Consider the following 64288-nt stretch of genomic DNA (forward strand, 5'->3'; position numbering starts at 1 on the left):
CCTTGGCCCCCCAACGGGCCCAACCAAGCTTTCTCATAATTATTCTCAAAAAAAAAAAAAAAACAAAATAAGTGCATGTAAGTGTTTTTCTTTATCTCTATACTACTAGTTGCTTGGTTTTGTTGAATATAGTGTATGTGGTGGAATTCTATAGTACTATAAATATGGTACATAGCTAAGTTTAGCATTACCTTGTAACTTGCATGATGTATAAGTGCAATTTTTTTTTTTCAACTAATCTTAAAATATAATATAAAATAGATATAATAAAATAGATAACTGAAAAGTAATTATTATAAAATAATAAAATTATGATCCAACTTGTGTATAAATAAGAAATAAAAAAAGTAATACATAGAAAAGATATTTAAATGCAATATAGTAGGATTATTAGTAATTGTATTTTCATGTTAAAATATAATATGATCACAAAATATAATAAAAATTAATAAAATATTAGTGTAATATAATAAATCGTGCAGGATATGAACAAGATACAATACTAATAAAAAAATATCTTTCACTAATACCAGCATATATTAACTAAATATAATTATTACTAATATAATTAAATTCTATATTAATTTAGTGAAGCTAATAAAATATTTTTTATTTAATATGATTTAATAAGTTAATAAATTTCTTAGTAATATATCAACAAGCTTCTTACTTAATACAATATTAAATAAGAGCTTTATTAATAATATTATTAATATGGATACCACATGATACATGAAGAGCTTTAGCATCTGTATAGGTCGCAAGCAAAAAGCTGTGTTGAAGCAAAACCTCCATTTTAGTATGTATGTGTGTGTATATGTATGTATGTATGTATGTGTATATATATATATATATATATATATATATATTATATATGTGTGTGTGTGTATTAGGTGTGTCGTGGACTTGTAAGTGTTGCATGTGATTTGGTGGGTGCACCCGAGGCGACATTTTGTTGTTATTTTCTGTCTAAAGTCTTGACAGCAAACACTTAATTTAGTAGTTAGACACTTCAGTCGTAATGACATGCATGGAAATATCATGTACTAGCTATTTGACTATGCATTGTGTTTGTTTTTTCATACCATCAATAACATAAATAAAGGCATCTAAGTAGAGAGTGGAACGGTGTGGAGTAGTGTATATATGCTTAGCTGCAGGCTGGAACTCTGTCTTTATTAGGTGTTTAAAATATATTGGTTTTGATTTCTTCTTCCACTCTTTAATTTATGAACGTATTTATCTACAAAAGTTGTTTTATTTTGTTGTTTATATTTAGTTATTTATGTTCAGTAGCTCCGTTAGCGTGCATGTGGAGGGTCCAGATCCTTTGCCATCCATACATACGAGCCTCGCTTTCCGGTGGAAAAGAATTCAACATCCTGGAAACGTCAAAAACAAAGGGTAATCCATGGAACCGTGCATTGAAAACCACATAATCCTGACTACAAATATATATAACATATGTACCAAATATTTTTCGCTGCATCTAGCAAGCTTAACCTGCCCATCATAACTAAATCATGAGGCAAGCATGAACAAAACTACATCCTCAGATTGTCAGCTAAATTGTCAGCAGTATCATGATTTCAGTTCCCGCAGCTAGCGCCGATAATTAGACCTAATTTTTGAATGAGTTGCCCGGGCGCCATAGTCCAATTTCTTTGCACATGATTAAACATGTGGTGTTGATCACACTAGCAGTGGCAAGCCCTGCAAACATGTTTCCGATTGAGAATCATCTTAAGAAAATCTAATAAAAATATCCAGACATTGTCATGTATGGTCATCAATTGCAACCTGCAGTGAATCACACTTTGAATATGTGCCACAATAATTGAAGGTTAAAGAGCATGCGGTGGCTGAAAGAAAAGCTAATACATGTAGCCTAGAGTGTGAGGATCTGTGCAGACATGTGTTTAGTCCCACATCGGTTATTCGTTGGATAGATCTTGAGTATTTATACAGAATCAAGAAACCTAAATAATACTTTCTAACTAGCCATTTTGGATAAGATCATAGGTTGTTATATAGATTACATTAAATTTGCGGCCTCATGACCCTTTCATGTTTAGGAACTCTCAGTGTTCTAGGCTGCAGCTTCTCAATGGTGGCCAAACCCGGGACATGCCTATGATTTGGTCCATGCAACAAGAGAGCAATAAGGCACCACCGGGCAATCTAAGTATCAAATGAACACAAAAAAGGCGATAGGAAATGGCTTCAGAGATACCACACTCCGATCAATTTCTCAAGGAGTTTCGAACTCTTGATGCACTTGCATCCCGTACTGATGGACTTCTTTCCAGTTGTCCTAGGCTTTGATTTGGCGGAGTGTGGCCTAGATGCAAGCCGCCCAGTAGCAGCCTTCTATGTCCTCTCCTTTTCTTTTCTTTTTTTCTGGTTTGATGGGCCCACAGCGGACTGAACTGGGAATTAATCATGATGAATTAAGGTTGGCCGAGCAAAGTGCATGTACGAAGGCCTAGTTTTAATATTGCATTGATTCTATGCTAATTGAACAACGCGGTCACCATGCCTGAAAACTATTGGTTTAAGGTGACCAGGGCCAGAAGTCCAATGCGGATATATGGAATGGATAGTATTTATATATCAGTCACTAGTTGGGGAACGATCTTCATACTATGTACAATACTGGGACTCCAAGTTGTGGGTTATTTTGGGAGGGTATTTATAGCATGATCTCACCTTATTAGCTTTGCTTAATACAACGTTAAGCTCCTCTTTCTACCGGAAAAAAAGCGCACAATAATGAAAATTGAAAAATTTTCTCCAGATGCCCATATATGATGATCCTTAGGGAGGGGCGTATTGTAATAAGGAAACCAAATCTAGGCTAGTTAACACTCTAGAGAGCCTCATGATATCCGAGGATGATCAAAAGCATCCGGTAGAAAAAATTTGCTCAACAAGTTCAACTTGAACCTTTCAAAAAAATTTAGAAAAAATAAAAAATTTGGAGAAAGTAAGATCTAAGTTCCATTTTTCTTTATTGATAATTAAAAATTTAGATACATAATCTTTATTTATAATAGTGAGCTTCGCCCTTGTATTGGTTTATCCGTTTCGGAGCCGAAACGATAGAATTTAGATTTGATTGGTTGGTACATCACATTCTTTATTCAAGGAGTGGTGCCACATCATATAGCTCGATTTTGTTTTTTTATTAAAAAACAAATCACCTCTATCGACTATCATACGATCAAATTATGATCTTCAAAAGTCTGGCACATAATTCAGCTTCCTATATATGCAGATCCCAATCCTTGTCCAGCTTTGTCTTTAGTAGCTAAAATACCGCATTGAGTCGATGATTCTCCTGAATCAATCATGCCTTGAAATAAAATTATGTTTTTATAAGGGTAAAAGGTCACATAGGTTACTTCCATCCTCTCCATAGATAAACTCTCATCAAACTCACGTTTGTTACATTGGGCTGATTGGATATAGACCACGAAGTACCACTCTTCCAAATTAAAATGGATAACCATGTAATTTGTGGATCCTGACAATCATTTGTCGTCTCGCCTAACTGTATGGTTTTCAATGGACTTTCTTCCTTTTTTAAATTGATACATGGATTGAACAAATAAATTTAATTAGTCATTACGGATAAATTTAATTGTCTCTAGACACGCAATTTTCAGATGGCAAATCAGAATGAGCCCGGCGGAAGTGGACACGAGCTACTTGCTAGCTGGTTAGGGAGAACGCACGACGCCCACCATGGGATTCCCAACTAGCAATGCATTGAAAGAACAGTTGAATGACTCAATTTCTTTACAGTGGACAAGATGGCATCCTTTGCAGCTCATCATTCTGGAGATTTTATTTGGAATAACCACGTTCCGGTTCCGTCTCCTATGTATTTTTTTCTTTTTTTCTAACTTTATAGGCTACACTCACACCTATTGTGTGTGAGTCCCGGCCTACTTAAAAAAAAAAAGCCGACAATGTGATTCCTTGTAAGGTTTCCTAGCCATCACTACTTGGTTCCCTTGGTCTATTCAATATATAACATATACACTATGAATGCTCGCTGAAGTGGTCGCAAATCTAAACAACACTAGGCCTAGAATCCTCCTTAAATTATGTGATACACTAGTTGATCTACCTACTGCTTGGTCATAATGTAAAGGTTTACTCCCTCTAGTAGACCAACCTTGACTTCTAATTGTGCAAGGAGCCATCTAGTGGCACAATTGGAAATGCTGGAGGTGCCAAAAGTTCACCTGACCTGAAAATCTAATCTTTTTGTCTCAAACTTTAAATGAATTGGATATAGGCCTAGACGTTGATCTTACTCGGATCATGAAGATAAAGTTTTATTTAGATTAATTTAAGCCATCTAGTGGCCCATCCCTTTTTCTTCTTTTTGTTTTTTTGAGTGAAATGGAGACTAATAAGCAAAATATATACAATATTTACAGAGGGTACAACCAGTTGGAAGAAAAGATTGAGAATGTACAAAGTGAGCAAAACCAAGTGACCTGCTGCAGAAAAGATGATGGAAGTAAGAACGCCTTTTGGAGAACCACAAAAAATGAGTGGCTGGAGACTCAGGAGTAACCAGTCCCTTTTTTTACATGCAACTAATTGTCTAGCTCACTTCCAAATGGAGGTACCAAGAAGCTTTAGAACTTTGTTACAAGTCAAATTGGATTAGTTGGACTTAGGTCATGTGATGGCAGTAGGTTATAGGTTGCTTGGGTCGGCCAGGTCATGGGGTCTTATAGAAATTTTTCCTTCTCCACCATAAACTGCCCTTCATTGTATCTTTTTTTACATAAAATGGTCATACATTTAGCTTTTTGAATTATTTCAAAAAAAATATTGTGAGTCACTTTTTAGTGTATGAGATTTGCAATGGTTATCTTTTAGAGTTGGAAAATTTCTTATGTGCAGGCTGGTGGCTCATTTAAAATTTTTGTGATAAGATGGGCCCCATACACTAAATTAATTTTTCCTTCTCTAAAAAATTGAAGCTAAAAAAAAAGTGGCGTAAGGTACAGAATATAAAGGGTGACTTTCTACCATAGAGCCACAGGTTGTTAATAAGTTCGAAAGGTTCAAAGCCCCTAAATAATTTTGCTTGAGGATGATCGATGTTGTTCTTCCATCCATGAGCATAGTAGTAGCAAGGAAGCTTGATCATTGCAATCTATCGTGTATCTTTAAGAGATTCTAATCTTTTTCTATATTTTAATACATGTCCGCATATATGCATGTATAATAATAAATATTATAAGCTATGTTTCAATAAATAAGATATGGTGGTTGTTATAAATAAAAAAGAATAAAATAGAATAATTTCATGATAAGTGAAACAACTTTTATAACTCTTTTTATTATCTAATTGTCGAATCAATCTTTTTCTTGAGCAATATTTTTATGGAAAATATTGAAGAGCAGGCACTAGACAAATTTGAGTGTTAAAATAGGTTGAAATAGAAGAAATAAAATTAAAATTTTTTGCATGTAAACCCTCCTAAATATGTAAAATTGCATGAATACTCTCACAAAGTGTTATTTGCATATATATCCTTATAAATATTTCTTTTTGTATATCTATCTATTAAGGGTATTTCAGTTATTTTTAATTTTAAACTACTAATTTCTTGACGGTGTTAGATGGTGTGAGCGCGTATGTAAAAAAAAGAAAAAAAATAAAAGATATACACGCAAAATAAGTATTGTATAAGGGCATGTATGCAAATATTAATTTTGAAAAGATGTAGATGCAAATTTTAATATTTAGGAGTATATGTATGCAAAAAATCATTCAATTAGATACCAATACCTTGCTTATATTGATCACTAGGGCTTACATTAGCCCTTTTTTATGGTTCATTTAGTTAATGGATGCATATTATATTGTCGAGAAATCCTACCGAACATTAGCTAGGGGTCCACCGTTTGATAGTTTGTCGATGTTCTTCCCAAGAAGATAGATTGTCAATGTTTCCACCATCATTTTTTGAAAAATCAGATTTTATTGCTTTCAATTTCTACAACAATTCTACAATATTCGTGTCTCCTGATATGCAGAACACCATGATTTTGTCCAATGTAGATTGTTTTCTTTCCACTATATCTCTTGAGTTCTTAATAAAAATTGCTAATTCCCAGATTTAGGAAATTTCAAACCTTTCTTCGTCTTTGGTGCTTCTCTTAATTAGCTCACCGGCAAAGACTTTTAATAAATGAGAGAGAGAGAGAGAGAGAGTGAGAGAAGACTGACTTAACAATCAACAAAAACAGGTGAACCTCTCGTTAGTCATCAACGATGGTCAATAGCTACAACTTAACTAGGTTTTAAGATTCCATTTAGAAGAGCTTTTGGTAACTTTTAATCATAAGATCTACGTGGTTCCTTCAGAAAAGATCCACTTGTGGGGTTATCTACTCTGCCAACATGTCCCTACTACATGATTCGATGCAGATTTAAAAGCCAAATCTCACATACTGAATGCGTGGGCATCTTGCCGATGTACAAAAAGCGATTGGAGTCTAGATCTTCTTGAATTGATCTTCAAACTGCTTAAACCGACACGTGGAATGGCTCCACTTAACCATATTTCTTTCGGAAGGAATTGCAGCATTGAGCTCAAGCATTAGACTTACATTGACAACCAATGTTGTGCCTGAAAACAATCTCAAGTTTTTTTTTTATGTGCTTAATTACCAATCACTTTCAGGAAAAGATCAAGAATTTATATCTAATGGAATTTAAACACCTTCTTCAAAGCCTTATATGCACGTAGGATCTCCTCCAACAAGAGGAGATGTGCAGCCACTAAACTATTGCATAATTGACAGAAAAAACCTTCAATGTTTCAATTTATGTACCTTTAACACTGCATGCATATCTGAAATGGCAGGGGAATTGCATTTGGCATGCCAAAATATCAAATGATCACTTTGAGCATGAGACACCAGTAGGTGGCCAAAATGTTTTATGTTGTCCCTCCGGATACACCATAGCACAACATGAAGGGAACGAAGTACATGCTGCACTGACCAGCTAATCATCAAAGTTCCTAAAAGAGGTGTACTTGGGGCTTCACAATGCATTCGATCCAACGCACCAACCCGCAGCACGTAGTGCTTCGCGTGCGCTCGCTTCACGCTCGAAATCACCACTTGTTCACGCTCGATGTTGAAATCACCATTTACCCCAAAAGCTTAAGCTGATAGGATAAGGTATATTTATTTATATATTTTATATTTTCTTACACTTCCTCTCACATGTGGGCCGGACTTTTTTTTAATGGGCGAGCCCAACATGTGAATTTTTTAATAATGGGGTTAAAGAGTGTGGAGACAAGGTTCGAACTCAGGACCTCTTCTCTGATACCATGTTGAAATCACCACTAGTCCCAACAGCTTAAGCTGATAGGATGAGGTAGATTTATTTATATATTTTATATTTTCTTACATCGTTCTGAGCTATTCCGGCAATTCATTAGAAAATAATTATTGGAAACAAAGAAAGAAAAAAAAGAAAGAGGGAAACCAATAGAAGGCCATTAGAGGCCGGCGCCGAGGCAGCAAGTGGAGGCCACGATTGTTCTCTTGGAGTTCGGCCGCTAAAAAAAATTAAAATTTTTAAGTAAAGTCGTTTGCCGGTTTCACTTAAAAATTACTTTTTCTTTTTCGGCATCCACCTCTTTCTCTGCCTCTTTTATTTTTTTTTTTCTCTTATTTATTTTTTTAATCTCTTTTACTGTATCAAAATATCGGCTTGTCCTATCGAATAATGGGTGTGGTGCCTAGTTTCGCCAATGTTGCTCCCAACGCTCATGCATCCCACATGCTCCACACCTCTCTTCTAACAAGCCGCGTTGCATCGATCATTGTGCAAGCCCAAACCTTCACTTGATGCAACGCATGATGTCGTGAAGCTCTCACTGCAAAGACCGCGGCTGGCTCGTGCACTCATTGTTCTTAGGAAAAAATAATAAAAAGCTGCATAGATAGAGATGATTCAAGTAGAGAAATCATCATAGTTAAGAATCATCATTGGGGTGATGTGGTCCCTCGGCCCCTTGAAGGGCCACCCACTGGGATCTCTTTTCCTGTCCGTCGCTGGGAAGTATGGTGAGCATGCCTATAGCATGAGATCATAAAACCAAGGATCGAGATCTGGTTCAGGTTGCGTGCATAGGTCGGCTTTTTCAATGTTTGCGCTAGGGTTCCTGATGCATTGGAAGCAAAAAAATTAAGGCTTGCTTGAAAGCCGAACGGATTTTTCATATGGACGCGCACCATTCTCTACCTGGGTCGCTCTATTTACTGCACTCGCTGCTTTCTCAACTAGTTCATGTAAGACAGATGGGCACAGTAGGTCAACTTGGAGGCCGAAACTAGGCTAATATTGGCGAAATGTAGGACCCCAACTTCATGCAACTCTGCATGAACTGGGACATACAGGGGGCCTAACGTTATTTTGTCTTTGAAGCATTCCCTACAGTGGGCTGGCTTAAGGCAAACTCACAATGGGAGCCTTTTTTTTTTTTTTTCTATTTTGTCTTTGAAGCGTTTTCTGCAATGGATCTTCTTTGGGCCGGAGCCTTAGGCGACCGGGTCACCTAAGTCGCCTAAGGATTGGCCCGGCCCTGCATGTAGGTTCTAACCTTAGCACCGGGTCTAGAGTGCTCAAAAATGGCATGAGAACCAGGCCAAATCGCAGCCTGATCTCGGGTCTCTTGCTGGGTTTGGTCTGGATCAGCATTGGCTCGGATATTGAGACAAAGGTAGAGCGTGGGCTCAGCCCGAACTCGGTTTGAAAATGGGGGTATATTTTTATGAAACTTGAGATATTTTCATAAATCCTAAAGAAATATTTTTTATATATTCAAATCTATTTAGATCATGCTGGTATTCAGATACGCTCAACCAGGACCTTGACACATCTGGTTCATGCGCTTTGACATGCATCTAGGTTTCTCATGCGCTTAAATAAAATTAGAATAATTTGGATTGTGCTGGTTTTGGTTCAACTGAAACTAGTTTGGGTCTTTAGATTTCATTTTCGTAATATTCGTATGTTAGCTTATATGTTATATAAGTATTTAATATTACGACAATTAACTTGCAATCTTTTACCAGTGAAAAAGGATGAATAGCTTATATTTCTAACTTTATTAATTGAGTATGTGGCTACTGTGACTATCTGAACTCTATGCCTTTCTTTTCTTTTCTTCTCTCTTGTGTTATTGTTCTATCATTTGTAGACTATTTAGGTGGCCTTCTTGGATTTGTTCTTTCTTCGATACATAATAGACTTCAATGTCGTTGTTGGGGGAAAAACGAATTGCCCTGAAACACGTGAACGCATCATCGGCACGTGATTGAAGGCTTCCGATCCCGAGACACCCGATCTCGACATCCCTAACCTCAAAACGCCAAGCCGACCTCAGGAAGTCGACCTTGCCGTTCACATGCTGCGGCCACACCCTGCGACAACCTCACCGCACCATGCTTCACTCGCCAGCCATGCCGCGACATGTCAACCAGTGACTATGCCCTAAACGACTGTCAGCAATTAATGCGCATGGCCTCTACAGATCTCCGGCTTACTCAACAATTAATGCACGTGGTCTCCATGGATCTCCGGCCTACTCAAAATCTCAGGCTTTCCACGGCAACCAGTTGACTCACTCAACTACACCCAGTCACCCACAACAACTCAATGGCTCCAATCTAGCCCTCCACGGCAGGGCATTAATTTACACGATCATGCTCAATCATGATGATAACTCATTTAATTCGTCCAGTCGAATCACATGTAACCCGGTACCCCTCCTATAAAAGGGGAACCTCCCTTCCGGAAAGGGATCTCTGACTCTAGTTTCTACATACAAAACTCTCTCTTTCTCCACAAAAGCCCCCTCTGACTTAAGCATCGGAGGGCCGGCGCCGGGAACCCCGACCACCGGCTTCTTGTAGGTTTCCCGGAGGACGCAGCCCGCCGACGTACCGCCACCCGCCATCTCCTGCCAGAGCTCCTCCTTCTTAGCCAGTGGTCGCCCTCGGGTCCAATTTCTAGCAACAATCGTAAATATAATAAGCTAGTGAAATGGTATATTTGCCATATTAAAGTGTCTTCTATGGTTGCGCACCTAGGCTGGTTTTAGGTTGAGACCCGAGAGGGTTCGAGTCAGCGTTATGTGCATGAGTAGAGTAGAGTGTGATACTTTAGCGTTATGTTCAAATCAAAGCCCAACCAGGCACACTTATGTGCGTGCATGAGTGTGATACTTTAAGCTTCTCTCTATATGAAGAGGAATTATTTTTGACCATTACAGCAAAAGTTGCTATATTTTTTTTATTACAAAGGGCACTCTTCTTGATGACGTGCATGCCTTGCAGGGCACCGCTTGCTAGATGTTTGATGACATCTTCATTGAGATCAAACAACGGTAGTTATAATCCTCCAAGGCAAGAGTAGAGTGTCAAAGCATATGACTTCATTATTCTAAATATCTGATTATGTTTTTTTGGTGAAGCAAGAAAATTTATAATCGCTAGCATGGTGGTTAATCAGCATCTTAATTATAATATACAATAGTTTAACTTTTACTATATATAAAGCAAATTTTTGATGAAATCTCAATTATATGTAAATTTGAAGATTCACAGCCTCGCATATCGCATGATCTACTCGGAAAGCAAAGTAGATAAGAAAGGGAGAAGTGTATCTAAACTCTTGGTGAAACCTAGAGGTTGGCTTTTTTATTTTTTTAAAATTAAAATTTTAACCAAACATCGAGTAGAATTTGATTGATGTGAGTGAAGAGAATAATTTCTTCAGCATAATGAGAAATTATTTTCTACACTACATGCGTAGTGTAGCCCATCGCGATGCATCAAACTATGTACTTGATGAATGAGATTTGTAAGGATGAGTGGTTGTGATTGGATGTGTGCATGACCTAAAAAACAGTTTTGCGAGAATAATTTTATATATTTTTATAATATATGAATTTTTCTGATAAAAAATAAAAATATGCTCAAATAATTAAATTCATCCGCCTTACCAAAGAAAATGAAACTGAAAAGCGGGGAGAATGTCGGGAACCCTCGAATCGATTCAAAAGGGAAAGGGGGGTATAGACTATAGAAGGAGGAGCCACGAGAAGGTTTCGTCATTTCGCAGTCACCGTGTGTCGAAAACCATACTGGAAGGAAACCGATCAAAAACGATGGACGCCGCGGAGACCGACATGACGAGCGGTAGTGGGGATATGGAGGAGGATACAGGTGGCGGGCCGGCCGCCGCCGCCGGCCGCCGCGTCGACGCCCACGACAGCGCTTGGAGTCTACTCCCCTTGGCCCGCCAGCTCATCGACCAAGGCAAGCCCTCGCTCGCTCTCCAAGCCGTAAGCGCTCTCTCTCTCTCTCTCTTCCCACATACATACATACCCACATACATGTGAAAAATCAATTTTTTTTTCTTTTGAAGAATTCGAAAAGGACGAATTTTAGTTATCTTTTGATCTGTTGGTTTACTTGGTTTGTCATTTTATGGAGTTATAGCTGAAGTTACGAATAAGAAGGGAAGGGTATTGTTTATGTGACATTTTTGTTTATTTTTGAGCCATTTATCCTCTACTCGTAATTTGGTTCCTAATGGCATTGCTCAATCTTGTGACAGGGGTTCAGGGCTATTAAAAATTTATTTGGAATCTTTATGAGACTAGTTCTTTTTTAATTTCTTTTTACAGAGTTTTATTATGGTATTTGATTTGTTTGGCTGGAATAATTTGATGAATTTTTATCTAGTCCAACCAGTTTTGGGTAACAAATTAGAAATTTGAACTATGTACACTTAGGGAAAGAGACGAGTTAATTAAAGTATTTCTTAATGGATACATTTTTGTTCTTGTTATGGAGTGTGTGCCTGGGTTGTGGGCTGGAGGATTAGTAAAAAGAAAGGTAGGAGAAATCTCTGAATGGAAGTATTGCAATGGGATTTTACAATGCATATCGTGATGATGACTAGGGCTTTAAAGTTTATAACGTGAATCAAGTGAAGCTGAATTTATGGATGGTGATCATGGTTGTTAGGTAGAGGTGTCATGCTAGATTCGCTCTTGATTTGGTAAGAAAATATAAACCATTATAATATTATGTTCGGGATCTTGAAATGGAGAATTAAGGGCTGTATAGTTGGGTGGGATCTTAAATGAGCATATGAGCTGAATAAACCAGTTTGTCAGATTTTATGTTGTGGACTATGGGCATGAGGCTTTTCTCCTATTCACAAATAATCTAGTTATTTGATTTTCTTGAAAGTCAGGCATTTAGTGTTCCTGATGTAGAGATCCAACTTGAGTGCTATTTGGATGCCTTGTGCACCTGGAAATATATCAAGGGAGGAATAATGTTAAAGATTGAGTACATGGGAAGAGGTTAAAATATTGAATAAGAGGTTGTACAAAGAAAGAATTTGTTGTACAAAGAAAGCTAGAGTTAGGCCTTATGAAGAAGACTGCTTGATTTTTCATAAGCAAAGGTTTAAATGTAGTAACACTGGAATTCAATACTAAAATGGTTATAAAGCTTCCCATGACAAACAGTCTGATTTCATTATAGGGAAATATGATTGAAATGAGATTGTGCAGCTAGTCTCCTTTAAAGCAAAGGAGCAACATGTTCTTGGACCTAGAATAGGATATTGTAAAGGATTTGTATGCTGTAATGGAGGATTTCATTTATATAAGAACAAGTGGTTGGATTGAGATTTGCAGTTTGTCTTTGGAAAGATACCTGTCCGTTATGCTTTTAGTTATGGGTCCTTTTGTTTTTACTTTACATGTTACTTAATCAAGTTCAACAAAATCAAAAGCTTCCTTTCAAGTGATATTTAAGTAAATAACTGCATCCTAAATTTAGCTAGCAAAATATTCCTCCTACTATTTTTATTTCTAGATGTTTGATCTAACTCCTTGTGGTTCTGTTCTCCTCAAAGATTCATGGAGTGGCTGATGAGGGTGTCAGAGGTGCCAATTGTTTTTCCTGACGAGCAAGCCAAGTTGTCAGGAGATGACGAGTATGAACAAATAAGAGTCTAGAACTTTGACCACAAGCAAGCGCTTGTCTCTCAAGTCTGAAGACAATTTTAAGAAAGATGGGCTTCTCTATAGTACCCTACCAGAGCAACGTCGTTCTCCTTGTCAATGTACATGGACTTGGATACAAGTTTCACGTACTGGTATTTGTTGATTTGTTGGGTCTTTCTATTTTTTAAAATTTTCTGATAATCTGATACCTTAGAGAGAGGCCTCTATCTATTTCTAAGTTTTAGGTGCAGATCCTTTGGGCATAAACCAAAGGATCTGGGTAATGTAAGCTTCTTGTTACTATTATTAATGCAAATTCCGAACTTTGGTTGCTCCCTATCTCCATAAATCATGATCTGACAAGATCTTGCACCAATGATTTGTCTGCTAAGGTCAAAGAGCTTGCTATTTTTGAAATACTAGTACAGTAGTAAAGAAAATAATGTCTAATTCAATTAAATAAAGGGTTCAAATCTTAGATGAAACTAGTTCCAACTAGCCAATCACTGTCATTTCAGCATTTTCAAACCATCTCATTGGCTTGATTTATATGACTCACAGCTGAAAGCTGAGCTCATATCTATCTAACATGTTTGATGGAGAGGTAGATAATTGCGAAAGGATGGGGGTTGCTGGTCTGGAGCAAAAGTGACGAGAAAAGGTGGAGAGAGACAGAGAAAGTTGACCAAATGGTAACACTCAAATACCAAAATCTACTGAAATGGATGTCCCTTCTTTGGTCATTTGAAATTGCAAGGGCTCTATCCCCATCCCTTCTGCTAGCACTTGGAGCAGCCTTGATGCCCTTGTTGCCATGTCTGTGTGGCCTTAAGGGTAATAGGGGCCGTTAGACATTAAATCAGATGTCAAAGGAAGAAAATGTTGGTACACAGATGCGGGAAGGCTATTTTGCTAAAAGTATTGGGGATAAAGGTTGTTTAGTTAAATATTTTAAACAATTGTTACTTTGAAAAAAGAAGCTCAAATTTTTATAATTGAATCCTTGGATTCCTTTTCTCGTGTCTGTGAATTATCATCTCCTGTCCTTGTTTGGTCTAGTTCATTTTATTATTAATGAGTGAGGTGTTTTGTATACACCTTGTAAAACTAAAGAATGGATTTACAATATAATCACACTGTATTATGTTAACCGAGCTCTGGAAATCTATTTTATTAAAGTTTTTCTACAGAAATGGATGTTATGCATGTATTAGGGCTCTCTGAAGGAGTGGCACGTAAATCAAGGATGTTCAATGTTACAAAGGAGTACATTGTGGTGGCCCATTGTATTATGATAAGTTTCTTCTCCTACCTCAGTGGTGGTGCCTATGGTATGCAGGCTATCTGGTACATCAAACAAAACAAATATACTAGAAGATGGTGTAGCAGGGGCATAGTCTTGTCCTCTGGAGGGCCAACATATGAAGCATAAAAACATTCATTGTTGCTTATCTGATAAGAAAAGAATTAACTAACTTTATATTGTGCAACCTAATTGTGTACTTTCCCACATTTCATAGTTTTTCATATTATTGCTTGCTTATTAGATGGTTTAAAGGAATTTTATACAAGTGTCAATACATTAGGAATCACTAAAACCGTCATAATTCCCTCTTTTTTACCTAAAAGCATACTTGACTAGAGATTTAATTTTTTTTTCTAACTATATGACATCATATAATAAATAAACAATAAAAAAATCCAATACATCATGACATCATTCTAAATAAAAGTGAGGGTGAATACAATAGTTCCCTCTAAATCCTTGCAATGTGACAAAAGATTTGAGAACGATGAAAATTTAAAATTCAAATTTGTGCCTTTAGCCATAGTTCTTTTCTAGAGAGCCGGGGGTGGGGGGTTATTGCCTGGAATTATGGGTTATTGCTGCATTTATCTTTTTCCTTTTCATGTATATATTAGAAAGATAATATGATGGCTCTGTAGTAATGCTTTTTATGTGATTTACTTGAAAGAAAGAAGCATTAGATGGATGGTTGCGATCCCATCAATCATCATTGTTTGGAGTAAATTGTGTATTTACTGAAGGAATAGTGTGTGAGAGAAGCTAGATGCCTCTCACATATATTAGAGAGAGAGAGAGAGAGATGTGTGTGAAATGGGGCTTGAAGAGATACTAGGGGGAATGGTAGAAAATTGGGTTGGGCTGAAAGAGAGAAGATTTTTATAACCCAATGAGATTACAATTGCCAAAAGTTCAAGGAATTAAGGGGGTATCCGGCAATATCTTAGAAGACGGGCCAGTTCTTTGGAGAGAACATAGCTGGGATGCCATATGAATGAGTTTAAGGCGGCCATATTTTAACTAAGAAATTTCACCAACCCCCCTCCGCATCTCCCCCCCAACCAACAAAAAACAAAGGGCCAGATTGTTAAAATAGACATCTAAGGAAAGATAACTGAAGTTAGCAGCAGCTGAATTGATCCCTTCAGAAACATGAGCGACCATGTTCATTGGAGGCAAAAAATATTTACATCTTAAAAATTTTATAGGATGATGTATCTTTGGGGGCAGTTTCCTTGTGTTTAATTATGAATACTTTGTATCTCCTAATTTAACTGCCCAATCATAAGGATTCCTGTCAAGTTCTGACCGGAAAATTGGGAAACAGGTAATGGCAGCCATGAGATCTAAAGGTGGAGAACAAGCTGTCTTCCAAACTCTGAACTGTGCCCGTGAGCTCTACAAGAGCAAAATGCAGGCTAATGCTGCTGTGGATGAACTGGCCTCCTTGTTTGCAGAATGTGCTATAGCTGAAGCACAGCCTCTAAGATCTGACCTACCACCACCTTGTGCAGCTGTTCCTTCCATTCTGCTTGATGGCAATGGCCCCTCCATGCTTGCAATGAGTGGGAGGAAGCAGATTATGTTGGATGCCTTTGCAGATGGGAGCAGCTTTATTTGTTTGCAGTGCGGGGGCCTTGTCAGTAATCTACGCAAGAAGGAACATCTGTCATACTGGTGCGGCCAGGTCTGATCTCAGTAACATGACTTTCTAGCATTTCTGCTGTTATCTGTGTGCATGTATCATCATTGTCATCATCAACAGCATGACCATAATCATATAAACAATGATCAGGTGTTATTTGCCCAATTGCCTAGTCCATATTCCAGACTGTATGATGCACATGACTCTATTAGTGGATAGATCATGATTCAAAAGTGCAGTAGACTGTTGGAAACTTGTGTTTTCTGCTGAAAGCTTTCGAGCATGCTTGCACGTGTACACTGTATAAAACAGCAGCAGTTGTATATGGCTGGTTCTCCAGCTAATTAAGTTATAACACTAGAGGAAGATTTCTTGATCCATGGTCTTCTTCAAACTCTTGCATTAAGTGCAACAGAGCCTGGAGGCAGTTTGCTGCCTCACTGAAATAGAATTGCTCATGGCTATCAAGGTGAGTACAGCATTTAAGCAACTTCTCGGTTCAATTCCAAGTTATGAACAAATCATTTATAAGTTTTATCAAAATTGCATTGATTAAAATTTTCCCAATAAACACTTGTTTTAAGGAGCCACCAATCTCAGATAGAAGCTCTTTTTGAGCAGGAAAGTCATTCATGTGCTAGTAAGCAGTTCCATGGCCAAGTGACAGTTCTCCAAGCTTTGATTAGTGTTTGGCTGCAATGCCGAGGTGCTGCTTTTCAGCTTGATCAGCACTACATGGGTTGTTAAAGATCATCCTCTTGACTTCTAAAGCTGGGTTTTTGATTAATCTCTAAGATGAACATGGACCTGTTTCTATTGAACTAAGCCTGCTGGAATTGCCAATGGGAGTAACAAACTCATTCAGTTCTTAAAATGGTTGCTACCTCTGCTGTGCAACTATTTGAAACGATCTCATTAGCTATCCATACTATGTGGAAATTACACCTACAATTTTTAGAGTTTTACTTAATTCTCGAAGGTTCTGAATATATTTGGTTGGCTGCTGCCAAGATTGATATTTATTAGGTTCCTTCAGTCTGTTCAATGAGTTATGTTGCTTTGGCTATTAGAATGGGGTATGTCTTGTTTGTGTCTTCTGGGGTTAACTGTCATTGGCATGGTTAGTTGGACACTGTTAATTGAGCTTGGGTTTACGGCATGTTAATTAAATTTATGTAAGAAATATTAGGTTTGGGTTTAAAGTGTTAACTACGTCTACTGGAAGCATTAACTGGATATGGATTATTGGGTTAATGGAACCCATTTTGGGGTTGGGAATATCTGGAGATAAGGATAAAGGATAATTTCAGTTATGTATCAATGACGTCTTAGATAACAAAGGCTTGTTGGGTTATGGTTGGAATATCAAAATCAATTGTTACCAGCTATCTGCTTATTTGATTCATGTGACAGAGCAAAGAGAAGTTTGATGGATGGCATGGCTATTACTCCACCAGGCTATGATATGTACATGACTGATTCAAGAGATAAAAATTTCATGTTGGCTCAAAAGGAAGGGCTACTGGATACATGGCTGTAATCCTGAATGAGAGCTATACATAGATGAGTAAACAATGGTGTTATTATCTGCAAGAATATAACGGAAGTGGTGTGATCATACAAATTGGCAAAAGACTAATTCTAAATGGCACTGAAGTTCACAAGTGTGAAGCATGTGTTCAAGACCATAACTTCTTGAGAAAGGCCAGGAAAATGTTGCATTCGACCATTGATGAAGCTCTTAATAGAGAAAGGCTTACTTTGTATCAGCAGGCATGGTGTCACTGACAAACAAAGTAACAACAACAGATGATTAAATCGTGTTCATTTTGTTGAGCAAACAAAAATTCAACTTGCCTTAGTCTTTTCTTTTCAAATTTTTATTTTATTCTCGTCTATTGTTCCTCAGAAATTTTGTGGTTATTTCAGAATGCTCTGTTTGATTCTGAAAATTATATTATTTTATTCTTTAAAAAATTATGGTGGGTGGAATGGAGGAAATTGAGGTTTGAGCAAGTGTAGCAGCAGTAATATATAGTTCAAGAAATTATCAAAAGACTTGGTGTTTGGCGTTGGAGGTTCCCCATAATTCCTTGTGGCGATCTTAAATCGGTGTTAAAAGAATAAACATCTTTCAGTCTATAGTGTGGATCCATGATTTTCTGTCAGACAATATTTCCTGCCCAAAGGCTGTGGTGGAGGTTGCTGCCTGAAAGCTGTGTTGTGGGATATTCATAAAATTGTTCATGAAAACTGGTGCATAATCAATTCCCCTTGGTATGCTCAAATTTCTTGAATCCAACTTATGGTCAATGGTGGGACCTAAAACTCCGAACAGTTTTGAGTAATTATATCCCATATATCAAAGAGAAAGGTTATGCTTGGTTGAGTGATTTTATCGAAACATAAAAGTTCCAGAGTACTGGAAAGAGTATCACTACATTTTTTTTGAGTATTACCATATTCTTTCTAGTCTATGACATATTCTTGCTTGTGGTTTTCTGTTATTTTGTTGAATTTCTAGATTTTAAAGAGGGATATGGTGCTTGGTTTTAAATTTGTTGCAGATATCTTTTGTATTTTTGTTTCTGGAGGCTATCTTATTGTACAAACTGGATGTTTGGAAGTTTGTCTAGAAAGCCTATTGTGGAGTTGCAACCAATATTGCATACGTAACAAATTAGAAACAATCTCATGATGATCTAGTGATGATGAAAGTTTTTAGATGTAAAACATTACACCTCCAAAGATTCTAGTACTTGGGTGTTTGCTGTGTATGTTCAGATGGAAATTCTACGCTATTGAACCTGCAATTAGGACTCCTAGATATGCATCGTGCTATATGAAGGCCTGTCAACTGTTATGCCTTGGTGGTAACTCGTCATGAAGTTCTCTATGGAGATGTCAACAGAACAGCAGAAATCTTAGAAGGCTTCAGACTCTGAGTTCTCTTCTTATAAATGAATCGTTTACTTGATGAGCTATCAGAGCGGTGTGCTGCCTTTTTCTTGCTTGAAGTATGTTGTTGCTGATCTGGAAAAGGCTTCTTATTTCTCGACACATACATACATACATAGATGATGAATAACTGGTAAACTTGCTGTATGAAATTTATTGAAATGAATGATTATGAAACAGTGCTTCTTTAGTGTCATTGATGATTACATAAACTGCAAATATATATTTTTAACATCGCTCGTACGCCATTCTGTGCTGGTGATCACAGAGCAGAGAATTAGTCAAACTTGGAAAATATGACCGGGGCAAGGAAACCAGATGACATTAAACTTGTTACTAATAAGTCAAGTCAGAGGACGTGAAATGGTCTCAAATGCTTTACCAACTCCAGTTTTATACTTATATCCTGGTCCTCGTTTTCTTGGCTAGTTTAATTGATACAAAACTAGAGGACAGGTTACTAAATCCCCTATATAATGTGATGAGTTATTATGATGGCGCTTATGCTATGTTAAACAGAAACTTTTTGATCTATAATTAAGGGGGAAGGGGACCGAGCATTTTCTAGTCAGTTGTTTTGATCGCCTGACACCTTACGGTCGTTCAGTTTGTGCAAGTCTTCTAGTTTTCCATGCTGGTCTTATCAGACAAGCATCAATGAGCATTGTGTCCTAAAGCATCAATGAGCTTGGTCCTAAAATGGTTCTACAATGGGGCCATAGCTACGTATTACTTGTGGCCTGTCAACTGCTGTGACATTAAAATGGACCATATCTTAGATTATAATGGACCAATTAAATTTTAAAATTAATAATCTGTAATGTAGCAGCGGATGCTATAAATGAAATAGCTTGCTATGCAACGATTATTGCTGTTATAATTAAATATTAAGAATATTAATAGAAAAAATAGTGATTTTTTCTGATCTTAATTACACTATTTGCAAAGAAAGTATTATCACTTTTTATAATCATCAGGTCATATTTTAAAGAAAAAATGTATCATATTGGTATTAGGTAAACTTTGGAATGGTCAGATAATTACCATTGTCATGGCTGTTATACTTTCATTTTCGTGGCAGTTACAATACGCATATGATGGATTCATGCTATAAAAATATGTAACATTGCACAAGTGCTTTGAAATTATTGGGTGAAAAGGCAGAAATTATTCCAGTGGTTGTTTGAATTTTATAAGTAAAATACTGGGTCAAAATCTCCTATTTTGGGTGTACCAAGGAAAAAAAAATGCAGTTTATGATTTTTTTTTTATTTCTTAGAGATTTATATGATCCCATTGGCTTCTTGTACGTGGTTTTGAAAATAAAAATGTAGGCGAACCCTTAATAATATAAGGGGAGTGTGGAGATGTTTGTCAACACGCGTGCATCAAGGTACAATCTTTCTTCTTGTTTTTTTTTTGGTGGTAACGGGAAGAACATCAACAAAACTAGGAACCCAAATTGGTGCAACCAGAAAGATCCGTAATTAAAGAAAAAAAGACGAATAGAGTTGCAGACTGGGTCGCCTTCTACATGATTCGGCACTTCAGAAAGATTTTTTGAACTAGTGTCACGAAAATTTCTTCTTTCTTATATTATTTTATTGTTTTTGACTTGGCAGGCTGTACTCATACAAGAGCTATTTGAATATCATTCTTACCAAAAAAAAGAAAAAAGAAAAACAGAGGAAGGTAGGCTATGGCAGTCCTGGCAATCTGCATCACCACTATGCTTACCATTTTGGCCAGCCAAATTGGCTGGCTAATTCCTTCTCTGAGATAATGGGAGGGATTGAAGTAGGTGCTAGATGTTCTTTATGTTCCATATATCAATCTGCATTGGATTGGCTTCAGAAATACCATTGTTTCCTTTGATCCACCCAATTACCATGGACTAATCGCCTTCCATCCAAATTCTCCGGCACCTAAAGGATTTCGATGGCTCCTCAGAGACCTTTCGATGGCTGCTCTTTGCTACAACCAGCATAGATCAATTTCACCACACAATTTCTCAAGGCAAAACCTGCTGCTTCTAAGTTTTCAGCAACTGATCCATCGAAATTGGTTTTTATTTTCAGAAGACTCATATGGAGAATAAAATAATATCAGCATGACTCACATTCTCTGCAGTTACATAACTTTCTTTTCATTCTAGATTTGTCTACATATTTTTTGGATACCGCTTGTGGATGCATGCGTAGAAATTCCTACGCAACATCTATGTTTGCCATCATTCTTACTTGATACGAGAAACATACAATTCCAACCATTTAAGGTGTCGGTGTTAGTGTCAATTTGCTCGAAGTAATTCAACTAATGCTCCATATCAGCAGATAAGTTCGCAAGGATGAGACACATGACACCAAACCATGCACATCAGCAAAGAATAGCACCGGCCATATGGCCATCTTTCTCCAAACCTAACCTGGTCCCAATTCTCACGGTAAGATTCCATTAACTATTACCCAATACCAAACCCCAACTAATGTCGCCTTATTAAACTTTGAGCATGTCAATCAATGCCTAAACTCGTTACCTGACTGAAGCTTTTCTGTGATCCCGTCAGTGTCAATCACTAACTGTTGATTTATCTTCTACAGGAAAATCTTACGGGATTCCAAGTCCTACCAACCATTCATCAACTACTAAAGTTCTGTTGATGACAATTTCGTCCTAATTTTCCCAAGGTAAAAGGTCACTTTGCAAGATCCAAAGCTATTTCTGCTCATCTATGGACTTCTGCTAAAGCAAACTAGACTATAGCGAGTGGTCTTGCAACGTTTCGTACGGGAGGAGAACATGGATGGGAATCTGGTGTTTGCTTTCCCAGTACTAAATCCGAATAGTTTATTAGGTAGTGCTCCATTGCCACTCTAATTAAAAATTAAAAAATCATTGCCACTCTAATTAAAAATTAAAAAGCTACCCTTTGATTCATTTTATTCAACTTAAAAAAAAGAGCCAGTTTGGTATTGTTTCTGCTTTTTTCCCCCCCAAAAAAAAACCAGAAAAAATTGAAATAGACTAAAAATCACATATAATAAATATTAATTATTTTATAAAATAAAAATACAAGCATATCCCGGCAAAAGTTCTGTACATATGCTATCTCCAACGTATTTCACTTATTTATAGAGAAATAAAAATACAAAAATAACAGTAATAGCAAACAAGTCCGACAAACCAACAATTCAATACGTTTTAGACGAGATGTATATATCCCAGCTCGAATGAAAATGAGCAGTCTTCACTTCAAAATTTTTGACCTGATGCAAATATGGGATGGATCCAAATGGGTGTATAAAGAACGCATATATGCAATCTTTACCCTTTTAGGAACAGATCATAAGATCTCAGTTGTGCGCCACCCACCCTACGCAGCCTCGATGAGAGGGTGCGTCTTGCGGGGCACGTGCACTCAAAAGCGAGTGCACTAAGTACGGCCAGTTCAACTCTTAGGTGACTGAGGCTGTCGTCTAAGACCCTGGCCCTCAAATGCATTTATTATAGTGAGTTCTAAGATGAGCGTCCAAATGCATTGAAGCCCCAATGCATTTGGAAGCTTCAAATGCTACGTATTTTTATAGCTATAAATGCATTGAAGCCTTCAAATGCATTTATGTTTGAACCGTATCTCTTATCTAAAAATAATTAATTATTTTTTTTCTCATTTATACGCTCAAATGCATTTATGTTGGGCTCTTTTCCAAATATATTGGGCTCCTGGCACTAAGCAATACTCGTGCACTTTTAAACGTGCTTCATGAACAAAATACAGACAATATACACCATGATATAGAGGACATTCCATGTCTTCGCACTCTTCACGGTATTACTGCACTTGATATCATCCGTATCAGTTGTTCTTCTTCCTCCCTATAAAAGCGAAACGGAACACATCGTTCCCATCCTCTCTTCCTCCCTCTATTGACACAGAGATATGAAGAAGAGTACCAGCAACATGAAGCTCTTCTACCTTCAATCCTCACACCACAAGCCGACACCCTCTCTTTCGGGAGCCCGTCACCGCCTCTGCCTCGCGTCCGCTCTTCTTTCTTTCTTCACCTTCGCCTCCCTCCTCTCCCTCTTCTCCTTCTCCTCCACCACCACCACCACCACCTTACCTCCAAAACTCTCCTCCTCCGCCTCCGCCGCCATCTCCCATCACCCTGCCCTCCCGGCCCCCATCTTCGACGCGCTCCTCTTCTACGCCACCTCCTCCTCCGCCCCCGGCCGCATGGCCGACCCCGACCTCCGCGCGGCCGCCGACGTCCTCCGTCGGCGCGCCCCCTGCAACCTCCTCGTCTTCGGCCTCGGCCACGAGTCCCCGCTCTGGCTCGCCCTCAACCACGGTGGCCACACCGTCTTCCTCGACCACAGCGACCTCCACGCCTCCCGATTCGAGGACAAGCACCCAGGCCTCCCGGGCCTCGAGGTCTATGTTGCCGCCTTCCCCACCCGCGTCGCCGACCTCCGCCCCCTTCTCGCCGCCGTCCGCCCCGAGGAGGGGAGCCCCCGCGGGCGCTGCCGCCCCGTCCAGGACCTCCTATTCTCCGATTGCCCCCTCGCGCTCTCCGACCTCCCCAACCACCTCTACCGCCTCGCCTGGGACGTCGTCCTCGTCGACGGGCCCCCAGGCTACCGCCCGGAGGCGCCGGGGAGGGCCGCGGCCATCTTCACGGCGGCGGTGCTGGCGAGGTCCGTCGGGGGAGAGGGGACGACGGAGGTGCTGGTCCACGATCACGACAGGGAGTTGGAGAGGGTGTGCAGCGAGGAGTTTCTCTGCCTGGAGAACATGGTAGGCTCCGCCGGGAACCTGGTCCACTTCGTCATCCATCGTGGCCTCGACGCCGGTGGCGGAGGCTTCTGCAGGAACCGCACCGCCACCTCCTAGGCGGAGGTGGCCCGAGGCCTATGTTTAGATTAAAATTACCTCTTCCTTTTTTTTTTCCCTTGCGTTTATCCTCTTCTTTTTCCTCTCTTTTCTGAAACATATTTTGTTAGCATCTATCTTCTAGAAGATCTAATGCTTCTGACCTCTAGGGAATGGATGGCTAAAACTTTATGTGATTGATCATTAATTAAATAATTAAAATTCGAAAAAGTGGTTTAGAAAGACCTGTAAACTGTAGTGAGTCCGTAGATTCTCACACTATGATATGGATCGCTAGGAACCAGCGATAGAGCAATAATCTGAATTCGAGTATTCGACTCCGATTGTCAAACTCGAGTTGTAGTGTGGATGTCTGGAGACCAGTAACCCACTGAGCTCATCCAACACTAACCAGATATGTAACATCTGATAAATCCAATAAACAAGTTTGGATTTGAATTATGTGTATCCATACGAATACCCATGTATAATGCATGTATATATATATATATATATATAAAGAGAGAGACTACACTCCATTCATCTAGATTCTGAAGCAAATTCGATCGCTTCTGAAGCTGGCTGATTCTGTAAGAATTCTAAAATAACAAGAGCTTTAGTTAGTAAGTTAACTGGAGCCGTTAAGGAAAAAAGAGAGCATTAATGAGCCTCTTATACGCTCTTCCCTTTTTTTCTCTTACAACAGTGCCATGTTTCAAAAAAAAAAAAATACTAATTATTGGGACAGCGATGCCATATTTTTTTATTAGAAAAAGTACTATATTAATGATTAGGACCCATGTCTGATATTTTTAGGATATTTTTGTTTATCACCGCATATTAGATATTTATTCTAGGGCATTTATATTTATTGACGATAGGTTATTGGTTATTCTTTAAGTATTTCTGTTAATTTCTGAAAAGCAGCATAAAAAAAGTAATGAATATCTTGCAGATTTTTGCCCGTATGTATCTACTTATGTATCTACTTCCATAAGATTTATATTTATTTTATACTACTTTATGTTTATTGCATCCGAACTTTATGTTTATTTTCTATCCTTACTATTTATCATATGTGAGCTCTAGCCTAACCGAAATTACGGGACCGAGTTTTTTTTATTTTTATATATTTCTATTTATTGGCACAAACTAAGTATTTATCTCGAAGAGATTCGTATCTATTTTTTTACATATTTTTATTTATTTCTGCAGGAAAATGCTTGTTTTTATTTTTCCATAACTAATTTGTATTTACTCTTAAAAATTAATGAAATGGGTCCTAATGACTAATAAAGCGGCGAGTCTATAGGGAAGAGTGAGGATAGTACACTCTCACCCTCTCACATTTCAAAAAAAAAGAAACAGAAAACACTCCCTTGCTGCTTGTTCAATCCCATTAATACTTTCTTTTTCTTTTTTTTTCTCTCTTAATGGTTCCATTAATCTGTTAACCAGGGCCTTATACTTCAAGATTGGTGTGAAATCAGACGGCTTCGGAGGCGTCCGAATGTGTCTCTAGATCCGATTGATCGAAGCGTAGCCTATACCTCTCTCTGAAGCAAATCTGATCGTCCCTGAAGTAACAAGAGTCCCAATTAACAGTATATAAAAGAAAGTCGTTAGGAAAAAAAAAATATTAATGGGATGGGACGCGCTACCCACCCATCCCTTGGTACTATCATTTAAAAAAAACACACCCTCTCTTGCTGTCCCCTTCATTAATTATTGGGATCCACTTTATTAATTTTGAAGAGTAAACATAAACTAGCTTTGGATAAACAGAAACATTTAAAAAATAAATATCTAGTCCATGCTGATAAACAAAAATATTACAAAAATAAATAGAAACTCAACCCTCTATCGTTGGTCAGGTTAGAGCTTACTTATGATAAACAGTAATGAAGGATAAATACAAAGTTTGGATGTAGGAAACTCAAAGTATGCAAAATAATAACAAATTTTATGGTAGTAAACACACAAACAGACCATGGATAAGTAGAAATTTATGAGGGTGCCCACCATTTCCTCTTTCGAAATAAAGAGAAATATTCAAAGAACAAACACCGACACCTCCTCAAAGCGACAAAACGAAACGTCACAGAAATATTAGAGACTTGGATCCGAATAATTAATAAAGTGTTATTCTTTTTAGAACGTGGCGCTGCCGCAACGGAGAGAGAATGAGTGGTGTGTGTGTCTCGCTTCCCTTCCCATCGCTTCGTTAGGGCTTTTCTCCGACGTGGACATGTGGGTTTGGACGGAGTCCAGCGGTCACTGAGGTCCGGTCGCATCCCGAAGAGACAAAGCCACCATGGGTCCCCCGGCCTCGCCAACTCTTAGTTCATCGGCCTGATGTTGCGAGCTAACCTTGCACGCAAACGGTCCTGCCTCTCCGGCATCAGATTTCACGGTGACTGCAAGCCCCACCTCGTACGACCCAGGCCCAGGACTTCATAGGAACTTCTTAGGAGGCTTGTCCTTGAATCACCGCTCCCCCGCGGTTTCCTCCTTTGCTATTCCTTCGCTTCGTCCGCTCACATTTTCTTCAACCCCATCCAGTTACCAGTCGTTTCCTTCTTCTTCTTCTTTTTCTTTTCTTTTTTTTTTTTTTATATGAAAACAGCAATTCATGTAGCTCTAACGTGAGTACATCCTGCCAAATCAAGAAAAAATAAAAAGTACAAGGGTTGGGGTATGCTCCCCGCCGATATCCACAAAAACTTTCCGGAATGTCGGGCGACGAAGGAGGCGACCCAGTCCGCAGCACTGTTCGCCTTCCTGAACACGTGTGATATATGAACCTCCCTGAACTCCTGGATCAGTCTGCAACATTCTCGGATGAGAGGATGACCATCATCGTACCTATCCACTTCCCAAGTCCAATCAATCACGATCGATGAATCACCCTCAAGGTACATATACTCTGCGGCCAATGCCCTCCTAACATAAGAGATCCCCTCTCATGCTGCCCGAAGCTCTGTCCCAAGTGCTGTGAGACCAGGCGTGCGCCGACCTCCAGCTGCAATCAATCTGCCGAGATGATCTCGAATGACAAAACCAACACCTCCAGACACTCCATCCGCCGACATACTACCATCGAAGTTCACTTTGAGATGACCAGGGGGTGGGGGCACCCAAGAAACAAGAGCAAAACTGGGCGCTAAAACAGCGGATAGGGCACCCCAGATACCCCCGGTCAACCCAGAAGAGAACGAAATGGTAGCAGAAATGACCTCCCCTGCATGATGCATAGTCTTGTCCACCACCAACCACATAGGCAACCTCCAGCCCTCAAATAGACTGGCATTCTGTCCAACCATATGTGGTAGGCCAGATATGCCCGCCGAATTCCGACCTCACGAGAACTAGGGCACCTCGCAGATACTCTTAGCAGATGAATCAGATGCAGACTCTAACGAGTGAGGCAACAACCCTAGGGACCCACTCCATATTGCCCTGGCCCTGGGACACCTCAAGAAAACATGATCAATCGTCTCCTCTGTATCCGCATACACCTCACAACACTGAGTAATCTGCACACCACACCGTGCTAACAAGCTTCTGGTCGGAAGACAACCTCACGCCACCTTCCAGACAAAAAGGGCGACTCTTGGGTGTATCCGCATTCTCCAGATTCAACCTCCTTCAATCTGCCGAGCTGGCTCCCTACTAATCAAAGCCTGAAGATTCCTGGCTCGCACCCGCGTTCGCCCTGTAGGCACCCAAACAAGCCTGTCTGACTCCTCTCGGGCAGGGATCGGGGTCGCCAGGACCACCTCTGTGGACTCCCTCCCAGAAGCCTCCCGAATTAGACTCTCTCTCCAACAGCCCCCATTGTGATCCAACAGATCATTGACCCTGTATCCAGCTAGCCTCGCGGTGTCCACCGTAGTCGGCAGCCGACTGATCGGTAGCTCACTCCAGGACATCAATCGACTGGCCATCACCAACAACCCATCTAATCTCTGGAAGCACCAGTGCGGCTATGGCACATATCTCCCTCCAAACCGGTGATCGATGATGACCCTCATAAGTACTAGATAGTAGACTGCAATACTTGGCCCTCATCAAGGAAGACCACATACTATCAGACTCCAGCACAAATTTGGCAGCATGTCGGGCCGCAAGAGCCTTCCATCTCGACAGCAGAGACTGCACCCCCAAACCTCCATGCCTGGTCGGCGAACAAACAACCTCCCAACCTCCCAAACCTTCCTTTCAAACCAAGTTCTCTCTAAGGATCTACTTTTTGGGGAGCCCTTCTTCTTCATCAGCTTCAATTGGTCTAGCAATTACTAATTTATATTTTTGTGTCGACTGTTGTATCTGTATCCCTTCGATAGATGCATCACTATCATGAAAATTGAATACACGAAACAGTAACTTCTTTTTACAAGGCCATGCCTTGCTCTCTCTGCTATATTCTGTTTCCAGTGAACGAAAAATCTGGAAACTAACAACCAACCATATGATCAAGGAGACTCACCTATGCAGTCTGGAAGAATAGAAAACAGAAGGAACTAATGAATCAGCCATGAACATTTTGACTAATTTGACTATGCATAGGGAATACCACTCTCTCCCGGGCTGTTACAGAAGCATGACTTCGCCAAGAGAAGAAAGAATGTGATTAACTTGATAAGATATATAGAGAAAAATCATGTAAATTTGGGCAAGTGCATGCATAGGTGTGGATATGAACCACTAAGTTTATCACAACCAGAGCAAACAGTATGCTTGCTTACATGATTTTCTGTATGTATGCGCATAATGCTTCCAAACAAAAAGTTTTGCTGGCATATGAATTGATCGTAGTACCAGGAGAATCTAAACGTTTCAGAAGTCCTTGCATGCATTGACAGATTATAGATAGTGCACAGAAAGTAGCCAAAACATGCAAGATGCGCATGACCAAGAGGGCTAGGAACATTATGATATCTTAGAAGGCAATGCATTGAATAGTCTTGGATGATTACCAGAAAAATTAAGAAAAATAGATGGTGGTCATCCGTTTGGTACTGTACACATCAATTTGGTTTAGTCATCAATTCTCAGCACCCATTCTCCATTGCTAGTTACACAACTCATCTACAACCTGCAGAAATCAAATGAAGATACATGAGATACATGTTATATACATAAAGCAAAGTCCATCCTCAAAGACATCCATAGGAGGCAAGTGATGTACCATTCACAACATCAACTTGTACATACAAGGCTATTGTTATCTTTGCAACTGTGAAACAATTATGCACAAATCATTCAGTACAAATCATCATAATTTTTAATTTATTCATAGTTTCTATCCTACATCTATGCAAATTTAGGCATGAAGGAAGCCAACAATGGGATATCTTAATACCAACCCTACCTACAAACAGGAAATCCAACATTTTCAACACAACTAACTCCTTCAAGCATATCTTCAAAATGAAGATATTAAATCAGTGAAACTACCTAGGTTGAGTGGCTACATCAGCACGCCCATAAAACAACCTGAAATATTAGATAATACAGTATATGTTTAGTTCTTAGATGAAAGTCTTTTTGATTATAGTTCTTAGATCAAAGTCATCGGTTTCCTCAAACATGTCTATTGATCATGCCAGTCATATTTCGATCTTAAATAAAACTCATTGGTTTCTTCAAGCATGATAAGTTTGTTCCAGTTAACAAGTTATTTTTATTAAACAAACCGACATGTATTCGCATACTTCCAACCAAACTATTTAAGAATCTTTATTTGCTCACTCAAAGATGAAACAACATCTGATTCAAGATTTCATTTCATTGTTTACTTCATGTTATGTTATTCATGAACATATAGAACCAAAGGCAGAAGATTAAACTTATCCACAAGGTGCTTCAAAGAGGATTCAAGAATCTAACTAACAAATACATAACTAAAAACAACATTGCATGAATCTCTATTCACTATACTATTCATCAGTCGAGAGATTTGAGTGGAAAGGCCCCTACCCAATTAAGTGTCCTCATCAGAAGGGATGGAGTAAAGAAAACACCAACCTGCGAAACCACTGGATTCTCAAGCATCATAGGTTCGTTCCGGTTGATGAGTTCCTTTTTCATTCAATATACCAAATATAGTCCTATATTTTTAACCAAACTATTTAGAAATCTCGGATTGCTTTTCTATAAATCAAGAAACCTCTGCTGAATTTGAGATATTATTATTTGTCATCATTCTTGTTGTGTTATTTTTATCATTAAACAGAAGTGTCCATGTGAGGATCAGTCTGGGCGTGTGTTTAGTTCACATTTGTTATTCCTCGGTAGATCTTTGGTACTTAATAGGATCAAGAAATCCAAATAATACCTTTCGGCTAGCTATTTTGATTGAGGTGCTGGTTGTTGCAAATGATATCAGATTCGAACCCGATCTATAAAGTATATGGACTATGAGACACTGCAGCACAGATCAATCAAGGCTAATCACAAGCCAATCGGGATACTTGTGATTATATTTAAATAGATTTAAAACCACCTGTCGAGGACGTCAGGGCTTAAATGGAGGGAGAATATGAGAACTGTGCAGGATATCAATCTTGCAGAGAAAGGGGACAGGATCCGGGTTCTTGGGAGGTCTCATTCGCCTTGACCACGACGACATCGTCCTCGTCCTGCTTCTTTATAGGAGCCGACGGAGGAGGAGGAGGAGCGGAGCGGGTCCGAAGAAAGGCCATAGAGGCAAGAGGAGTTGAGGAGATCGAGGTCAAGAGCCATGCTGGGCCCGGCTTGGAATGTTGGGCGTCAACATTGAATATGTTACTGGGCCTGCTGTTGATAAGCAGTGCCAAGCACTGCATTTCCGCATGATCATCTGAGAAATATGCTCGCATTGCTGGCTTGGGTATCAAAGCTGCTATGTGACCTTCATCTGTTTTTTTTTTTTTTTATCTCGTTCAATATCTTGGTAGATATACTGGTTTGTATCTACAATAAGCACGTATCGATACGGTATAATATACACATAGGCTATGTTTATGTCAAACATATATAGCCCAATATATGGCCAGCATGATATTAAAATATCAGCTAATATTGCTAATCCACCTTTTAGAATTCTTAAATTATACTTTAGTTATTAATTATTTAAATCAATCACTAAATTAATACAATAGTTAATAAGTGTTTATCATAATAATCAAGAGCTGGGAAATCTTAATTTTTTTAATAGCTGCTGAGATTTCCAAGATCTCGCACCTATCCATTGTGGTCTTGGACTCCTTTCTTGGAAGGGAGAAATTACTGTATCCTAGGATTATTCTTCATTAAATTCATTACCTTGTAGAACCTTGAAGACTCTATCAAGCTGGTGATATCAATTCTGATTTTGATGTGTATGCATTACAAGTCAATGGAAAGCTTTCCAGAGAAGTGGAGGATGAAATCATCCCTAGGCATCCCTAGGCATCTTCATCACCCACCACAAGCACCACAATCTATTGTCTATTGATGGGGATGGTGCAGATGCTCTTGAAGCCATCTGAGTCGTGAGACAATCATACTTAATCATTCACTCAAAGAAGCTATTTGATTTGAAGTATTTTCTCTAGTTTTGCACTATCGCAATGGCATAAAACATGCTTCGTCAGAAAAGGGAGTGCACTCTCGCCCCATTGTGGGTGGTCCTCCAAACGCACTTGGTCCATCCTCCCAACTTGTTCTATTTCATATTGTAAACAAACGTTCCAATGAATAAATGATTCACAAAAGGATCTATTTATTGTCTCCTAATTGAGGAGGGGTCTTAACTCAACTTCAATTGAAATGGAGCTCTTTGAGTTACTTGTTTGCCATAATCGAACCCATACACCTAAACCCAAATTCTCAATTCATCCAAAAAGATCGAATATGACACGGAAAGGGAAATCCAGTTCCAAATGCCTAAACAAAATATTTTAACTTTTTTCCACTTTACTTTGTTCTTGTATATGAGCTATTCAAACAATGTTTAAATGATACATGCGATAAAAATAATTTAATGGCGATTTCTCTATATATGCATCATTTTCATGTAAAACAAGCATCTGAAATCAAATTCTCAAAGCTATAGTTTCACACACTCCAAAAGGTTATATGCTTGATTCGATGGGTAGTGGCTTACTTTCAGTGACTTTTAATTTCTTTAAGTTGAGCTGGCCCGGGAGAGGTTTTATTCCCACCCTTTAGTTTATACCCATCCTCTCCATTATTTGGGCCGAAGGCCCGGTTGGACTGAGTCATGAAACCGGTTACTCGGTAATGGGAATCAAAACGAAAATGGACATCCTCTAAACCCAAACTCCCCTGCTCCAATGGCCCGGGCACTGTAGAGTGCTATGCATCCTTAGATAGTCGCTATTAGAAGATGGACGGCTATCAAATAGCGCATACATATACATGGTATACGCTTATGGACTGTCTTATTTGATGACTATCCATTTCTTGATGGTGGCCATTCAGACTGCACAGCATATAGCGGTGCCATGTGCCACTGTAAAGAATCCGTGCTCCCATGTCCTTTTTCTTAAATATCTAAAGATCATATTATCCAAACTAAAATTTAGTAGTCAATAACTTTGCTATATTGAATTCAACGAGATTCTGAACCGACAAATCCAGATTCAAATTCTTGTGGGACACAAATATCCTCATTTTTCTATAGAACAGAATGCCCCACAATCCCGTGGTAGTAGTTCTGATCACGAATCCCACTAGTTAAACTATGTACTCTCCCTTCCTTTTTTTCCTCTTTTTTTTTCTACCTTTTTTTTTGCTTTTCTTTTTCTTTCTTTCTTTCTGCCTTTTTCTTCTCTTTTCTAGTTCCTTTTTTTTCTTTTTTTTTCCTTCATTTCTTTCTTTTATTTTATTTATTTATTTATTTCTCTCTTTTCCCATCGCTCCTACTTCGGTTCCATTTTCTTATAAAAACAGAAATTATCCTTCGTCCCACCGAGACATAAAATCTTGCTTCATATCCCAACATAAAGGCATCCAGGTCTCACCCAAACTGGATCGCTCAAATCCCTCATCCTAAACCTAAACAACCTTTTCCCTCGGACTTTGACGGCCTACCGAAGCCGAAACATCAGAACAGCTCACATCAAGAATGATTAATGTTGCGTCCTTCGCGATCCATAAAGTCGCGGACACTAAGCACTTGTTTAAGACACATTCCCGTGTGCGTTTCTAGCACATAAAATCACAAACATTCTTTTCCATTCCACAATTCCCCTCGCATACAAACAGACGGCAACAAACCTGTCACGGCTTCAAATTAAGTACAACAAATCATAGAATAGGTCGCATTAACTGGTGCTTCCTGGCCGTATTCTCTCTTCTTATTGACGGTTAATTAAGGATACAACCATGATCATAATGGAGAAAATAATTCCAGCAGAGCATCCATATTAGTTGCCATCCCGCCGGTGAAGCGCCTTGTAGGCCGTGTACGGGTGCGGAGCCTCCGCCTGCCGCTGCATGGCCTCCGGCGTCCGAGGCGTTGCCGGCGGGACGGGGCACTCGCACGGAATGAAGTGCAAGAAGGGGCAGTAGTGCTTGGGCTGCGCGAAGAACCACCAGCATTCGGCCGGGTGCCGCTGCTCGGGAAAGCCCGGTATGCAGTTCTGCCGCACGTCCAGCACCCCGCTCTTTACCAGTTCCCAGCAGCTGTGCCCGATCCACGTAAAGTAATTCCCCGAGAGCGATAAGTTGGCCAACTGGCCCGTCTTCGCAAGCCGGCACACGACGTCCGGCACGTTCCCGTAGAGAAAATTGCCGGCCAAGTTCAGCTGCTCCACCTTCTGCAGGCATCCGAAGGAAAGCGGGATCGGCCCGGTTATCTGATTAAATCCGGCGTCGAACACGGTCGCTTCACTTAGTAATCCGATCTCATACGGCAGGCAGCCTGAAAGCCGGTTGTTGAGGAAGAGCACTTCGAGAAGAGTGCTCCCGGCCTTGGATATGGATTTCGGGATGGGGCCGGTGAAGCCGTTGTTGGCCAAGGTTAAATAGGCCACCGTCGTATAGCCGAGGTTGGCAGGCAGGGGTTGGTTGAAGTTGTTGTTGTTGAGGAAAAGGACGTCGAGGGCGATATTGAAGATGGAGGAAGGCACGGTGCCGGCGAAGAGGTTGAAGCGGAGGTCGAGGAAGGTGAGGTTGGCGAGGGGGAGGACGTTGCCGGGGAAGGAGCCGGACATGTTGTTGTTGCTGACGTCGAGCTCGTAGAAGTATTGGAGGGGGGTGAGATCGGGGATGGTGCCGGTGAAGTTGTTGGAGTTGGCATGGAAAAGGGCGAGGTCGGGGAGCTGGTCGATGAAGCCGGCGATGGTCGGGGCGCAGAGGTGGAAGCCGTTGAAGTCGACGGAGGCGATGGTCGGGGTGTTGGGGGAGTCCGGCGGGGCCTCGCAGTAGAATCCTTGGTAGGTGCAGGGGAGGTTGCCGACCCAGGTCCCGGTCACGTTGTTGGGGTCGCAGGTGATGGTCTTCTTGAAGCGCTGGATTACTATGTAGGCGTAGTATTGCTTCGGGTTGGGGAAGTCAGATGGCTGGGGGTCTCTGCCGCCACCACCACCACCGCCGCCGCCGCCGCCGCCGCCGATGCCAGAGCCGGTGCCGACGCCGATTTCTATGGTCTCTCTTTGCGGGGTTTGGAGTGAAGTGCTGGAGTGGGCAAGGAGGAAGGAAGATCTATGGAGGAATAAAATGAGGAGGAGGAGGAGTTTTATACGGAAGTAGCAGCACTCTCCAACTGCCATCTTAGTTTTCGTTTGCTTGATGACAAATGATCCTATAGCGAAGCCGTGGCAACCACGGTGGAGAGGAGTTAAATAAAGAAGGTGGAAGAGAAGCTGAAAGGTTTTTTTGTTCTGGATTATATAACTGGACGAAGAGGGATGATTAGAAAGAGTGGCGATGGTGGGAGGGGAGGGAGAATGGGGCGAATAAATAGCGGCGGACAATGTCGCGACTCGCGAGTAGAATGATGCTTTAAAAAAGAAAATGCGAATAGTAGAATGATGCTTTAAAAAAGAAAATGCGAATAGTACGTAGAATGATGCTTTAAAAAAGAAAATGCGAATAATATTGCGGTGGTGGTCTCCGCTGCCCGTCCCGGTGAAAGAGGCTCCCAAACATGGTTGATGGTAGCCCACCCATTGCTGAGCCGGTATTTCGTTCAAGTAAAGCTCGCTGCCAAGCTCCCAACCAATCGGTCAAAATCCAGTCTTATAACCAGGATTTCAAAATCCCTCCTCAGCTGGTGATACTTTGACCAGCGAGTGATTTTTTAAACCGTCCGGACAAAATATATAGAGAATGATGCTTGAGTGAAATATCCGCATATGGCTCTGGGCATATGCCATAGGTTACTAAAGAGTAAAGACTGCCGATCCATACGTTCGAACTCCTCTGGAATGGGAAGGACCTTCAACCTAAGTACTCTTGAGCCCTCATATGCTTTTTGTATTGTCCTTTTGCCACTTTCACGATACTTTCGTTGTTTTTTGGAGAGTTTATTTGATTTAAGCATCGGAGAATCCTCCATCGAACACTCTCTAATAAGAGAACTTTTTTGTTTTTGTTGTTTTCGATCGGATCCAATATTAGAGTGAAGATCGAGTACAGTTTTCTCTTTCCAACACCATCTTAATTATGAGGAATGGCAAAGTTGGAACCATCGCCATTCCAGCACATCGACTACCATCTTGCCACCTCAGAGACACATCACGATCTTTTACCAACCTCTACGGTGTGAAATGTCATTCGACATGCTCTCTAGCGACTCATCCAATTCAGTACCCCGGTCGAATCGATTTCTAGCTACAACAGTCGGGAATGGTAGTTGAATCAAAACCACAAAACCAGGAGGACTCTGAATTAACCTTTATCTTCATTCCTTGGCAGGTAAATTCACCATCGTTCAAGAATCAACAAGTCCAATAGCGTCAACCAACTGTTCGCCATGACCACAAAATCATGATAAGAGGCATTTGTGTGTGAAACGTACGGACAATCTTTATGACATCAGTAGGCAACGTCAGATGGGACTCAATTGGGATGCAGTCGATGTAATGTATGTAACGCCTTCTATACTGCGCTGCAAGTCTTGCAGTATATGTTATTAGCTCTTGTAACTGTGATCCCTTTGAACCCAACCACTCTAGCAAGTCCTTCAACTGAAGATGATTAGTTCGGATGCAGTGGAAAATGTGGTCCACTAAGCTACTAATTAATGTTTCAGTTTCAGATGATGGAACAGTGCCCATTTTTTAAGCAGTTCAGATTTTGGAGTGAGGTGGTCGATATGCCGCACTAATCCTTTGATGATAAAACAAAAACAGTGGTGGTGTCATAGTCACAAGGAGCTTGTCGGTAAATTGAGCTCACGAATTTCACAGAGGTGGGGGGCTTAAAATACCGTATACGAACAATTCAACCGGCAGGTAAATCGGACAGCAGACTGAGTCGCCTCTTTTATTGCGCAACATAATCTTCATTTTCCCATCAACCCGCTTATCTCCTTCCTTGGTCTCGTGTAGTATGATTATTAGCCAAACATGAGGTCACCTTTGTCGTCGTTTTGAGCTCCTTTTCCACCAAAACAGCCTAAAGGAGTTAGGTTTGAATACTCCAAAACAGTGCACAAATTATTGCGGATATATTTTATTGCCATTCAATACCTAGAAGATATCGAGGAGAATCGGTCCAATAGCATAAACTCTATGGACCAAACCGGCTACAAGTACTTCATTCTTCTCAAAGGTCTCCTCCTCTGGCTAGGTTAGAGAATCAGTTGTCCATGGGAACTGGGAATGCAGAAAAGGTAGCGGCACAAGTCTTTGTTTCATCACAAAAACTTGGATCATCAATTTGGGGTTTCTCATATTAATATGGCCAACTTTGGGATATTACCATGTAGAAGCTACAAGGGCTAATATGGCTAGTTGGTTTACTCCGGGGCTAATTATACGTCGCCCACCAATCTCTGTGATGCACTTTCCCAATTCAACCCGAACTCGGACTAGACTAGAAAAGAAGATGATTATGTTGCTGCTAGAATTCGAAAGCTCCAAGCTTCGGAAAATTGGTTGAAAAGTTGATGAAAGATATTGATGGCAAATGGATCTGATCTCCGACAAAATAATGTCTTGCCAATCTGAATACAAGAAAAAAAAATTCTCTTACCGAAATTTGTCTAGCTGAGGATCCTCCAATGCTTAAGTCAACCAAATTCTAGAGAATAGTAAAAAGTTTGGAGAGGCAGATCGAAACCTAAGGTAATTAGGCCACATATGTGTGTAAGTATTAACTATTCTGATCGTGCAGTAATGGCCGACCAGCTATAATAGGTTGTAAATGTTGCTGAGATCGTTACTTTGTTCTTAATAGGCATCAACTACATTTAAACGGGCTTAAATAAAAGATATATGGCTCTTCTCCGTTGCTCGGTATGGTCGGGGCAGCACTTCGACATGCCCCAAGGTCAATAATCACTTTAGACATTAACAAAGTCAGGTATGCGCATGTCGATGAATATACATACAGCTTATCTGATTGCATGTTTGATTCCAAGGATTCTGGCTGTCTCGTATTCGAGCTTTCAGGAGCCAAAAGAGGTCAGGCCTCAATTAGGTTTCATGCAGGCACTCTAACAATATTGTTTTAATACAACTAGCAACAATTAAAACGCAACTATAATGGCCAAACAAGCGAAAGCCCTGCCAATAGCCAAAAAACACACAAGTTATGATCGATAATGCATTCTAAGTGGCTGAAGCATCAAACAATATGGGAACATACATGACAGAAGAGGCAAGAATTCTCATCACCATCAGTTATTAGATGAGGAGATATTGTTTGATTAATGCAACTGCATAGTTCTAGTTATCTGCCTAGTTGATAATTATGTGAATACTGAAGTAGACACACGGCATGCAGATGGACAACCGTGTTTGGCCTTTTATAAATTTATAGTCATCCGCATGCAGAGCAAATCAATATCTACCTAAATAAGAAAGCTGAGTTCAGCATCATCTGATTCATCTGAATTTGATTCAGCTAACTTCTGAGTTTGATAGCTATGCACAGGAGTTATTCTGATCATCAAGACAATAACAAGCTCTGCTTCAAGTTCATAAAGGAGAGGAAGGGTGGGGTATTCAATACAAGAACCCTTCATTCTCTCCTCATCAACGACTCGATGGACCTATCATGCATTAATCTTCTTGCCTTCAGCACCGGAGAATGCCCAATGAAGTTTAGCAGGGGTGCGAACCAGAGCCTTCACTCCAAGTGGATTGTCCTTGCTCTGTTTATTCACATCAAGCAACCAAGAAAAATTAGAACTAACAAAACAAAATCCAGAACCAATATAAGTGTTTTCGCACTATGATTTTGTCGAGTAGAGCTATTTACCAGTTGACAAGTTCCAGCCTTCACATTGCAAACTGGGTAATCATGAGGGCAGCAGCTGTAGTGATCTTCACAGCAGGTGGCACCCTCAAGAGGGCAGCATCCCCAGGCAAAGCAGCGGCGGCCAAACTCAGAGACACAGCAGCAGGTGGTGCCGGAGGGGCAAGAGTAGGAGCTGTCACAAACGGCTGGGGGATTCACAGGAGAAGGAGGGGATGGACCAGGGTTGGGTGGGTTCTGGCCCTTCTTAGTGGGGTAAGACGCCTCCATGGCGATCCCGCACTTGCCGGCCGATGCGTTGACATCGCGCTCCATCCTGATATACCCAGACTCTCCCCAGTCACCACCCCATGAGTTCCTCACAATCCAGTAGCCCTTGCCATTCTCAGTGCCATAGCCAACAGCAACAACACCATGGTCAAGATCGGTCCCGCATCTTCCAGTGAAAATTCCCTATTAATAGACAAGAAAAAGAGTTCAACATGCATGAAAAGTTGACTTTCATCTGATGGACATAATTGTAGCCCTGTGTAATAACAGGCTTTAAGCTGTTAAAAGTAACTAATCAAATGTAAATGAATCAGTCAAAGCAGAATGAAGTCATTTGATAGGTATCAGCAGTATCAAGAAATAGAGATACAACATGAGAAGTTGAAAACCACCACAAATAAAGTTTCTGCTAAGAAAATGTGTGCTAGCAGTTTGAATCATATAACACCGACACATTCAAAGAGAACAAAATCTAAGGTATACGTTGGATTTGTTCGTATGCTTTAATTCTTCAATTTCATATGTAATCTCCAAAGCAAAGTAATCCATGATGAATGTAATCAAGTGTCCCCGAGATAAGAGATGCTCGAAGCCTAAATCATAACAGGGAAGATTTTATTCAAATAAGACTATAAAAAAATAAAAGACAGCACCAAAATCCATCGAGTGATATAACTAGAGGCTCACCGAATGGTATAGCTGGAACTCCCGGCCGCCAGCTTCAATAGCGACGCTGACGGGCTGGTTTGCAACAGCCTTCCGCAGGGCCTTCTCATCATTCACAGGAACATCTTCGTACCCGTCAATGGAGACGACCTTGGCGTTCTTCTGCACGAACAAAACAAGGAAACCAATCAGAACCAGAACACCAGTTCTTCTTCGTCGAAAGAAGAGAATGGCCAAGAGACGCACCCTGTACTGGTCGCACTTGCCATCACGAGCCTTGTAGGGGTAGTCCTCCTCGGTGTCGATGCCGCCATTGTTGATGATGAACTCAAAGGCATAGTCCATGAGGCCACCGTTGCAGCCCTGGTTTCGGGCATCGTCGCAATCCACCAGCTCCTGCTCGGAAAGGGATATAAGATCGCCGGTCACGATCTTGTTAACCCCTTCCACGGCAGCAACGGTCGAGAACGCCCAGCAACTCCCTTCAATCATCATGCACCGTCACCCAATTCCAAAAATCATCCAATTTTCCAGAATTGATCTCAATTAACAGGATACAAAATTTTCGATTTGAAAGATAAAATAACGCGAATTTTTATGCGCCCGATAAATTCGGCACCAGATAAACACAGATGCAAGAAATCCGGCGATGTATCCGACGCCTGTTAGTAATCGATTAAGCTGTTCCGAGGGAACACGATCAGCTACCCTGCACCATCCCGAGAACCCGAGAGACGGAGACCCCAAAGAAAACGAAAGACCAACAGGGAGGTTGATAAGACCAGAATACCCTCAACAAGGTAGGTACAACCAAGAGTCAACGCGAACCAGCCAAGTGTAAAATAGTAAATTTACTTTTCTTTGGCCGGAAGGAAGAGGAGATAGACGGGAAAAGTTGGAGGGGGGTAGGGGAACTGACCGCAGCTGCCCTGGTCCTTGACGGCGGCGGCGGCGCCCTTGGCCCTCCAGTCGACTGACTCCGGCAGCTCCTCGCCGGCGTTGTAGCGGTAGCGGTCGCTCCCGAAGCGAGCCCTCCGGCGGTGGCCGGCGGGGCGGGTGCCGAGGTAGACGGCGCGGTACTCCTCGTTGGTCATGTCGGCGAAACGGTTGAGGCCGAGGCGGAAGGAGTGGTGGCCGGCGTCGGCTTCGGCGTTGTGGGCGTCGATGAAGCGGACGTTGTCCTTGAAGATCTCGAACCTCCGCTCCTTCTCCCCAAGCGCGTTGTACGCCCGTCCATGCTTCGCGAGCCAACCCTCATAGAGGAGCCGCATCTCCTCCTCGCTCCGCTCCAGCCCCCTCACGCCGTGGGCCTCGTCGTAGCTGATGATCGACATGTCCGGCGCCGCGGCGGCGGCGGCGGCGGCCGCGGCCAGGCAAAAGAGGAGGAGCGCGGCAGCGGTAGCCATCGAACCCATACCCGTAGATTCAGGAATGAAGGAAGGAAAAGAAAACGTGTGATTTTTTTTTACTTCTCCCCAGGAGGGGCCCGGACGGAGTTTTATAGGCGGAGGAGGGGAGGTATGGCTGAGCTGGGACTCCGGTTGGGAATAAACGGAATAATGGAATATCCTCGATAATTAGTATGTGGGAATAATGATTAAGTGGTGAGCTACCTGTGGGCGGGATAAGTGGAATAACTTGGGTTGGAATAGGAGATGGTTAGTCAGTTAGAGATAGATAGGCCCGCCAAAGCTGCCCGTCAAAGCGGGTAGGAGTACTGGAATCGTTTCTCCGCCACCCGTGGCACGAGCTAACTTTGGGCGGCTGTTTGACCGGTCAACTCTCTAGCTTTTATCCGCCGTCATGTAGGTCACATGCGTCGTGTACCGATGCTCTCGCACGTAATACCTACATGTGGGAATAAAGATCGCCGAGTTTTTACTCCGCTCTTCAAATTTTAACGCGGATAATGCTTATTATAGAGGAGACTGTAAAGCCAGGATTCACACGTGGATAACTGTGACCAGCAGTAAGAGGTTGATGTAAGGCTTCAGCTAGTTAAAGAATAGATCTTGAAGGGAGAAGAAAAAATTATCTGATAAATTTGAAAGAATAAAATTATTTTATGGAATGAAAGTTCTGTGTATTTGATTGGATGGATAAGTTTAAGACAACTCGCCTGAGACACGTTTTCCTGGAGGGATAAATTATTTAAAAGGAGCATCTCTCACTTCACCCTCTTATCATCCTTCGTATCAGCTATGATCGCATTTTATAGTAAGTAATTATAATTTTAGTAATGTTTTTTATTTTATTATAATAAAAGATATTAGAATTTATTATCTTGTCAAATTAGGTATAAAACAAATTTTATTTGATAATAATATAATAAATTTAATACCCTTCTGCGTCCTTCCCCGAAGTAGTTATACCATGTGGCAGGGGTTTATTCGCTTCCATAGAAAAAAACCTGTCCTTCGTCCTATTTTTGATGTTTAGATAAATAGAATAGAATAACTGGCATATTCCGTTCATATTCCATTATCCAAACACGGTCTAAAGAAATAGAGTCGCTCTCTAGACAAAAAAGATTAAATCAGAAAATTTCGTATGTTTATGCATGTAATGAAATCCCATGATCGTGTCTTGTTAACCTTGAGCCTTGGTGATTCGTTTCCTAGAGGACACTGGAAATGAAAATCTCGGCAAGACGGCTAAGTCTTGCTCGAGGGTGTTAATAGTATATCCCAGATAGCAGATCCATTGGGTGCAGATCTATACAGGCGTGTGTTTAGTCTCACATCGGTTATTCGCTGGGTAGATCTTGGGTACTTATACAGAATCAAGGAACCTAAATAATATCTTCCAGCTAGCCATTTTAAGTGAGGTCCTGGGTTGGTATAAATGGTATCAGAGCGAATGCAACCCATAATCTATGTGGACTAAGGGATACCGCAGCAAGAAACTCAAATAATACCTTTCGGCTAGCCATTTTAGGTAAGGTTCTGGGTTGTTATAAATGGTATCAGGAGGACATCAGAGCTTAAACAGGAAAAGTATGTGAGAGCTCGTGCAGGCGTGTGTTTAGTCCTACATCGATTATTCGCTAGGTAGATCTTGAGTACTTATACAAAATCAAAGAATCCAAATAATACCTTCCAGCTAGCCATTTTGGATGAGGTCTTGAGTTGTTACATATTGTCTATTCTTTTACCACACTAATCTCACCCGAAAAAAAAAAAAATCCACAAATTTTATTCTTTACCCAATTATTTCTATTTCGAAATTCGAACTTGCATGATTCGTAGATAAGTTTGGGGCTCGACAGTTGGAATCTCAGCGGGACTGTCATGGTAAAAAGAACACCACATCATGAAGTGGTCGCGGATTCCCCATGTTGACCTAATTCTCTTTTAGCACTAAGTTGGTGGACTAGTCCAATCATGAACCCACACGCACAAATATGCATGCTTTTTTCCTTTTTATTCATCTTTGTTTGTGTTGCTTCGTTGTTGGATTGATTCACCAGCTCAGCAATGAGTATCAACCAGTAATTTCTCTTTTTATAAATTATTCGATGGTCCCTCCTTCTTGGACCCACTATCAATTATAGACCGATCAAGGTTCTAATCAAGCCAATTTGACAGATCGGACCACCCAATAATTGACAAGAGACATTCTTGTCTTTTGGATGGTGAGGGTTCGTTGTCCAGGATAAAGAATTGTGCTGAAAGATTACATATCCTGTACTGAAATGGAGATGGTGGCAAATAATATCACCATCTCTTTATCCCCAAAAGAAAAAGGTCGTCCTCTCTTTCGCCTCTGTGGCATACCTAATCATTAAAGAGCTAATATGTCAATTTATTGAATTAATTTTCTACCTGCTTTTACAGCTTAGAATAGGGATCGTTTTTCTTTATGTTGAAATCTATACCACCATTTCCAATTAACAATGAGCCTCTCATTAACAATGAGCCTCTCCTGTCCTTGTGATAGAAGATAATATTGTTAAGTTGACATGTTGAACACATTAGGGCAACCGTGGGCATCTAATACTCCTTGATAACTGGCAAAAGAATTGATGAAATTGGTTTGATCTTGATCCATCCCATGCTTGGTGCTGCAATCATCACATAACAGTAATTAAATTTTATTTCAGGTCAACTGCGAAGAGGAATCCTAAAGTTGGAAACGAATATAGAAGGACATCTAGAGATAGCAAGTGAAAATTTTTAAAATATTATATAGGATAAGCAACTCTCATAAATCTTTCAATCAATTATAAAGAATGTTATTATAAAGGTTGGATGGTTGGACTAATCCATATCCTCCAAGCTTGCATGATCCACGCTTTCTTCGTGTGCAAGTATTTTCATCTTACCTTTTTCTTTTTTATAAGATATAGGGAAAGAGACCCACTAACAGACGCATCCGCACTAGTGTATTATTAAGTCATTGAAATAAAGATTTAGGTGCCGAAAGAGCTCTTGAAGTTTTCTTAAGTTAGGGCACAACAGCTCTAATCAACCTAGTTCTTCCTTGAAGAAGCGCTGTTATTTTTGAACTAAGACGCAGGCTCTTTTCTCAGTAGCAATATATAGGACATGGTGCACCACTCTCTAATTTTCAAAGAAGATTGCCACATGATATAGTATTCAATTCCAATGTTAAGCCATACTCTTCGCTAAAATCATGTGATCACCACATATAATTGGTCCTCGAGATGCCTCATTTTGTTTTGCGATTGGCTATATGATGTATAGAATCGATATTGAAATTGGAATCATAACCCATGTCTGCGAGTAAGGGGATTATGGCTCTTATGTAAAAAAAAAAAAGGTCAAATTTTAATTGTTCATGTTGACTCCTTAGTTATAAGATCAGCTAAACCCTATTTGAACACTCCAGGAGCAACTGTTCATAGCCATTATGGAGAAATCCTTTACGAAGGAAATACATTAGTTACATTTATATATGAAAAATTTTGGGTAGTTATATAAGAAACTTAAGTAATATCTTTCGATTAGTCTTTCTACATGACGTCTTGAGTTGTTACAAATGATATAAAAATGAATCTAACCATGAGTTATATGCACTTGAGTTACTTATGGGCCGATCATAGTATATTGATTAGATTTGTGATATTTGTGACTATATTTGAATGGATTTAAACCGTTAGTCCGACGAGGATGATAGCAATTAAACGGGATGAATATGTGACGACCTGTATTTGTAGTTGGTGCCCCGTTGGTGGATAGGCTCCAAATATATTTAAAAATCAAAAATTGAAGTCAAGATAAGTTAGAACGGCCAATCGAGCTTTCTCTATGCAAAAGAGGACTTGCAATCCAAACCAGCATCAACTTAATGTTGTTGGGGTTGCTTAAGACAAGATTTTTCAAACTCTTAAATCGATGGCAAGCTCCTGCAGCCTGAACAATCTGATGGCAAGTTCTTGCCATCCAAATACTCAATAGTTGAGAGTCGATGCCGGATTGCTATTGCCAAGTCATTTGAACAGTCGTTTTGCTCTACGAAGCATTTAGAAAATCAGCTAAACTATAATCCGGAGCTTAAGAATTGAGTGTTATAAACTACGTAGGATTTTTGACTCGCTCCCTTTCAAAAAGTATGATATTGACTATATTTGAAAACTTTGAAAATAAGACTTGTGCTAGGCAAGGTTGTTTTGGTCCAGTTTGGGCATAACATTCTATCTCGGACGCGAGTTAAAAAAGCTCTTAAACGTTAGCTGCAACTTGTTGGAAGATGATTCATGCTGATGTGATTTCTATATACTAGAAATGGGAATTTGTATGTCGTAAGTCACAAGGCAACGGTGGCAAAAGCATGGGAAAGGCCATCTTTTTCCAAAGCCAAAGCAAGAGTGTATGCGGTTTCCGCCTTTCCGGTGCCTCCATGCAGTGCGCGCCGTTAGGTATGGAATCATGGAAAGTTTATGATTTAAAACATTCAAATGCTTTAATGATCAACAAGCAAGTTGCTTTACATTATGGTCCCCAATCAAACAAAGTAGAGCTCTGCGATGCTAACGCATTAAAATAATAATAATAATAATAATAATAATATACTGTATAATTGATGGAGGATGGAAATTAAAATTATTGATAGGACCAGATCCATTGCTCAACAACTGGTGAGTAGTTCAACCATAAAGCAGCACGAAAAAAACTAGACAAAATGGAAAAGCACGCAATACATATGTGTTTGTACATGTTGGAGTGGTGGATTTGGAGCTTTTAAACCCGACAAAAATTGGACATGAAATTTTGTTCGAAAAGATGGTCTGCAATATTCCAATTTTTTAGTCAGGTCTTGTGATCTTAACTTACTTTCTCTAGTTTAAAAGAATGATTCTTTTCTCTCAATATTGTCTATTTTACTTATTTTTAGAGGAGTCATATATAAAAATTCTTGTATAAATTATGCCCACATCCAAAGAACCCTGCAAATGATCTCATCAGCATCTCAGCGGCTTCTTTTTCCAATTCGGCTGTGTCATTTACAAGTCACCTAGCAAACTTTAAGGATGCAAAAGAAATTTCGGATCTTAATGTTGAAATCTGCTCCACCTATCTCCATTTTTTTCCCAATTTTTTGCGGGTTAGCTAAAATCTGCTCTATTAGTTTATCTTCCCATAATTTTCAGGCCCAAAAGCTGGAAAGATCATCCCAGACATATAAGTTTGCATTTAAGGTATTCACAATGGAAGCAAGTTCTTCCACACGACATGTACCAAGCCATCATAGCCATGGGACTACGAAAAGTGGATTAACTCTAGGTCTCATCTCGTATTGCACTAATCAGTGCGGCCTTATGTCGGAATTATTTAGGGCTCGTTTGGTTCGCAGGAAAAAAAGGAGAAAAGTGTGGTCAACGGAAAAGTAATGAGATGCCTCTTGTTTGGTTGGAGTTTTCAAAGGAGAGATATGATTTCTACATTTCATGAAAAAGTCTTTCCCATGAGAAACATTGAAAAGTTACTTTTTCATGAGGTGGGAATCACTTTATTTTTATTTTTTCCCAAAAAGATCCTTCAACATTAAAGAAACATTAAATAGGCATTAAAGACCTAATTTTTATTAAGGGCATAATAGAAATTATACATAACTTTCCCAGAAAAATGGATGGCCAACCAAATATAAGCACTTTAAAAATTTGTCACTTTCCCATGATCAACCAAAGATGCCAAAAGTACTTTCTTAGGCATTCTCTTCCTAGTAATTTGTTTCTCAGGAATCATATTCTTAGGAGGGAAAATGCTTCCCGCGAACCAAACGAGCCCTTAGGTGTATGGCTTTTTGGCACACTTTCTTGGACAATAGCTTCCCGTCCACCTTTGCTGCTCCGGCCGTGGCAGGGACTTTCCGGTGTCGGTGGGCTTCAAAGAATACTCTCTCTTGCTTATTTCCAAAGCAATCCTGTTCCCTCGCCACAGGTTAACTACAAAGAGGATTGCTCACAGTCAAAGAGATAGGGCTCAAGATCCTATGTGACCATGTTCATTTAATTTTATCTAATAGCACGTTCTAATTTATCGTAGGATGCGAAAGAGTTTATGGGTTCCGTTGATTTGTAGAAGAATTTTTCCTATTTGAATATTAAAAAAAAAAAGCCGATGCCTCCACATATATAATATCTAAAAAAAAATTTTTTGTATGTTTAGCTGATCATAAAAAAAAAGGTATTTCAGAGTAGTTTATGCTTGATTGAGCATCTACTTTTATATAAAAGTTATGTAAAATAGATATTATATATTTAATAAAAAAATTATTTTATTCTATTTAAAAGCTTAAGAATATTTTTTTAAAAAAAATATCTCAATTTTCAGCCCAGTAAAAACTAGATTACCTATATGGGTCTTTCTTTTCATGAAACATAAAAATTTATTTCTATAAAAAAAACTATTTTGTTAAGAACTCCAGCTGAATATAAAATATATTTTTATTTTTTTTTGTAAATAATGCTTTTTATCCTATAGGGTTGCAAATGCATAACTAAGATGTCTTCTCGCTCTCTCTCTCTCTCTCTCTCTCTCTCTCTCTCTCAAGCCAAAAAAAAAGTAGGATGATTTTAGATTATTATATACTCTTTATTGCCCCATAGGCCATAGGAGTCTCACGTGCCACCTATGAATACAAATGGGCCCAACAAGCATCTAAAATCTGGCATTGGGCTGGGTCGGGCTAAAGTTTTCAGATATTGTTGGGTTGGATTCAAGAAACACTCAAAAATAATCAATTATTTGGGCTGGGTCTGAATTGGGCTAAGTTGACCTTAAACGTTACAGCTTGGACCCTGAAAGCTTTTGTGAATAAAAGTCTTCGAAACCATGGCCTCGACAAAACCCCTCCATGGAACAATTTTGAGGAAAGGATTTAATACTGGCTGGAACAAACAATCCGGTTCAGAGTTGGCTGAAGAAAGAGAAGCGGATTTTCTGTGTCTGGCCCGGATTTTAATTCATTTTAGCCAATGTACGAAAAATAAAACCAGATTAGGCCGAGCGATCCAAAGGGCTCTTCGTGACTTTTGGTTCAATCCAATATCGTATTGGTTCACTGACTCAATAAGAATGCGAGAATTACAAACACAGAGCAACATCCAATGTGGATCTCTCATGCTTTTACATATAGTTTGGTGTCAAATAAGCCAGTTGGAACCTGTGTTTGGGTCATCGTCCAAACTTAGGGCTGATTACAAAATATAGGCTTATCGGCTTCGAAAAACATGGATTTTTTTTACCCTAATAAAGTGATGAAGCATAGAAGCAGACGCATTAAACGAAATATTAAATCCACACCAGGTACACAATAGGAACAATCGGAGATTAGATAGGGGCCGACAATTCGACACGAGCCACATGATAAATGAGGCCTACTGGAATGAGAAATCTGATTGACGTCGTGCATTGCTAACATGGTATATCTAGTGTAGGGTATAATTTCTCCATGTTACATAACTGTTGGCTTTAGCTAGATAAAAGAATTTGGTGGGTGACACATGCTTGTCTCCACGGGCTGCGAGTACTTAAGTTGTTTGATGAACTCCAACATTTTGGTTATTTTGAGTTGCTTCTCGCCAAAACACATGCAAAAGGATTTCTCAAAGAGGCGTCTGTAGTGAAACAAAGGAGAGGAAATTTAAGAGGCAATGGGGTTCCTTACACTAGGAAAAATGCCAAGGATTTCCGCTCCATTCGTTGTTCCAATCCCCCCCTTGCCATAAAGATTGGAGAACTTAATTGGATATTGCATCAATCCCTGTTTGCCAAACTTATATGCATGAGTCCATGTCATTGGTGAAACCGTATCTGAGAATAAAGCATATGTTATAGCCTCGAGGCTTAAAAGATTCACTTGCCCTAGCCTTTTTTTGTCCTTTTTGAGAAAATCTTAGCTTGGGTTCGTACAACCCGTGCATGGTTCATAATTCTATATTTCTTAGGTTCGTACAACCCACTGATCATAGTTCTATTTTCTCTTATCCACTTAAGACTTCCTCTATCTAGATGAGATTAACTAAAATTAAAACTCAAGACAAATTTGCTGTTGAGTCATAAACGATTTATAACTAAAATTAACAGCTATAAACGGACATAAATGGCCAGTCAAAAGAATTAACTAGAGTTATTGGACTTGTTAGAGTCCAATATAGCTAGTAAAACAAAATCAGAATTAGCACGTTGCTGATGGGAAAGAAATAATTAGACGGTAGGTTGGAGCCCAACCCACAACCTGAAACTTAAGCATAAGTCCAGCTTGACTCAATCCAGTCAAAAATAACGATAACCGAAAGCTTCAAAGGATCTTTGTGAAAATTATAAAACTTCTAACAAAGGATTAATTTTTTTTCTTCTTATTTTTGTTGTTTCAGTGATTTTGGATGTTCAATCCTTGGATGTAAGGATTAAATATGCTTGATGTTGTAATGGCAGTGCTGCCACCCTCCCACCCCACTTTCTCTCAACAACTCAATTCTGCCACTTGCTATCTCAGGTGGTGGCCGGAAGTTTAGTGCTTCCGCGGTTCTGGTTAGGATTTGGTGGGTTGATGGCTTCTCTCTCCTATGGTTGAATGGTTGATATATATTTGTTTTATAGCAGCACCTTTCAAAGTTAGATGTAGTTCCTGAAACAATTAAAAGTTGGGCAAGGAAAGGACAGTAGTTAGCACTGCCAGTGGTTGTGCCGCTCTAGCTCTAAACAGTCTGCTGAAGAGGTCTTTTTTGAAGCGCAAGTTGTAGATGATACTGTACTGAACTATTTTTTTTGGCTAAAGCGAGTATTTCATATATTACGGTATAAATATACCTAATAGAATCAGCAAACAACAAGTCACGAAATGTTCTGGACAACTTTTCCTCCCCGGCCCATAGGGTGCCTCCGGAGTGGTTGGCTACATATGCAGTCACCTAGTCTGCCGTCCCATTGGCCTCTCCGTACACATGCTTAGCCTAAAAAGCTACTCCATCTCTTACCATCGCCCAAATGTCTCGAAGCAAGGGGTATACCCCTTCAAGGGATGTACCCCTCCACCACCGCACGGCCTCTTTGGACCCAGCTGATCACGGTGTCCGAGTCTTGTTACATGAATGATCTGATATCTAGGTTCGGATTAAATTTTTAAAATAAATAAAATTTAGGTCTAATTAGTGATCAATCAGGCTCTACAAAGAGAGAGCATTAATTTTCTTCAAGAAAAATTAATTGACTTTTTAATTAGAGTATGTTACACTGCATGTCATGCATGCTTTAGTATCTGTATAATATATCAAACATGCTCTAGCTTATATTAACTGTTCTCTAGAATAAGCAAACCATGCTATTGTATGAAGTTTGGCTCCCCTTGCTGTCAGCTAGGACTGTGTTTGTTTTATGGGCTAAGACCTTGCATAGTTCTTTTATTTATCAATAAATTGGTGGCAAACTTTGATCATTGTTTGTTAAAATAAATAAATAAATAAAGATTATGTGATACATGTGGATATTTTTTGTCATTTTGTACCAAAAATCGCGTACTTTTGCACAAGATGTTACGTTCATCTCAATTATTTCCAGCAAGAGTTCGAGTAATGGTGGAAGAATAAGCCTTTCTTCTACAACCACCTTGACTTTATTTCTAAGTGGGATCATGAGAGTATAGTTGCTAGGGTAGCCAATGTGTCATAATTCTCACTTTGTAAATTGAGTTAGGTATATAAATGTGAAAACAAACCCATACTTGTCTGATGAGCAAGGTGCAAAAACTTGTCAATAAATTGGTGGTGCAAAACTGACATGCTGCAAGTTCGAGCCCCATCGATCGATTTCCCCACCAAAAGATCAAAGCCCATGGAAAGGCCTTTAACTTGAAACCTGAAGTTTAGGCAATCAGAGTTCGAGAATCAAGGCCATCCAAGGACTCAAATAGTCGCGATCTCTTCCATCTTGCTAAGAGTATTGAGACCTGTTGCTAGAAATTGGACCCGGGGGCGATCGTCCGTCGAGGAGGGGGAGCTGTCGGCGGGCGCGAGGGAGTGGTGATCCGTCGGCGGGCGGCGTCCTCCGTCAGGGTGCCTGCAGAAAAGCCGGTGGCCGGGTCTTCCGGCGCCGGCCCTCCGATGCTTAAGTCAGAGGGGGCAAAACAGTGTTCAGAGGAAAATGAGAGCAGCAATGTTTTTTTCTCCGTCCCCCCCCCCCCCCCCCCCCCCCCCGAGAAGCATGGTTCCCTTTTATAGGGGGCGGCGGTTTACCTGCGATGTGACTGGGCAAGGCCGTCGTACAGCTCGGCACGTTGCTTGATCTGGTGCACGAACAAGTAAGTAATTGCACTGATGTCGGAGGTGAGGCCGGGGTCAGACTTATCATGGCTGACAGGACTCTGCCGAGCTGACTTGCCGTGGAGAACTGGGGGTCCGTAGATGATAGGAGCCATGCGAATTAATTGTTGAGTAAGCCGGAGGTGCGCATTAATTGTTGTGTAGGCCGGAGATTCACATTAATTGTTGAGTGAATTGGGGGTTTGCAGGGATCATGCGTAATAAATGCTGGGGCAGTGGCAGGATATGGCCCTTGGCCGGACCTCGGAGAGGTACGGCCGTAGTAGGTGGTCGACAAAGACAGGCCTTTGAGGTCGGAAATCCTCTAGGTCGGATGATCCGAGGTCGGATGTTCTGGGGTCGGGCGCCGACCTCAGTCGTCCGAGGTCGTCGGTTGCGTAGCCTTCCGGTGGCGGGGTTACTGTATTACTGGGGGAAAACCGTATTCCCCCAACACTACCCCCCGACTTCCGAGTTCGAGCTGCAGGCTCGGACGTGGGAAGTAGAAGTTGTTATCGTGGTTATCGAGGCCGAAGGGGATCACGCCCGCACCCTTACGCGGCTTAAAGCTTCTGTAACGAAGTCCGCGCCCTTTGAACCTTCGAGGTCGCTTCATATGGTGGATTTATGAGGAGGTCTGCGCCCTTAGGCATTTCGAGGTAGTTATGGCGAGGATTGCGCCCTTTGGCCCGTCGAGATCGCTTTATACAGCGAACTGATGACGGGGTCTGCGTCCTTACGCATCTCGAAGTAGCCATGATGATAATTACGCCCTTTAGATCTCCGAGATCACTTTGTATGGCGGGCTCATAATGTGGCTCCCTGGGCCCGATAAGGTGGCGCCTCGATCTCATAGCCGAAGCCGCCTCCTTAAATAGGTACGCCGTTTCGCGCCCCGAAATGAGCACGTGGCATGATCTGAGGTCGGACGTTTCCGATCTCGTATTAGCGGAATAACGATCCGGAAAGGCTGGGGTTATCTCGGCGCTCCACGTGTTCCTGAGACTTATTAAATGAAGGGAGCGGGGGTGACGTTCGCTCGTCTTTCAAGGTGATCCGGTTTAGCGGGCCTATGATGAGGCCGTGAGATCCGATGGGACGGCGCCCCGGTTGCGTACCCGAGATATCAATCTGGAATGAATGCGGTGCTTCGGGTTCCGGGGTCGACACCTGGCGCTATCCGGACGGGGGATGGAAACTAAGCCCGCCAATCCGGGCCGTTGGGGGGGTCTATATAAACCCCACGAGTCTGCCCTAACAGTCCTATTTGGTTGCCTTTTGCTTTTGCCGTCTCTACCTCCATTCTCCCTCCCAACGAAACTTTGCCGACGGTCCCCGGAGCGATTTCCGGCGACTCTTTCTGTAGGTTCTTGCCCCGTGTTATTTAGGGTTCCCCTTCTTCTCCTACTTACTCCCTTCATCTTTTAGTTTACTTCAATTTTCTGTAAAAATGGATCTCGGTCCGGAGGAAGTAGGGTCAAGTTTATCGGGGGAGGAGCTGGAGTTAATCCGCTTCCGGTTCTTCTTCCAGCCCGGGTTTCATCTCGAAATTGCAGGGCCGGAAGACAGGGTGACGCGGCCGCCCCCAGGTCGGATCGCGATTTACCGCGAGACGCTCTGGGCCGGCCTGTGGTTCCCTGTTCATGAGTTTGTGAACAACTTGCTGGTGGAGTATCAACTCGTCCCAGCATAGCTTGCTCCGAACTCGTGGAGAACCATCATCGGGTTCTTGTCCTTGTGCCTCGCGCACGAGATTCCGAACTCGGTGAGCAATTTCCGCCGGTGTTTCTTATTAAAGAAAAACCCGGCGGATGCAGAGTGGCTATACTTCGCCTTTCGGGGCGGTATGTCACTCTTCCAGGGCGCCCCTTCCTCTATTCATGAGTGAAAGGGAAAATTTTTCTTTCTTGCATCTGAGGTGCCGTGGGGGTTCAACCCGAGGTAGGGGCACCCTCGGTTGAAGACTCTCAATAGGCTCTCCGAGCCCTCGGGGAGGGAGCTGAGGGTCTTGGATTCCCTACGGGCCCTCGGGAAGGGATTCAACCTAACCGAGCTCCTACGGGAGGAGGCCTTGGTGAGCGTGGGCTTGAGCTCGACGCGCCTCGAGGGTAAGAATAGTTGCCTCGTTTTGTTTTTATCTATTTCTTCTTTTCGCTAACACTGGTCTGACACTTAAGGAAAATTTTTTGGTTTCAGACATCCCCCACATGCCGACCAGCAGCACATCCCTCTTCTCTAGGCTGAAGAGGCGGGAGGCCGAGGCCGGGGGGGCTGTTCCTCAGCCCCGAAAGAAGTCCAAGTCGGCCGGCGCGTCTACCTCAGGAGGCCCAGAGGTGGGGGCCTCTGCAGCCGACCAGGGGCGGACAGCGGTCGTTGATACCTCGGCGGCGCCTCTTCGTCCTGCCCTCATCTCCCAACGAGGGCCAACTGTGATTCTGCCGCAGCGGTCGGGGTCCGAGCTGAGAAGAGGCCCCGAGGTCCCAGCTCGGGGGAGCCGAGCTCTTCGAGGGGGCCGAGGGAGGAATCGGCCGAGCCGGGGTCCCCGCTCCTTGAGGATAGCTCGGCCTTCCATGATGCCGATGTGGCACGCGCCATCTTTCGGCGTGTAATGCTTCCAGCAGACCGGGCCGAGTTCCGGAGGCAGTCGCTGGAAGAAATCGTCGACGGTACCTACCGCAATACCGCTCGGGTAAGCGGTTCTTCTGGTTTCTCTTAGGCTATTGGCGCATATACTATGTTTTCCAACTCGTAATCGCTTTCTCTCTTGCAGCACGTTCACGAGATCGATACCCTGGTGTATATTGCCCAAGAGTGTCAAGAAGAGACTCGGCGATTCAGCCGGCAGTTGGAGCCGGCCAAGAAGAGAATCGCCGAGCTGGAGGCGGCGCTGGCCGAGGCCGAAGCGCGAAGGGAAGCCATCGAGGCTGGGCGACTCGCCATGGTCGAGGCGCTTGAAGAGGAGAGGGCCGCCCATTCGTTGGCGAAGTCGGCCCTGCGTGCCTCGGAGGCACGCCTGGGGGAGGCCCAGTCTGAGGTCGCGGGTCTGAAGTACGAGGCCGGGGTCTTCCGCCTCAAGATCGAGCAGCTCGAGGCCCAGGAGAAGAGGGCGCTCGAGCGGGCCGAGAACGCCGTGGAACTCTTCAAGGAGTCAGAAGAGTTCCGCGATATGTTAGAGGAGGAAACTGTGGACGGGTTCCTCCGGGGCTTCGACAACTTTCGGAGGCAGATGTTCCGGTATTGCCCCCAGCTTGACCTTTCTACAATCCGTCCGAGGATGAAGTTCGGGTATGGCTCCGACGACGACGACGAGGTCCCCGCTGCCCTTGTGTCCGAGGAAGACCTTGCTGAGGTCGAGGCCGAGGCAGCCGAACCGGCGATGGCGGAGGCTCTACCTCGCGAAACCAGCGAGGTTGTTCCCGCGGCGCCAGCCGAGGCCCCCGCCGCAGACCCTGAGCCCGCGCCTACTGAAGACCCGCAGGTCATTCCCGTAGACGACGAGGGTGATGCCAATGGAGCCGCCGCCTCTTAGGACTTTGGTTTTTTCTCTCTTTATTGTAAACGAGGTCGGCCTTCAACTTTGTAGAAGGTTGGCCTCTAGTTTTGTACTTAGCCTTTTGGCATTTTATTAATGGAAGCTTTTTCTTTCACTTCTGCATTTATTCTTCTTCCCTTTGTCTTTTTCGCTTGCAAACGAGGTCGGTACTTCCGCCGACTCTCGACTTTGTATCCGAGCCTTCGGATAGTATTAATAAAGACATGTTCTTTGGCTATGTCTTACCTTTCTTCCAGCGTGTATAAGTGTCCGAACTCTGATTACGCTAACTAGGGGGGGCTCCGAGCTTAGACTTTAGGAAATCTCGCCAAGTTTTGTAGCTCGGATTCGAAGGTCGCCAAGGTTGCCAAGTTTGGCTTTTAGGTTCTCGTGGCATCGGGTTCGGGCCTCGGGCCCCCAAGTGGGGCCGCGCTAGACCTACATAGGTCGCTACCGGGGTGCTCGGCCAAGCTTTTGAGCTTGGCTCCTGGGGCGTAGGTCCGTAAGAAAGTTGCCCCCTAAAAGGGGAGCTTAGGCCAATAGTCACATCGTCGCCAGGGTTTTCATAGTCATTGCCCTCGGACTCTGCCGAGATTCAGGCAAGCGGAGTCGGGGCCTGTAAGGAACACCTCGGCCTTTGAGGTCATCTTCGCAGGTTGACATTGGAGTCTGGGCATGGGGGCTGAATTTGGCCCTTGCCCATAAGGGTTTACATGAGTTATGGTGGAGATTGTCGGTAGACGGAGCATGCACAAGGTCAGCGGGAGATTAATCTTACACCGACTTGTAGAAACAATCCGACCTTGGCCAGATTAAGGTCTCGATTTTAATCGGGGTTTCACTGTCAATACGTAGGTAAATATAACAAGGCGAGCATCAAGTAGGATGTACCTTTTGTGTTTCCAAAATTGCGCCCCTCGTATCGGAGTAGGTGGCCTTATCTCCTCACCAACTTCCGGAGTCGTTCTTTGACTTTCGGGGAGCTCGGGCTTCTCATGAGCCCTATGGCGCCCGCCGAGGTTGAGGGGGTTTGGGGATGCTCCATCGATCTGCGACTCTTCCCGAGGTCGAGGGAGTTTGAGACTCTACGGTCGAACCTCGAGGCACCCGATGTTAGTCGGGAGGTCGTGTGCCAGGTCGATGGGTCTGGGAACGCGCTATCGACCTGCAACGCTTCCCGAGGTCGAGGGAGTTTGGGACTTTACGGTTGACCCTCGGGGAATCCCGACCTTAGTCGAGGGATCGTGCGCCAGGTTGGTGGGTCTGGGAACGCGCTACCGACCTGCGACGCTTCCCGAGGTCGAGGGAGTTTGGGACTCTACGGTCGACCCTCGGGGCATCCCGACCTTAGTCGAGGGATTGTGCGCCAGGTCGGTGGGTCTGGGAACGCGCTACCGACCTGCGACGCTTCCCGGGGTCGAGGGAGTTTGGGACTCTACGGTCGACCCCCGGGGCATCCCGACCTTAGTCGAGGGATCGTGCGCCAGGTCGTTGGGTCTGGGAACGCGCTACCGACCTGCGACGCTTCCCAAGGTCGAGGGAGTTTGGGACTCTACGGTCGACCCTCGGGGCATCCCGACCTTAGTCGAGGGATCGTGCGCCAGGTCGGTGGGTCTGGGAACGCGCTACCGACCTGCGACGCTTTCCAGGGTCGAGGGAGTTTGGGACTCTACGGTCGACCCCCGGGGCATCCCGACCTTAGTCGAGGGATCGTGCGCCAGGTCGGATCATATGTAAAAAAGGAGACCGAGTCCGTGTTTTTGATTGTCTTGAGCCCCTAGGGGTTTCATTGGTAGTACATTCGTAGATTCTCGGAATTCCAGCTTTGCGGAATGGGAGTCCCTTCGAGGGATTTCAACTTATATGCCCCGGGTCGTTGTATTCGGGCGATTTGATACGGCCCTTCCCAATTTGGGGCGAGCTTTTCTTGCTCAGTTGGCTGAGAGGCCTCGGCCCTCCTGAGGACGAGGTCCCCTACTTTGAAGAGCTTGAGCTTGACCCTAGAGTTGTAGTATTGAGCCGTTTTCTGTTGGTATCTTGCCATACGGACCCGGGCGACCTCTCGTGTCTCTTCAACGAGATCCAGGTTGTTTCTGAGCCGAGAAGAGTTGGAGTCAGGATCATAATGCTCCACTCTTGGGGAGGGGAGGCCGATTTCCAGTGGGATGACAGCCTCCGTACCGTATGCCAGGTTAAAGGGGGTCTCGCCGGTGGGCAATCGGAACGTAGTCCGATAAGCCCAGAGGACATTGTACAGGTCCTCAACCCACTGTCCTTTGGACCGATCAAGCCTGGCCTTGAGTCCCTGCAAAATGGTATGATTTGTTACCTCAGTTTCTCCGTTTGTCTGGGGATGGGCGACCGAGGTGAAGCGGTGGTCGATGCCGAGCTCAGAACAAAATTCTCTGAAGTGGACGTTGTCGAACTGCCGGCCGTTGTCGGATATAAGGATACGGGGGAGTCCAAATCTACAAATAATGGACTTCCACACGAAGTCCCGCATCTTATGCTCGGTAATCCGGGCCACAGGTTCAGCTTCGACCCATTTGGTGAAGTAGTCGATGGAGACGACCAGAAATTTCCTTTGTCCGGTGGCCAGAGGGAAGGGTCCCAGAATGTCGATTCCCCACTGGGCAAACAGCCAGGGGGCGGTGACTGAGGTTAGCAGGGCCGAAGGTCGGCGTTGGATGTTGGCGTTCCGTTGGCACCGGTCGCACCTCCGAACGAAATCCGTCGCATCCTTCTGGAGTGTGGGCCAGTAATATCCTTGTCGCAGGATCTTATGGGCTAACGCCCGACCTCACAGGTGATTTCCGCAAATTCCTTCATGGACCTCTCGAAGGGCATAGTCCGCCTCAGAGGGGCGGAGACATCTGAGGAGGGGAGAAGTGAATGATAGACGATAAAGCCTATTTTTGTATAGGACATACCGTGGAGCTTGACGCCTGATCCGGCGAGCCTCAATCTCATCTTGAGGGAGGGCTCCGTCCCGGAGATAACGGACGAGCCCGTCGATCCAGCTCGGCTCGAAGTCGATGCACATGGTGGGTTCGGGTTCCTCCGTGCTGGGTGTCTGAAGATATTCGAGCGTCGTCTCCTTGGAAAGCTCGCTCATGCGGGAGGTCGCTAGTTTGGATAACTGGTCCGCCCTGAGATTCTCCGCTCTGGAAATGTGCTGGATGTTGAAAGAGCCTAGGGCGGACGTAAGTTCCCGCACTCTTTGTAGATACTTTTGCATTGATGGCTCTTTCGCTTCAAAGTCTCCCTAGACTTGGCTCACTATCAGCTGGGAATCGCTGAAGGCCTTCAAATCTTCCACTTTCAGTTCTTTTGCCAATTTGAGCCCAGCAATAAGCGCCTCGTACTCCGCCTCGTTGTTTGAGGCCGGGAACTCGAGGCGTAAGGCTTGCTTGGCCACCACTCCATCTGGGCTGGTGAGGATTAATCCAGCCCCGCTACCCCCGAAGTTGAAGACCCGTCCGAATATAGGACCCACGGTTGCTTCGGGGTTCCGTCTATAGGCGCAGATGGTGGCTCGGGGTCGTCCGGCAAGGTACATTCCACAAGAAAGTCGGCGAGTACTTGAGCTTTGATGGCCGGCCTGGGCCGATATTCGAGGTCGAATTCCGCGAGCTCTACCGCCCACTTGGCGATCCTCCCTGCACGATCTGACCTTTGCAATATTTGCTTCATAGGCTGGTTGGTCAGTATGACTATTGTATGTGCTTGAAAATAAGGGCGGAGTCTCCGAGCCGAGATGATAAGGGCAAAAATTGTCTTCTCAAGTTTAGAATATCGGGTCTCAAGATCCCTGAGGACCCGGCTGATGTAGTAAACTGGCTTTTGGAGCTTGTCCTCTTAAGTAGAGAACCTCGCCCCGCTGAGGCTTGGTGAGCAGCGGGGGAGAGGCCAGAAGGCGTCTGAGCTCCTCAAAGGCCTGCTGGCATTCTTCTGTCCACAGGAAGTCCTTTGGTCGCTTAAGGATCTTGAAGAAGGGGAGACAGCGCTCGGCCGATCGGGAGACGAATCTCCCCAAGGCGGCGACCCGTCCGGTAAGTCGCTGCACTTCTTTGACTGTCTTTGGAGGCGTCATCCCCTGCAGCGCCCGGATTTTCTCGAGGCTGGCTTCAACTCCACGCTGGGTCACAATGAAGCCCAGGAATTTGCCAGAGGTGACTACGAAGGCGCATTTTGCTGGGTTGAGTTTCATTCGGTACCTCCTGAGCTTGGAGAATGTTTCGTTGAGATCGGCTACATGGTGCTCCGCCACTTGGCTCTTCACCAGCATGTCGTCCACATAGACTTCCATATTTCGGCCGATCTGGTCCTCAAATATATGGCTGACCAGCCTCTGATACGTGGCTCCAGCATTCTTCAAACCGAAAGGCATCACCTTGTAGCAATAGGTGTCATTGTCGGTGATGAAGGCCGTCTTCTCCTCATCTTCTGGCGCCATCCGGATCTGATTGTATCCGGAGAAGGTGTCCATGAATGTCAGCAGTTGATGTCCTGAGGTAGAGTCCACGAGCTGGTCGATGCTTGGAAGGGAAAAGCTATCCTTCGGGCAGGCCTTGTTCAGGTCAGTGTAGTCCACGCACATGCGTCATTTTCCATTGGCCTTCTTTACGAGGACTATGTTGGCGAGCCAATCCGGGTAGGAGACTTCCCGGATGAAGCTAGCTTCGAGGAGTTTGTCTACTTCCTCGGTTGCAGCTCGTTGTCGTTCCGGGGCGGAGCCCCTCTTTTTCTGCTTCACAGGTCTGCTGGTCGGCTTCACCTGGAGTCGATGGACCATGACCTCAGGGTCAATTTCTGGTATGTCAGCGGGCGACCAGGCGAAGACATCAGCGTTGTCCCGCAGGAAGCTGACGAGGTGATCCCTTTCGCGGACGCCAAGGCGAAGCCGACCTGCACAGTTAGCTCGGGAAAATTTTTTCGTAGGGGGACTTGAACAAGAAGCTCACCAGGCTCTACTTGCTTCTTCCAGGGATTATCCCTTGCGTCCAGGGTTTCTATGGGTAGCGACGGACCCGTTGCCTGAGCCGGCGCCTCAGTTGGCTGCTTCACTCTGTGAGCCGCCATGTAGCACTGCTTGGCGACCAGCTGATCCCCGCGGGCCTCGCCTACTCCTCGGTCGGTGGGGAATCGCATGAGTAGATGTCGGGTCGGAGGGCATTTAGCCCCGGTCGCCCCAAGATGGCGTTGTAGGCCGAGGATAGGCGGACCACAAGAAAGTCCGTCCTCACAGTGCTTTCTCGAGGAGCGAGGCCGACCGTAACAAGAAAGCTGACCTCGCCCTCGACCGGGACCGAGTCTCCGGTAAACCCGACTAGTGGGGCATTAATTTTTCGGAATTGTCCTTTTGGTAACCCCATTTTTTGGTAGGCATGGTAGTACAAAACGTTGGCTGAACTTCCATTGTCAACTAGGACACATTTTACATCGAATTTATTTACAATCATGGAGATGACCACAGCGTCATCGTGAGGGGTCTCAACCCCTTCCAAATCCTCGTCCGAGAACGAAATGACTTCAGCAGTACGCGGGCGCTTCGGGGAGATTCCTTGGGCTGATCCTCCTGCCGAGGCTTCTCCAATTACATTGATGGTGCCGGCGATGGGCCTGTTGTCATCCGGATTCTCGGACGGTGCTGCGTTTTCCGCTGGCCTCCTTTCTTCGCGTCGGTTCCGAACGAACCGATTGAGCACCCCACGGCGAATAAGCGCCTCGATCTCGTCTCGGAGCTGAATACAGTCCTCCGTGTCGTGTCCGCGGTCTCGGTGGAAGCGACAGTACTTCCTGGGGTTGCGTGGGAATCCCGTATCCTGCATGGGAGGTGGAGGTCGGAAGAAGTCCCGGCCTTCGATTTCCATCAAAATTTCGGCCCGGGGAGCGTTGACAGGGGTATAATTTTCATACCTCCCTGGGTATGCCCGAGACCGTGGTGGGGACCTTGGTCGTAGTGAGGTCCTTGGCTGGGGTTGTCCCTACTGCCGAGATGGGCTTCTTAGTCGGGGGAGGTTCTTCTCTCGGGGGGATCGGCTTCTTTGACGGCCGCGCTCCTCGCGGCGTTTCTTCTGCTTTCTTGAGGCGGGCTCGATTGCGCCCCGCCTGGAGGCGATCGCCTCCTCGGCCTTAGCATACTTCCGAGCTCGGGCCAGCATTCCGGTGAAGTCGGCCGGGAAGCTCTTCTCGATAGAGAAGAGGAATCGATAAGAGCGGGCCCCAGTCTTTAGAGCCGACATGGCTATGGACTGGTCCAGCTCGCGGACTTCCCATGTGGCGGCGGTAAAGCGGTCCAGATACTCCTTGAGGGACTCCCCTTCCTTCTGCTTGATATCCAGGAGGGAATCTGACGTCCGCCGTTGGCGTCGGCTGGCCGCGAAATTGGTGGCAAACTGTCTGCCGAGTTGCTCGAAGGAAGATACGGTGCTCGGTTTCAGCCCGGAAAACCAGAGTCGAGCTGTCCCTCGAAGAGTCGCCGGGAAGGCCTTACAAAGCACAGCCTCCGAGGATCCTTGTAGGGCCATGAGAGCTCGGTAGCTCTCCAAGTGATCGAGGGGGTCGGTGATTCCACTGTAGGGATCCACTTGAGGCATTTTGAACCTCAAGGGGACCGGCTCATCTTCGATCTGGCGGGAGAAGGGGGACTTGGTGGCGAACTCAAAATCCCCCTCCTGTCTTGCCTTCTTGCTGTGGAGCGCCTCAATCTGGCGCTCCAAGTGCTCGACTTTCCTGTCGAGCTCCCCAACTCGAGGAATCGTCACCGTGGTTTGCTCCGGCTCACGGTGGTTTGGGGCTGATTCGACTTCAGAGGGTTGGGGTCTTCTGTTGAGACCTTCCCCCGGCAGCTCTCTCTGGGGGGAGGTCCGCCCTTCGTTGTTGGCTCTTGAAGAGCCATGAAGATTCTGGCCCAGGGGGATCGGACCGTTGGGAGGGGACTCCGGGAAGATCTGGGCCTGCGGGGGGAGCGTCGGTAGGGCCTCCTCACGCCGCAGGCCTTGGACGGCAGTCGCCAGGGCCTGGACTTGCTGCACCAGGGCATTGAATTGCTCCGGCTGGACCTGAGGGACCGGGTCAGCCGGAGTAGGTGAATTCTGGACGGAATGTCCAGGACTCTGTGGGGGACGCCGGGAGATGTTGGAGGCTCCCTTACTTCTCAATTTCATGATCGCGACTCGGGCCCTTCCTTTAGCGCCAACTGTTGCTGGAAATTGGACCCGGGGGCGATCGTCCGTCGAGGAGGGGGAGCTGTCGGCGGGCGCGAGGGAGTGGTGATCCGTCGGCGGGCGGCGTCCTCCGTCAGGGTGCCTGCAGAAAAGCCGGTGGCCGGGTCTTCCAGCGCCGGCCCTCCGATGCTTAAGTCAGAGGGGGCAAAACAGTGTTCAGAGGAAAATGAGAGCAGCAATGTTTTTTTCTCCGTCCCCCCCCTCCCTGAGAAGCATGGTTCCCTTTTATAGGGGGCGGCGGTTTACCTGCGATGTGACTGGGCAAGGCCGTCGTACAGCTCGGCACGTTGCTTGATCTGGTGCACGAATAAGTAAGTAATGGCACTGATGTCGGAGGTGAGGCCGGGGTCAGACTTATCATGGCTGACAGGACTCTGCCGAGCTGACTTGCCGTGGAGAACTGGGGGTCCGTAGATGATAGGAGCCATGCGCATTAATTGTTGAGTAAGCCGGAGGTGCGCATTAATTGTTGTGTAGGCCGGAGATTCACATTAATTGTTGAGTGAATTGGGGGTTTGCAGGGATCATGCGTAATAAATGCTGGGGCAGTGGCAGGATATGGCCCTTGGCCGGACCTCGGAGAGGTACGGCCGTAGTAGGTGGTCGACAAAGACAGGCCTTTGAGGTCGGAAATCCTCTAGGTCGGATGATCCGAGGTCGGATGTTCTGGGGTCGGGCGCCGACCTCAGTCGTCCGAGGTCGTCGGTTGCGTAGCCTTCCGGTGGCCGGGTTACTGTATTACTGGGGGAAAACCGTATTCCCCCAACAAGACCCAAAAAACCTTTGTGAGGAACTCTTAGGTCTCAGTACTCCATTTCAATTGCTTCAATATATCCTGGATAACTTGGCTCATTCCGTGTCATAGATGGGGTGTTGTTATTTGCTGTGGCCATGACATCTTTGTACATCATGGTTGCTTGCAAACTGCAGTTGCATGCCAAATCGTGTTGCATGGCTAGGAGTTAAAGAAGGCCAATAAGGTCTACACTCCTATGCCTATGGCTGCTAAAGATAGATGTCATGGCCAATGGTGTGGCTACTACAGGCCATTTGAACTCCCTATTAAGCTTCATCACAAATGCTTGTCCAACCAGCTTAAACGATTTGAGTTTGGTTTATAGCAAGAGCCCCTCTTTTGATGTAATTAATTTGGACTATCATTTTTCGTGGGGAAAAATAAATAAAGTGAGGTTCAAACTTGTGAAGGGGTCGGCAAATTATACCTTGCACCGCGTAGCGGTGCACCACACCGCTCACATACGTGCATTCCTTCCTGTGGGCGAACCACCAAAAAGGGTGCAGGACGAACGCGTGCATGTGGTTACCGTGGGGCACCGTCATGTCGTGCACGATATAATTTCTTCGGAAGGAGAGAGTTCCAATTATAATAGCAAGATGATAGGAAAAGCACAAAATCTTACCAAGAGAATGAGCATAAAAAGCTTAACCAAGAATATATATATATATATATATATATATATATATATATAGGGGATTGATAGCCTACTCTCTATTATGGTAGGTTATCAATTTATTCATTTTTTATTGAATAAAAAATATCTTTACTTTTTATAACTCTTAAGAATATTTTATGTTTTTTTACAATCCTGCATTAACTCACCCTCTCAACCCCCATTATTACTCTCCCTCTCTCTCTCTCTCTCCCTCATATATAAATATATATATATAGCAGGCTCTGATGTCAGAAAGGGAAAATGAATCTGGTAAGCCCGTTCAGGACAGCCACTAAATCTTCAGTTTTCCTATCTGGTACTCACGCCCTGCAATTGCCTTTCAAAGACTGCTTCTCCGTTTCCTACCTTACCGGCTGGATTGAACTTGATGTGGGACACTTTGGCTACCATGATTATTTAGAAGATCATTAGATTTTATGTGGGTGACTTTGGCCACTACAAGTATCTAAAAAGATCACGAAACTCGATGTGGAATACTTTGACTATTATGAGTATTCAAAAAGATTGTCAGACTCGATGCGGACTACTTTCTTCTCTCTGATCGGATCAATTTTGGAAGCGTATTGTTTATTCTTAGACTTAATTAACTCTTGCTTCATAATTGGGAATTGCTTGTAATTTACTTTAAATGGCAGATGCTCCAAAATTGGAGAAACAATCCTCTAAAGTAACTTGTTGACAATTATGACCCAATTTCTCCTAGCTAGACAAAGCTCAAGAAGGTTCATTAGTTTTCCAAGTTTTTTCTTTATTTATGCTGAATTTTTTAAAGAGTGCATGAACTATCCTATTAAAACTATGTTGGCTAAAATTTGCATGCCAATTCTTTCCGAAATACCCTCAAAAGAAAGGGAGAAGTTTCATTGATCTTCTTAGAATTTGTTGATCAAAAGATACATATCATAGGTGATACGGCTCAAATTCATCATCTCTAAAATCTCATTATACTGATCACGACGATATGTATCACAAAGAATCAACGACTCATAAAATCTCCAAACAATCAGCATAAGAATATCTTAATTGGTTACAGCTCAATGGGATCTCAGCCTATCCAAAAAGGA

General features: G+C 43.0%; 4 protein-coding genes across 8 annotated transcripts; 2 read left to right on the forward strand and 2 right to left on the reverse strand.

Moving 5' to 3' along the window:
- The first annotated feature begins 11060 nt into the window (after positions 1 to 11060).
- LOC103714441 lies at positions 11061 to 18897 on the forward strand. 4 transcript variants are annotated; one of them, XM_008801689.4, is made up of 3 exons: positions 11061 to 11405; positions 15722 to 16081; positions 18824 to 18897. In XM_008801689.4, the coding sequence occupies exons 1-3, from the start codon at positions 11094 to 11096 to the stop codon at positions 18842 to 18844; spliced, it is 693 nt and encodes a 230-aa protein (XP_008799911.2). In that variant the 5' UTR covers positions 11061 to 11093; the 3' UTR covers positions 18845 to 18897. The 4 variants fall into 4 exon arrangements, with proteins under 4 accessions (XP_008799911.2, XP_026663370.2, XP_026663375.2 ...); XM_026807569.2 differs by lacking the exon at positions 18824 to 18897 and adding an exon at positions 16190 to 16419; XM_026807574.2 differs by lacking the exon at positions 18824 to 18897 and having other exon boundaries at positions 15722 to 16417.
- Positions 18898 to 22757: 3860 nt separating this feature from the next.
- Positions 22758 to 24115, forward strand: LOC103714432 (protein IRX15-LIKE-like). The gene has a single exon (XM_008801677.3). It carries the CDS (start codon positions 22938 to 22940, stop codon positions 23889 to 23891), a length of 954 nt encoding a protein of 317 aa, XP_008799899.2. The 5' UTR covers positions 22758 to 22937; the 3' UTR covers positions 23892 to 24115.
- Positions 24116 to 33062: 8947 nt separating this feature from the next.
- On the reverse strand, positions 33063 to 34815 carry LOC103714422 (uncharacterized protein At4g06744-like). Its single transcript, XM_008801667.4, has one exon. The coding sequence runs from the start codon at positions 34631 to 34633 to the stop codon at positions 33287 to 33289; it is 1347 nt and encodes a 448-aa protein (XP_008799889.2). The 5' UTR covers positions 34634 to 34815; the 3' UTR covers positions 33063 to 33286.
- A 2939-nt stretch (positions 34816 to 37754) lies between these two features.
- On the reverse strand, positions 37755 to 40704 carry LOC103714409 (oryzain alpha chain-like). 2 transcript variants are annotated; one of them, XM_008801656.4, is made up of 6 exons: positions 40144 to 40704; positions 39471 to 39706; positions 39246 to 39386; positions 38292 to 38741; positions 38090 to 38184; positions 37755 to 38055 (listed from the first exon to the last, which is right to left on the reverse strand). In XM_008801656.4, the coding sequence occupies exons 1-6, from the start codon at positions 40637 to 40639 to the stop codon at positions 38052 to 38054; spliced, it is 1422 nt and encodes a 473-aa protein (XP_008799878.2). In that variant the 5' UTR covers positions 40640 to 40704; the 3' UTR covers positions 37755 to 38051. The 2 variants fall into 2 exon arrangements, with proteins under 2 accessions (XP_008799878.2, XP_017699963.2); XM_017844474.3 differs by having other exon boundaries at positions 37755 to 38051; positions 38086 to 38184.
- Between the last annotated feature and the right edge of the window lie 23584 nt (positions 40705 to 64288).

Source organism: Phoenix dactylifera, chromosome 7 (genome assembly GCF_009389715.1).
Source record: "Phoenix dactylifera cultivar Barhee BC4 chromosome 7, palm_55x_up_171113_PBpolish2nd_filt_p, whole genome shotgun sequence".
Classification (NCBI taxonomy): Eukaryota; Viridiplantae; Streptophyta; class Magnoliopsida; order Arecales; family Arecaceae; genus Phoenix; species Phoenix dactylifera.

What these genes read in the sequence shown, in the direction of transcription:
- LOC103714441 (XM_026807569.2), top strand. Translation starts at nt 11,094, where the DNA reads ATGTCGGGAACCCTCGAATCGATTCAAAAGGGAAAGGGGGGTATAGAC. An exon ending in CCTCGCTCGCTCTCCAAGCC is followed by an intron (nt 11,406 to 15,721) that starts GTAAGCGCTCTC and finishes ATTGGGAAACAG; the next exon opens with GTAATGGCAGCCATGAGATC. An exon ending in TGTCATACTGGTGCGGCCAG is followed by an intron (nt 16,082 to 16,189) that starts GTCTGATCTCAG and finishes AACAATGATCAG; the next exon opens with GTGTTATTTGCCCAATTGCC.
- LOC103714432 (XM_008801677.3), top strand. Translation starts at nt 22,938, where the DNA reads ATGAAGAAGAGTACCAGCAACATGAAGCTCTTCTACCTTCAATCCTCA.
- LOC103714422 (XM_008801667.4), bottom strand. Translation starts at nt 34,633, where the DNA reads ATGGCAGTTGGAGAGTGCTGCTACTTCCGTATAAAACTCCTCCTCCTC.
- LOC103714409 (XM_008801656.4), bottom strand. Translation starts at nt 40,639, where the DNA reads ATGGGTTCGATGGCTACCGCTGCCGCGCTCCTCCTCTTTTGCCTGGCC. An exon ending in CAAGGACCAGGGCAGCTGCG is followed by an intron (nt 39,707 to 40,143) that starts GTCAGTTCCCCT and finishes TGATGATTGAAG; the next exon opens with GGAGTTGCTGGGCGTTCTCG. An exon ending in AGTTCCAGCTATACCATTCG is followed by an intron (nt 38,742 to 39,245) that starts GTGAGCCTCTAG and finishes GTCTATTAATAG; the next exon opens with GGAATTTTCACTGGAAGATG.